The 61,848-nt window shown below is 38.4% G+C and overlaps 7 protein-coding genes across 9 annotated transcripts; 2 read left to right on the forward strand and 5 right to left on the reverse strand.

The window, feature by feature from the left end:
• Positions 1–1,340: 1,340 nt before the first annotated feature.
• LOC124869924 (protein phosphatase 1L) lies at positions 1,341–21,357 on the forward strand. 2 transcript variants are annotated; one of them, XM_047368171.1, is made up of 4 exons: positions 1,341–1,487; positions 16,620–16,794; positions 17,721–17,882; positions 18,471–21,357. In XM_047368171.1, the coding sequence occupies exons 2-4, from the start codon at positions 16,758–16,760 to the stop codon at positions 18,824–18,826; spliced, it is 555 nt and encodes a 184-aa protein (XP_047224127.1). In that variant the 5' UTR covers positions 1,341–1,487; positions 16,620–16,757; the 3' UTR covers positions 18,827–21,357. The 2 variants fall into 2 exon arrangements, with proteins under 2 accessions (XP_047224127.1, XP_047224126.1); XM_047368170.1 differs by lacking the exon at positions 1,341–1,487 and adding an exon at positions 11,570–12,400.
• On the reverse strand, positions 3,388–11,136 carry otol1a (otolin 1a). 2 transcript variants are annotated; one of them, XM_047368169.1, is made up of 6 exons: positions 9,389–11,136; positions 8,936–9,038; positions 7,226–7,677; positions 7,064–7,153; positions 6,844–6,915; positions 3,388–4,497 (listed from the first exon to the last, which is right to left on the reverse strand). In XM_047368169.1, the coding sequence occupies exons 3-6, from the start codon at positions 7,674–7,676 to the stop codon at positions 3,629–3,631; spliced, it is 1,482 nt and encodes a 493-aa protein (XP_047224125.1). In that variant the 5' UTR covers position 7,677; positions 8,936–9,038; positions 9,389–11,136; the 3' UTR covers positions 3,388–3,628. The 2 variants fall into 2 exon arrangements, with proteins under 2 accessions (XP_047224125.1, XP_047224123.1); XM_047368167.1 differs by having other exon boundaries at positions 9,376–11,136.
• A 141-nt stretch (positions 21,358–21,498) lies between the features above and the next one.
• LOC124869925 (ADP-ribosylation factor-like protein 14) lies at positions 21,499–26,238 on the forward strand. Its single transcript, XM_047368172.1, has one exon. It carries the CDS (start codon positions 24,638–24,640, stop codon positions 25,241–25,243), a length of 606 nt encoding a protein of 201 aa, XP_047224128.1. The 5' UTR covers positions 21,499–24,637; the 3' UTR covers positions 25,244–26,238.
• LOC124869926 (uncharacterized membrane protein C3orf80 homolog) lies at positions 25,065–27,899 on the reverse strand. Its single transcript, XM_047368173.1, has 2 exons — positions 26,634–27,899; positions 25,065–25,184 (listed from the first exon to the last, which is right to left on the reverse strand). The coding sequence occupies exon 1, from the start codon at positions 27,158–27,160 to the stop codon at positions 26,654–26,656; it is 507 nt and encodes a 168-aa protein (XP_047224129.1). The 5' UTR covers positions 27,161–27,899; the 3' UTR covers positions 25,065–25,184; positions 26,634–26,653.
• Positions 27,900–30,102: 2,203 nt separating this feature from the next.
• On the reverse strand, positions 30,103–34,419 carry LOC124870338 (zona pellucida sperm-binding protein 3-like). Its single transcript, XM_047368962.1, has 8 exons — positions 33,941–34,419; positions 33,276–33,391; positions 33,062–33,165; positions 32,794–32,971; positions 32,577–32,694; positions 30,904–30,989; positions 30,484–30,719; positions 30,103–30,316 (listed from the first exon to the last, which is right to left on the reverse strand). The coding sequence occupies exons 1-8, from the start codon at positions 34,346–34,348 to the stop codon at positions 30,222–30,224; spliced, it is 1,341 nt and encodes a 446-aa protein (XP_047224918.1). The 5' UTR covers positions 34,349–34,419; the 3' UTR covers positions 30,103–30,221.
• Positions 34,420–45,494: 11,075 nt separating this feature from the next.
• Positions 45,495–46,919, reverse strand: zmp:0000001127 (interleukin-12 subunit alpha). Its single transcript, XM_047367017.1, has 7 exons — positions 46,901–46,919; positions 46,662–46,813; positions 46,499–46,585; positions 46,317–46,358; positions 46,043–46,165; positions 45,833–45,877; positions 45,495–45,713 (listed from the first exon to the last, which is right to left on the reverse strand). Exons 1-7 carry the CDS (start codon positions 46,917–46,919, stop codon positions 45,582–45,584), a joined length of 600 nt encoding a protein of 199 aa, XP_047222973.1. The 3' UTR covers positions 45,495–45,581.
• A 3,226-nt stretch (positions 46,920–50,145) lies between these two features.
• On the reverse strand, positions 50,146–60,260 carry zgc:153615 (uncharacterized protein LOC777747 homolog). Its single transcript, XM_047367162.1, has 7 exons — positions 60,107–60,260; positions 56,390–56,499; positions 52,309–52,426; positions 51,976–52,182; positions 51,530–51,653; positions 51,233–51,326; positions 50,146–51,149 (listed from the first exon to the last, which is right to left on the reverse strand). Exons 1-7 carry the CDS (start codon positions 60,134–60,136, stop codon positions 51,098–51,100), a joined length of 735 nt encoding a protein of 244 aa, XP_047223118.1. The 5' UTR covers positions 60,137–60,260; the 3' UTR covers positions 50,146–51,097.
• Positions 60,261–61,848: the final 1,588 nt, after the last annotated feature.

Genomic DNA, 61,848 nt, shown 5'->3' on the forward strand with positions numbered 1-61,848 from the left:
AACACCATACTTTCATTGTGTTAGTTAGATGCAACTCAATTCAGTTCACTCTTATAATAATTAACTGAGTTCAGTGTAATTCCATTATTTGTATCTTAACTCATCCTGTTTAATTCAGTTTAATTAATCTCACTTAAGTACCATTTAATTCAGTTCAGTTCATTTAAAATCTATAAGGTTTGTTTTTGCACAAGCCCGCTTTATTTCATGACTGTAAAGCACAAATTACTTATCTAAACAGGCAGAAAATGTAATGCCATGCAATTATTTCCCGCTTTATCTGGACACAGTGTATAGTTCAAAACCACAACGTCCTTAGAGAAACTCCCTCAGTGGGCACTGCAATCCTCACTTCCACCCCCAACAAGTGACAACTTCCTGTGGAGGTTACCATGGCTTGCTGACCTGCAGGATATCCTGCCATTGTGAAAGTGGTTTTTACAGCCTCCACTGCACTCGTTTGCCCATTGTTGTGTCTGTGCACTTTGTTAAAACAAGCGCTCAGATCAAGAATTCACTGGCCGTAAATAAGTCTCTTGAGCCATGGAAAATTCACTGTCTATTCACTAACTGTGTTTTATTAGGAAAAATAAGAAAAAAATCTGCGGAAAACTGGCATTTATTAAGTTTATGTTAACTTTGTGTGACTTGCTATGCCACCACTACCACTACCTCAACACTGAGCACTCAGACATTTCCTAAGGCTATAATTGCTGCCACAGAGCATCAGAGACATCCAGGTGTTTGGAGACCTCTCCTGTGCTCCGCTCTGGCTTAGCTGCAACTCCACCAAGGGGCTCTCTAGGTTAAAGCCTGCCAAACGTTTACCTGCTTCAGTTTTCCTGACTCTCAGAAAAGACGCAGGCTCACAAAAGGGAAGGATAGAGGGAATTGAAAAGCCAGGGAGTGAAAGGATATGTATATGTGAGAGAGCATGTTTATATGTTTTTATGCGTATGTGAGAACTGGCTGGTGTTTATGTGCCAGCATTTCATGGATCTGTTGGTGCGAGCCTTGTATATGAGTGTGTATGTGTGTACGTTTATCAGCTCTGTGCAGATGGGTGGCAGAGTGGCTCTTGCAGCCAAATGATTCAGTATGCTAATGAGTTGTTATCTATGGTGCTGCAGGAACAATATACTGTCTTTCTCACATTGGGAATCCAGCCTGCTGGGAACAGATTACACTGCACACACCGCCAAGGTAGTTATTTATATTTTCACATCGAGTAGTCGAAAATACATAAATGTACAAACACACTTAGACACTTGCACACATTAATTCCCGTGTGTGTGTGTGTGTGTGTGTGTGTTTGTGTGTGTGTGTGCGTGTGTGTGTGTGTGTGCATAAACAAACAAGCAAAATAACATTTCAAGAAACTGACACAAATATTCTGCCATCACCACAAGCAGCAGCAAGAATAAGATGGAAATTTGACAAACGCTTTAGCAGCGGATGGAGATGTCATGGGCCTTCCTCCTTAACAGGTATCATTGTTGTTTCTGTCTTTTTCTATAAATATCTACAAATGCTGTTCTCCTAATTATAGAGAACTCTTAATTAAATTAGAATGCTCCTCATAAAACATCTTAGCAATAAAGAAGAAATAGTTTTTGTGAAAGTTCTGTCTTTGTACGTTGGATAAATCTTTGTATCAACATTAACTAATTTAGCTACCATTTGATAGCAAACTGGTAGAAAATTTCTTTAACTGTGCTAAATGAATTTCCATAAAGATCATTGACTGATTTCTATTTACCAATCTTTATTCCTGTCGATCCAATGGTGTAGGGTCTTATATACACATTTATTAAAGACATAATGAGCATATGTAGCTCATTTTGATGTTCATATACACATATTATTAAATAGCAATTCCTCCTTTCTAATCTGTCATTTTATAGTCATTTTGTGGTAATTATGTATTCATGTGATGCGGTCCACAGTCTTGGTTAGCGTTGCATCCTTAATGATAAGACTCCTTCTGTAAAACAGAGGAAATGTGAAGAAAATAAACCTTTTGTTTAGGTCTTGTATACATTTTTACAAGGGGTACACAAGTGTAGCCCTGCTGTCAACAATACTGAATTAGTAAAATCTAGGAAAGTTTCATATATTCAGTTTGCAGATTGTTGGTGAATCAAAAAATAAAATTATAAATTAAATTTGCTATATTATTTAAGAACAATATTTTGCAAAAGAGATTATAATTTCAAAATATCCCATAAAATAATAGGTTCTGTTGCATTGTCTATGTCTATTCATTTTACTTGTGAGGCTCTCACTGGCTCTCATGGCCCAGTAAAGACATCTACACTCTTATTTTGTTTTTCATTCATCAGTTAGTGGAATTTGACGATACATCTAAAGAAAGGAAAGAAAATCCAGACTACTGAATAAAAATAGGACCAAAATGGTACAGTTTCTATTATTCTACTGTAATCTACAGGCATCTCTGTCTTATTTTTTATCCCTTTGTAGTAATAGATTTATAGATCTCTTTTAGGAACCTATAATCTTGAGTGAATGTGCAGGCAAGTGCTTCTATGCCTTGTTTCATTTTAGATCCCCACTGTGGAAAAGCCTCTGAAATAAGGAAAAACACTGTCAATATTTACAAGATTAAATATATATAACACACACACACACACACACACACACACACACACACACACATACACACAAAGGATAATGTGTCTTCATATATAATCTGTTGCAAATGACTTGTCATAATGTGGAATATATATATATTAATCAATTCATTTTTTAAATGCACTTAATGGAGCTGCAGAAAGCTGTTCTTCCTAAAAAGAGAATCAACTGGAAATGTGCTTTTTTTGATTCTGTGAATCCTAATCAGTGTTTTTAAACATGGCTAGTTATTAGGAGCAATATGAGGCAGCTTATTATAAATATTTAGGTTTCCAATTGAATTACGCAAAGGTAATTGGACTGAACTAGTATGAGTCAGAACAGGTCTTTGAGAATCCAGGAAAAAAACAACAACAAAACATTTCGGTGTGTTCCATCGAGTTTTGTTAATAGTCTGTTTTTTAGGACAGGGGTATTGACCTTCTCTTGTTTGTAGGCAATCAGTGATCTAATTTTCTAAAATAATTTCCATTGTTTTTAGTAGCTAGACTGCGATCTGATAATCAAGATAGCGATATTGTGTTTCTAGTCTCCGTTTACAACTTGTTTAACCCATTTTGTAATATAAGCACACATTATCGTCTCCAGCAATTCTTCTACTAAATTTGAGCATATTATGCCCTCTAGTGGTAAACAAGTTTATTTCAATTTATTGGTCCCAAGAAACGATGAGATTTTCTTACTGAAATCCCAAATCCTTTATGAATTAAATACTGGCAATCTTAATAAATAAAAATCCATACGTAAGTTGTTTTTTTAAGCTGTGTAATTTTAATGCAGTTTTGCAAAAACAAATCATGACCTAGTACAGTTAAGCATGTAAAGGACTTGGTTCTATCAGCAAACTCTAAAAAATGAATTCCAAGCAGCAGCATGTTAGAGAAAAATGCAATACGCTGAGAGTTCAACATCTACAAGCACAGTAGTTGGAAAAAGAGCTAACAAAAAATTAGCATTCAATAACAAAACGTTGCATTCAAATGTTTTCAATAGCGGTTGCTTTTGTATTTGAGTCTGGGTAAATCAGGAAGCCAGAGAAGGTGCTATCATCCTCACTGCTGGAGTAAACCCCGTTCCAGTCTCTCAGGGTCTCCAGCCACACTTGGTCGCCCTCGCTGAGCTGCATAAGCACAAGGTTAGAAGCCTGGTCGATGTCCTGGCCGTAAAGGGAATCTCGCGTCCTCACCTTCCGCACCCCATTAACCACCAGGGCAACTCGCAGAGGCCGGTTGCGCACAGTGATGTGATAAGTGAGTAAGTAGACCCCTGAGTGTGTGACATTAAACTTGTGGAGTGCTGAGTCCCAGTGCCCCTCCTCATTGTAAAAGACCTTATCAAACTTCACAGGCAGTCCAGGTGGAGGAAATGACCGGCTTGGGAACAAACCCACACTAAAAGCAGAGCGAGCCGGGTTCAAACTCTCACCTGGATCGCCTTTTGGGCCCCGAGGGCCACGTACACCTTTTGCTCCCCTCTCCCCCTTTATTCCTGCCACTCCCCTTGCACCTGGGGGCCCTCTTGTGCCAGTGTCTCCCTTCTCTCCTGGTGGCCCCATTTCTCCTTTGGAACCATCAGTCCCATCTGCTCCTTGAGGGCCCATCTCACCTTGTGGACCAGGAGGCCCAGGATCACCAAGATCACCTTTCTGTCCTCTCTCACTAAGTAAACATTCTCCCAAACGTCCCTGTTCACCTTTCTGACCTTTTGTCCCAGCTGTCCCTGGGGGACCCATTGGACCAATGGTGCCCTTAGTCCCATTGTGGCCAGACTCTCCTTTTTCTCCTGGGTCTCCTTTCAGCCCATTGATCCCATTTTCACCTTTCTCTCCTTTGGGGCCCAAATCACCTACAGTATGTAAAGAGTTTATGTGAAAAATTAGGGAATTATAATATGCCTACAATCATAAGATGCAGCTTAACTGTTTACAGGCATGGTTGTCCATTTTAATTTTGAACACTGTGGGAAAAATATGTAGTGAACGCATCAATTTTTTTCTCAGTAAATATATTTCTAATGGTGCTTTTGACATGACATTAATCCCATGTTGACAACAACCCAAGTTATCCATAGATACAAATTATTTAAAACATTCAGTCTTTAAATTTAGTGTAATAAACTGTAATGAAGCAGGTAATAAACATTGAAGATGATAAGAAAGGTAAGGCTATTTACATTGCACCATTTATACACAAGCTAATTCAAAGAGCTTATCCAAAGGAAATACATTAAAATAACACAAATCTTAAAACTTTGCTTAAAAACAGAGCTCAATGTTTTAAACACACACAAAAAATAAATAAAAACAAATGTCATAATGCCAACTGAATCTTCAGTCTTACATTTCAGTCACTCACCAGTGATCTGGCAAACAGTTCATTAATGAGATTCTTTGATCAAAAGCTAAACTAAACAATAATATTTTTGATGATAGTTTCTGCAGATCTCAGGTTTTCAGAGGGTTTGTTCCAGAGCTGGGGGTCATAGAAACTAAATGCTGCCTTGCCTTGTTTAGTTCTGGTCCTCGCAACACTGAGTAAGCCTATCTCTGATGGCCTTTTGGGTCTACATGATTCATACTTGACAAGAAATTTAGAAATATCATTCCGCCAAATGGGGCTGCACGGTGGCGCAGTTGGTAGCACTGTTGCCTTGCAGCAAGAAGGTCCTGGGTTCAATTCCTGGCCTGGGGTCTTTCTGCATGGAGTTTGCATGTTCTCCCCATACATGTGTGGGTTCTCACCGGGTACTCTGGCTTCCTCCAACAGTCCAAAGACATAAATGTTAGGTTAATTGGTAACTCTAAATTGCCCTTAGGTGTATGAATGGGTGTGTGCATGGTTGTTTGTGTGTTGCCCTGTGATGGACTGGCGACCTGTCCAGGGTGTACCCTGCCTCTCACCCATAGACTGCTGGAGATAGGCACCAGCTCTACCGTGACCCACTATGGAATAAGCGGTAGAAAATGACTGACTGACTGACATTCAGCCAAATGATTTTGAGACCAATAGCAAAATTGTAACAGGAAAGGATTTGGTTGACATGTGTCAGTATTAAGAAACCAATCGTGCGGCACTTTAGTACAAATCCTCACCTGATGTAGTCCTAATTAATGACCTATAGAAAGGTTTTTCATTACCAAGGTACAAAAAGCCTGTCGATAACCAGAAAGGCAATAGCTTGCTCAATACCTTTGCAATCTTATTGTTGCAAAATTTACTGAAGGCATTGGTTACAGACATATTTCTAAACTTAAAAATGTTCCAACGAGCAAATAAGTTAAAGTAATAATCCTGAAGACCAGAAGAACATAATTTCATAATAAACCGATCATGACCAGGGGCTCCTCTTAAGACTTTCATCAGAGGGGTCAAAAATAATCTGTAGAGTTTTCCAACAGCCAAGGACCACTCAGAAAGTTTCAGAAAGACCTGACAGGTAGAGATTTCTATGTAATTAATAAGTGATACACTCAACCCTCATGGCCTTTATACTCAGAATATAAACAGAATATACAGAACATTTGGTTATTCTGATTAAATACTGGAAGGATGTAGTCTGGTCCGATAAGACCAGAAATGAACTGGTTGGATGTCATTGCAGACACGATGTTTGGAGGAGAAATGGCAGACTTAATGTAATTAGAGGAACAATGAATGGAGAACTTTAGTGAGACATTCCCAGTAAGAATCTCAAGATGAAACAAAAGGGTATTTTTCAGCAAGACTGTGATACAATCACACAGCCAAGGAAACTCTAAGCTCATTTCACAGAAAGAAAATAAATAGTCCAGTCAATCACCTGACTGATCCAATTTTAAAAAATCAATGGAGATAACAGAAAACTAGTGAGAATAGGAGAGGCCCCCATAAACTTTAAGATCTGAAGACAGTTTGTTTGGATGGGTCAGAATTACAGCTGAGCAACACACAACAAGGAGGAAAAAACAAGGAAGGAAACATCTTGACGTTCTCATTGTCAACAAAGGGTTTTCTAAGCACTTATTAAAGTAAGCATATTAAATTCTTCTTTTCTACACATTAATTACGGACCAATTTGTTTCTTGGGTCTTTACTGACATGGAGTCAATACCATGTCAACAACTCAATTATAAATATATTTACTGAGAAAAACGTCAATGTGAACTTATTTTGAAAAGTTATCCAATTCCAGTTCTTGAAAGAAGTTACACACCTTTCTCTCCAAGTTTCCCTGGGATTCCAGGGGAACCTGGGTGACCCATTGGCCCTTGATCACCTTTTTCACCTGTGGCAGTTTTGGTAAAAAAAAAACAAAAAAACAAGAACAAATTTTAAAAAGAGAACCTGCACAAATCAGGATTTTATGACAAGCAAACAGCACAGATAAATTAAGAGACCTTCAATAAGTTTATTTTTGTTTATTCTTTTTGTACCTTTGTCGCCATTTAATCCACTGAGTCCAGGTAACCCAGCTGGTCCTGAAAGACCCCGTGGTCCACTTTCTCCCTTTTCCCCTGGCATCCCTAATAAACATTAAGAAGAATGATTTATGGCCTTTGGAAATGGACTTTCTTAAAATAAATGTCCAATCTTACCTGGAGGGCCCCTTTCCCCTGGTGGCCCTTTCTCGCCATTCGGTCCTTTGGGACCTTTTTCTGGTGGGCAGCACTCACAAACGTTAAGGAAGCATTCATTGTAGTCAAAAGTAAAATTTCCTTGGGTGTTTCCAGGGCGAACAAATGCATCAGTGTGGTACTCAGTTGGGTTAGTGTCAGTGTTGAAGGTGCTGCTATCTGTTGCAGGCAGGGAGTATGCATTTGTCATCACCTCAGTTGGCTCTTCTGTGTGTAGGCTGTTGGAAAAAGAGGGGGCTTTCGTAGGAATCTGTCCAAACCTTCCTCCCCCACCTAAACCATTGGTCCCAGTTTGAGAAGGCTTGTTGGTGTTCTGAGGTTTTGGCCAGCGTGTGATCCTGGCACCAGAAGTCAGAGTAATAATGAAGGCCATAAAGACAGTGGTCACCAGGATGAGATCAGCGGATGGCATACTAAATGATCAGATGGAAGTAAGAAGGTGCATTACTAGTCATTTATTGTAAAGATTTACAGCCCAGCTAAAAACTTCAGAGTACTTCAGCATGATTGTGTACTATTCACACACAAAATAGTGCAAAACTGCAACGTAAAGGAAAAAGGATAGAGGGTTTTCCTTTTTTGTAACTAACTGGACCATTGTAACACAAAAAATTTATTTGATCTTAACTATAAAGTTTAGATCAGACTTATGGCCCATTCTCAAGTCTTTGCAGCCTCTAACAAATTTTCAACCAGGATTTCACTGTATTTGTCTCCATCCATCTTTCAATCAACACTGACGAGTTTCCCTTTTTCCCACTTAAAAAACACATCCCCACAACATGATGCTGCCACTGCCATGTTGTTTTCAGAGTGTTAGCATGTTTTTTCTACATGTTTTCTGAGTCCCCTGTACTCAGGAAATATGTATACTTCTGCAAAGCACAACATTTTTGTTGTTCTAACGCAAAACCGCAAATATTTCAAGTGTCTTTCCGCACCTACAGAGCTTAATAACTTGAAAAGATTAAGGAGGTTTGGTAAAATTACAAAAGCCAAAAACCACTGTTAAACTTAAAGATCACAAGCATTGAACCCACACATAAGAAACCATGAAACCATTTTAATCTCAGTTCTCCTTCTTGGCTGCAGCTACACTTTAATGTCAACACAGTTTGCTGCTGCTTGTAAAAATGTAGCCTGAAACTGAAGGAGGAAGTCATATATCGAGCAGAAACTCTGAAACTCTCTGTGCAGAAGTAATCTCAGTTTAAAATAAAAATGTTGGATATGTGGACTGTCATAACAGAACTCTGGGGGCCAGCTTGCTTTTGATGAAAAGTGGACATAAGGTTTAAAAAAGGAGAAAGGTGGAGGTATTTGTTGGTGAAGGTTTCATTACCCATCTTCCATGATAGTATGTGGGTGCATCAGTGTAATTGGCCTGGAAAATGTACCTTTGCATGAAATACCATTGATAGATTTAAATTTCACGAGAAACAGACCATCAAGGAAAGATTTTACTCAGTTACCAAACAACTGAAAAGTGTAAATAAAGGGAAATGTTATGCATAATGTGTTAAAGATTTCTAGCTTTTAAGTATGTTCTTATCACAATGCTCTTTCAGTTAAGAATCTGAATAACCCTCTTGATTTCAAGATTTTTCTGGAAATAAAGTCTATAGCATATAGCAAAGAAAAAAAAACATCCAGAAGCAAAGTATATTTTACCTGATGATGTAGACTATGATTCTTCACTCCATTCCAACCAAGCAGGGACTGGTGGTGTTTACATACCCCCTTTTATTTCTCATATAGCCCAACTTCAGCACCTCTAAGCCAATGAAAGAACAAAACACACAGGGTTATCAGGAGGTAGGTGGGCTGGACTGTGCAGATTATATGACTCTCTATGGATAAGTAACAAAGCAGGTTGTGTACAAAGAAGGACTTTCTTCTTTGCAAGTGGGATATGAATACAGTACCCCAAGAGTATATAAACCATTTAAGAGTTATCTACAAGCATACTTGCTTTAATGAAAATAGGAAAATATACAATTAACAAAAGGTTCTGCGAGCATTATGCATTTTGTTTAGACATACAAGCTCAAACACAGTCTGAAGTGAAAAGCATCTCATAACAAAGTATCTGCAAATGGTAGTGATCATACCGTCTGGCAGTACCTCAGAGCAGATGAGTGGATCACCATTCCCCCCCATGGGATGAGGATCAATGTCTTGAAACAGGTGGTAAGGCAACACTCAGCCAACGATTTTCTTCCTTGATCAAGCACGCCTAAAGATCAGCCCGGAAAACCCAAGAAGCATAATGGAAATTTAGCACCGATGAAGTGATCTTAGCGTGTCAGAACGTGAGACATTAACTTCACAGACAATTCTTTCAAACGCCTTTTGAGGTTTGCTCTTTCCATTGATGGGCTGTTCAGCTTCTGTGCACATCTAAAACAACTTTTCAAGCTCAAGATTTATCTCCTGGTATTATTTGTCCTCAAGCTTAGTCAGGCTGAATGGATATCAAGTCTTGCCACTAATTCTCACTTGTATTTAAGTGTGGACTTTGACTGGGCTATTCTAACACAAGAATGGGCTTTGATCTAATGTATTCCATTTTTGCTCTGGCTGTAGGGTTGTTGTCCTGCTGGAAGGTGAACCTCTGCCTCAATCTGAAGTCTTTTGCAGCTACTAAAAGCTTTTCTTTCAGGATTGCCCTCTATTTAGATCAATACATCTCATTAATTCTGATCAGCTTCTCTGCACTTGTTTAAGTAAAGAACAACAGCATGATGCTGCCACCAACGAGACATATCTCTTTCTTTCAACAATCGCTTTTAGCCGCTCTTTCATAAAAGCCAGTTTAGTAGAGTCCATCATTAATAATTACACTGGAGACAAATTCTGAAACCTGAGCTTCGAATCTCTGCAGCTCCTCTGAAGTTACCATGAAAGTGAGACAGGAGTTGTTTAGATATTTCAGTGAGAAAAATGATTCAACTTTAAAAAGGAAATGTCAACATCTGATTGCAGTCATGATTAGGTGTGCCCCTGGTTTTGCACATATACATGGGAAAATCTCTCAGGTGTTTAGAAACAATGTTCCTCAAAGATAAATTGAAAGAGCTTTGCTTACTCCGAGTTTAACCTTTTCAGTAATCTGCAGGAATTTTAGAGCCTGGAAGTTAAGGGAAAGTCCATGCATGAAAACTGTCATTGTGGGATTTCAGATTCCTCAGAAACACTGGATCAACAACAGTTATTCATCAGAATGGGAGATATGGTCATCAGGCAATCAGTGTTGAAAGCAATTGCCAAATATTATAAGACATTTAGATCCCCAATGTCATCATGTCTTTCATTCCAAAAAGCAGACATTCTAGCAAAGTTTTACTTGGGGTGGCAGTATTTTTATTAGCATTTTTGGTATCAGTCCTAATAATTTTCTTAAATTTTATGTTAATTTGCATGCATAAAAAAAATGTAGGGGTAGAGTACCAAAAGTGACTTAAGCCCTGGGACTCAAATCGTCCTAAATCTGGCCATGCCACATCAAATTCGCTTCTCTAAATAATGGCTGAATCATTAGCATGTTAGGCACCCTGTAATGAGTTAAAGATAGGCTGTTGGCACTGAGGAACATATGAAATAAAAGCTTTGTGTGATATTCATGCCTTGCAGTTCTTGGTGCAAGTTATGTTCTTGTTAAAAAAGTGAATGACCCTATTAATTTTATTTCACTGCAGTGACTTATCTACCTACTGTAAATAAGTGCGCATGGTGTTACTGGACCCCTAGTTGTTAATTTACGATAATTAGCCCTCGTGCATATATTATTTATTTAATTTTTTTATTTTAAATCCTCTTTTCGAGAACATGGCTTGCTTTTTTCCCCCGGTATAACCATCACAACAGTTCTTTCTCATTAAAAAAATGCTTAGTTAATCATAAAAAATGTTGTAATTAACAGCTGATGAATGCCATATATTCTAGGGGAAAATTTGTCGATGATTTTTGGTTGGTTCTGAGTTCTAGCCTGCTGACGTTACAGTATAAACTCCGCAGTATCTGCCATTTGTCCAGTGTTTCGCTTGAGCTCGCAGCTGCGCAGGCTTGTCAGCACCGACTATATGGACTTAAGGTCACTTCACCTATTTTAGCAAGCACTTCCTCTTTAAACTTTCAGAATAAAAGCTCATCTCTCAAAGCTTTGCACAGACCCCAGGGGTTCCCTGTCGCTTTTTTTGCTTTATTAAGACAAACAATCAACTTCCGGTCTTGCCCCCTCTCACGTTTGTGTGGCAACGCTCAAGAATGGAGGCGTGTGTGTGTGTGTGACAAAAAATCATATTGATGTGGAGACTGAATGAACGCTTAAGAAAAGGGGTCAAGCGCGGAAAAGGAGGACACCTCCAAGTCACAGGTTCTAATGTCGCTCTCCGGTGTGGATTTAACCCCAAAACTCAGGCTTTCAGCGATGGGATGTGGGAGATCGACTCAGCCCTCTTGCAGCTGTTCAGGGGGCCGAGGATAGAACCAAGACATCGGCCAGAGTCACCGACAGAGTGGCCTGCTGGTTCTCCACCCGGTGTCTGGCTTCCAAACAATCAGTGCGCTCGGAGGCGCAGGAGAAGCCAGCCAACGCAGACGCGTTTTTAAAGCGTAAATTCCACTTTTGCCCATCGTCGTGGTAGTAAGTCGATCTCTTCACAGCTCCGCGAAGCGGATGGAGTGAACTGTGCCAAAAGAGGAGGGGGTAGTCAGACTGCAGTTCGGTTGCGTGTGATGATAGGAGACACAATGACGCTCCTGTCTCTTCTGGGTCGGATCATGCGCTATTTTCTCCTCAGGCCGGAGACGTTGTTCCTTCTGTGCATCAGTCTGGCGCTGTGGAGCTACTTCTTTCACACCGACGAGGTGAAAACCATCGTCAAGTCCAGCCGGGATGCCGTGAAGATGGTGAAGGGGAAAGTGGCGGAGATGATGCAGAACGACCGCCTTGGAGGCCTCAGCATTCTGGATGCGGAGTTCTCCAAGACATGGGACTTCAAGAATAACAACGTAGCCGTGTACTCCATACAGGGCAGGAGGGATCACATGGAGGACCGCTTCGAGGTGCTCACCGACATCACCAACAAGAGCCACCCGTCTATATTCGGGATATTCGACGGTCACGGCGGGGAGGTACTGTATGTCACAGGCCCATTGTATTACAGCTGCTGCATTGGGTTTAAATGCGGTTAGTCCAGTTACTGTATCTGTTTCCAGCTTAAAACTGATCTGGAACAAATGAGACAGATGCGACATCATATTTTTTGCTGAGGAAAGCAACTCCATCTTATGTGATCATGATATTTTACATTTAACAGTTTTATGCGTATAAGAGAGACAATTCTGAATTAAAGCCCTTTATTCTAACAAACTTCCCCTTTTTTGACTAGAACAAGCTGACTTGGTTTTTAATTATCTTTTCAAACAAAACATTTATTCCCTTTTTTATTCTGTGTTTGTATTTTTTTTATTTGTTATTTTTTTGTATTAACACCCTCACAATCCCTCTGGTGCTCAGGGAGCTGACTTGATGTTAACAACAATGAGCTTTGTGTGTGTGTGTGTGTGTGTGTGTGTGTGTGTGTGTGCATGTGAGTGCGTGCTTTGTGTCCCTCATTCACTCCCTCTACTGTCAAGGGTCATTGTTTTGTCATGCTGTGCCTGAAGACTTCTTGTTGCAGGCACCATCTGTCACTGAGAGGTTGTAGTTTGAGACTTCTTTGAACGATGAGAAGTCAGCCTAAACATGTTCTTTCTAGTTTGTTGCTAAAAAGCTTATGTTTTTGAAGTAATAGACCCCCGGATGGTTTCAGACGTATATACAAAGATTTGAAATTAATTGGCTTTAAGGTCTTTAATAAATATGTTTTTATGCTGCTGAAACAATTAAGAGAGTTGGCTTCTGTTTCTAATGCTGGCTGATGCAATCTTTGAACCCCTCGTGCCTCGAGACAATATTTATCGTGAGTTGACACTATATAAATAAGATAAATCGAATTAAATCAGGTAGCACTGGCTGGCTACAAAAACAATTTCATTTGACTTTCAGTCAAACACATATCCCAAAACCCGATGTAGACATACTTTCCTCACTGTTCACTGTTTGACTGTAGTTATAGCGAAATAATAAACAGCTAGGCTTGTACAGTGTTTGGTTGACCAGTAGTGATCATTCATGCTACCAAACTGGGTGCTGGGTCAGAATTGCTTGTCCTGCTGGTGGCATACAAGAAAAATATTTTCTTTCCTGTGTCTATAGAAGATGAAAACAGATTGGTATATTAAGATTTGTGACATAACAAGTGGTGGGGAAAAGTCAGTGAGCATATTTTAGAGACAGTAGCGGTTTGCTTCAGCTGGTTTTTTTTTTTTGCTGATTTCTGATCCTCTGGTTTTTAAAAGCCTGATAGAGATTTCAGATTATTCTTTATAGGAGTTCTAATTATCAGCATTTAATATATATATATATTTTTTTGACTGTCTGCTGTGATTAATAATTATTTATATTAGGAGACTCTAAAAAAGACAAAATGATTGCTAGCTTATTTGTTAAACTGTCTTTAGCATCTTATGTTAGTATTACAAACTCTAAACAATAGTCTTCTGTAAGTGTTCCCCTCTTAAACCTTCTATGCTTCTTTTGTCTTTATTTTAGAAACAAATAACTGATACTGAAAATAGCTCTTTTTGTGTCTTCTTCCTTCAGAAACAACTTCCACACTGAAGAGTGTCGTGGTTAGTTAAACTTGTTACTGCGTAGATATGATGCATTGACCACTTAAAAAAAGGTCGTTTTTTTTTTATTTCCAACTAGCACCAGGGTCTGCAACATAAACAACACAAAGAGCCATTTTTGCCCTTAGTCCAGCTAAATTAAACTCGTTTAGAGCTGCAAATGTTACAAGATCTTTTGAAAAAAGACAACTTTTGATGAGTATCAGCTATAGGAAATTTGTTGTCATTCTTAAAGAATCACCTTTTTTTTTCTTTCTATTTTTAAGTTTTAAAATAAAGACAAACATACTGCTTTTGCTATAAGAGGATGGGTACATTTTCGTCTATGTGATGTTTATGTTTGTGCAACACAATGTAAAAAACATCTAGTTTCCAACCTAATGACAAGAAAAATTTATATAAAAAATCTTACTGGTACTTTTAGTGTCATTCTGTTGTGAAACTTCAATGCAGTTATTCAGTAAAACCTGAAAAACTGCCAAAACCTGCATTTTCTATTGTATATTTATTTAAAAACATTAGTTGCTTCTTTATTATTTTGAGCCAAAGGACACCCCTGGACTAGCCTTTCAAGCTAAAAGTTATCCAGATCTGGTCGCTTTCGATGTGTTGCGCATCTTCAGGAAGAGGTTAGGTATATTTATGGAGCATGCTCTTTTAATCATTATGTAAGATCTTCCTTTTAAAAAAATATTAAACATATAGCACTGTCACAGTCTTTTGTTTGGTTTACAAGAAATTTAAATGTCAGATTAGAAGCACCAGTCCTATATATTGTGGTAACAGTTGGTGTTTACTCATGTGGACTTATTTATTTTTGTCCCATAAACCAATATTTGTTCTTGTCAGTCTGATTTCGCCCCCCATTGAAAATTTTACTGTCTCTGCTGCTATTTATGTTTTGTTACCTTCTGTTTTTTAATATGTATTTTTGTTTGTCTATCCCCATATGTGTTAGTTGTTTGTTCATCTTATTTCCACATATTTTCCCATTTATCTGTTCTTTAACATGGAGACATAATTCTGTGTTGGATTCCCAGTTGTGAATGCACAAAGAAGATAATAAATGAAGCAATGCTGCTGCTCAGCCATATATGGACAAATTGTACAATGCGTTGTGTCCCAGTTCTGGAAATATGCAGAACATTTCTTAGACATGTGTGGTTTTTTTTTCCCCCTGTTTTGTTTATTGAATCATGGGTTAGGCCCCTGAAAATGAAAGTCAGCGCAAGCTGCTGCTGCTTTCAGAGCTTAATTTAAAGAGACTATTGCTGTGGAAACAGACTCACCCATTTACAACTTTGCTCTATCAAATCCTAATTTATAGCTGTACGCTGAGGGATGGGCGAAGACTTTTTATTATAACAGTGAGGTCAGCAAGAAACCTGGGCTATCCATCAGTCCACTTTTAATACCGTGGCTTCCATATTTTACATTCACTGATTAAATACACCGGCAGTAAAATCTTTTGGCTATTAAAGAGATTTGCAGCTGCATTAATCCTGCCGTTTTTCGCTGTTTGCTGCAAGTGAAAAACTGCACTTAAAGCTCTTTTTCCTCATCCAGTCTCAAAGAGTACCACTCAATCCAATTAAATAATGCCCACGTGCTCTTCCAGCAAGAGGAGGGTCGTAAAAATGGGATGATTTTTCTTCCATGTTAAGTAGGATTTTGTTTTATCGACAGTTTCATAATCTCTGTCAAATACCTTTCCTCCAGTTCACACATCTTTGCTGCAGCGGATTTGCAATTTCACATTCTACATGATAAACAGTGCTTGTGTAGAATTAAAGTTTTTGCGCAGAAATGTGATCTGTACTCATCAATAAACAAATTGCATTGAGGAAAGTATGCTGTTTTAGTTTTGTGTTTGACTAAGTAATTACATCGGATGTGGTGATTGTTAACCGAACACTGAAACTTTGCTGCGACAATGTGAATGTGTGCTGTGTTGTGCACAGCCAAGTCACTGCCAAGAGAAGCTTTATTGGTAAATAGATGTTTGTGAAGGGAGGGGATGGATGATGAGAAGGCTGTTCGGTAATTCAGCTCAGAACGCTGCTAGCTCTGTGCACTTAAAAAGGCATTTCTGAAGTGAGGGTTAAATGTAATTACTTCTGTTGGGTCTTCCTCTCTTATCAAATTGATAAGACATGGCATTTTGCAGCAGTTTATACAGTATCCTAGAGAAACATGTCAGATCAGCTGTGTTAGTGTTCAGTGGATAATTCAGAAGAAAAACTTACATAATTCCTGACACTACTGTGGCTTGTTGATAAAAGCTTAGGTTTAACACAGTGCCCACTTATGAACCGTGATGAATGTAATTTGGTTGCTAGAATTGGTTGCCTTCGAAGAAAAGCACAATAGTAATACAAGCAGTTGAAAGTGTATCTTTCCTGCTGGCAGTTATAATAAAATCTAGCAAAATAGAGTCAGATTTAAGCAAACCTAACTCATCTTTATGTATATTTCCAACACATTCATGGCATTTCTGAGCTTACTGACAGCATCCATGCAAAGTACTCAGATCTGTGCTTCCACTCTCTTTATTTTATTGATGTCTAATCAGCACTGTGGGTCTGTTTGTGTTTCTCCGGCTTCCTGTCTACCCCAGGCTGCAGCTGACTATGCGAAGGCCCACCTGCCTGAGTCTCTGAGGCAGCAGCTGCAGGCCTTTGAGAGGGAGAAGAGGGAGAGTGCTGTCTCTTACGCCAGCATTCTCGAGCAGCGCATCCTGGCTGTGGATCGGGAGATGCTGGACAAGCTCTCCGCCAACCATGATGAAGCAGGTCAGAAGCAGTTGGGGTGGGGGTGGGTGGGGGTTTGGGTCCTTTTGCATGATAAAATAGAAAAAAAACCTTTACTCTAATACCCTTAAATAAAATCCATTGCAACCGACTGCCTTCAGGAGTCCGTAAGTGTAGAATTTACTCTCAGTATGAATATAGATGTTGTGGGAAAGCCTCAGAGGTTTGCTAGAGAACGCTAGTGAACAAAAAGCATCATAAATGCCAAGGCACATACCAGTAAGGTCAGGGATAAATGTGTGGAGACATTTAAGGCAGGCTCAGGAAATAAAATTATATCCTAAGCTTTGAACGTCACGCAGAGCGCTGTTCCGATTGTTATCTGAAAATGGGAAGAGAATGTAACAACTGCAAATCTACCAAGACATGGCTGACTGGTAGGATCTTTTTGGCTTACATGCAAAACGCTGTTTTTCTAGGAAAACCACCATTCTACGTCATCACCTAAACACACCATACAGGGAAAGTTCTGAAAAATGAATACAAATATACTTTTAAGATTTTGATTTGCATCCTTTTCATTTTACTTTACAGTTGAATTGTTGTGAATACACTGAAGTTTGTGGTTGTAATGGGAAAAATGTCAAAAAATTTAAGGAGTATGAATACTTTTGCAAGGCACTTTATTTCACTCAGGAAAAAAACAAGAGGTCAACTGAAGACTTTAATTAACTTTAATGAAAACGCAAGCATATTAGCTAAAGCTAAATTTACATGAACATTTACTGTTAGCAACACTAATCGTTTCAATATTGTACCCTCAGTGTAATTAAAACAAAATCTTGAGCTTCTATTGTCACTTGGTAGATGAGAATAAGTAAATCTGATCAAATTTAAACTGTTAAGAACAGATGATGTGATTTCCACAAACTCTGGTTTCTGTTGTTTCCTTTAAATGTCCTATCTAGGTACAACATGCCTGATGGCGCTGCTGTCAGACAGAGAGCTTACTGTGGCCAACGTTGGAGACTCTCGCGGGGTGTTGTGTGACAAAGATGGTAATGCGGTTGCACTGTCACATGACCACAAGCCATATCAACTTAAGGAGCGCAAGAGGATCAAGAGGGCAGGTATATGCTCAGACAGTACTGCAATGCATCCAGAATATTCAACTGCACCACCCTTCCCTCTCATTTTAGGGTTCTTTGCTGCCATCTGTAGGGGAAATCCAAAATAGTATTCTGTTAAAATATCCTGCATCAAGAAAAACACTACACACCCTTATATCTCAGTGAACTCTGCATTGTTGTCATTTTGATTTTGTAATAAGATGACATTTTATTTGCTAGCATTTGAGTTTTTACAGTTTTCCTAATATATCTTAGCTAAATTAGGATCTCTATGATGGCCAGTTCATGTGCGAAATGACTTATGTTTCTTAAAGAACCTTCTCCCAATTTAACGCAATTTTAGCTGTCAGTTTACCTCATTACTTTTCTACACTGGTACCATAGCACCAAAGCTTTTTGGTGATATTTTTTCCTCTGGTTTGTCTCATAATCTTTTTTTAAATTATTTTTTTTATGCATTTTTAAACAGCTACAATCTACAAGCTTTTTCATGGTCATAATCATAATTTCACCATCCTTTCAATAGATTTCTGATAACAACACATTTAGAGATTCTTTGCATAACCTTGTATAAATGTTTACTTGCAGGAGGCTTCATCAGTTTTAATGGATCCTGGAGAGTTCAAGGAATCCTGGCTATGTCTCGCTCCCTGGGGGACTACCCTCTCAAGAACCTCAATGTCGTCATTCCCGACCCAGATATTATGACCTTTGACCTGGACAAACTGCAGCCAGAGTTCATGATCCTAGCATCTGACGGTCTCTGGGACGCCTTCAGTAATGAGGAGGCAGTACGCTTTGTCCGTGAGCGGCTGGACGAGCCTCACTTCGGTGCCAAGAGCATTGTCCTCCAGTCGTTCTACCGCGGCTGCCCCGACAACATCACGGTCATGGTGGTGAAGTTTAAAAGTGGAGCTGGGAGAAGTAGCAAGGTCGGTCAGTAGGGGAGGGGTTTAGAGCTCACACTGTGATCAGAACGATGCTTTCCCCCTCATCTGGATGCAGCAGGAAGATCATTGGAAGAAACAGGAAAGCGGAGGAGTGTACCTGTGGCACAGGTTTCCTCGCATGTAAAATCAAAGCTGTTTTATGTCAACTGATTATGAAAAGGACATTTAAACTTACTATAACTAACCTAGGTATGAATGATCAATTCCTTAAAAAATAAATACAGAACTACTACAGACACAGGGAATTTTCTCTTAACCAGCACATACCAGACTGTGACTGCTTTACTTCTGTTTACTTTAACTTGCAAATGGACAGTGCAGCTCCATTGGAAGCTTTTCATGGCACACATTGAGGAAAATCTGTTATTACGGGAAGGTGCTAAAAATGCAACTGCAAAACCACCATCCAGCTTGTGGCAATACGATGCTGCTCTGAATTGTTGTATGTATCAGACATCATTTATCAAATACAACAAGGCTGCAGTGGATCCAATATGTTTAATTAACTTGAAGCAGTGCTTTACATAGATCTAACCTTTAAGTATACAAAACAAACCCCTTGCATACTTGAATGGTTGCTGTGTAGAAAGTATCACCCTTAGTATGCATTCAGCATGCATTCTGAACTGCATGGATTCTATAAATAACCTGCCGACACATCTAATAGGGCTTCAGACCACGCTAGTTTGACTTTGCAGTTCCTTCTTCGTTCATTGAACTCTTTAAGAAACACGTTTCTACATTAGTAAGCTGTCTTCCCAAAAGTAGATTCAAAAAAAGATAAATGATGAAACTGAGGCGTCTTTATTAAGATTTGTGAACTGAAATTGCTAATTCATTGTATTTTTAAGAAGAAAACTGAATTTCTAATTCGTTAGTTTAATAATAGTCTTTCATCCTATTATGTAATGGAAACTTTTACCAAACCTTTACAACAGGTATGCTGTTGTGTGTCATTCTTGTGTTTTAAATGCATACAAAGACACGCAAATAAGTAATGCTCTGGCATCGCTTTCCTATGCATCTGAGTGGAAAAGACACGTTCTAATCTCCAGTTAAATCAGACTGCCAAGAATTTTCTATACATGTCCAAAAATCTTGTGTCACTAGTCCTGCAGCTTTGAGAAGCTATGGAATCATTGCAAGTGCTGCTAACTTTTTTGGCAATGACCTGGTAATACCATCTCATGCTACAACATGCAGATGCTCTGTTTGTGCTGAAGAAGATACACTCACCTTGGCTGAGTGCTTCAAGGAGCTCCAAATGCAGGGCAGTCTGGCCTATTTTTGATTAATTTGACTAATAAATTTTTGACCATTTAATAACACTTGTAGACCATTTATAGAGAATTGTGCTTTCATTCTCAGATGGTCAGGTAAAACTGGAAAAGAAACTGAGACAGTAATCTTACAAAATGAGACATCAAGCCACACACATACTGCATAGATGTGACAGGATGTCACTAAGGTTGGTTTTCCTGGAAGTGACCACTTAATTGCATTAAGAATGGAGCTGAAATCATCCTTGTAAATGGGTTTTTCTGTGGACACACTTTGATGGAGCTGTTGTAAAGGTTTACGTAGATTTTCTTTTCTCTCTCTTTACCTTGAGGAATGACCCCTACTGAAACCTTATTTCACGAAAATAACTTTTTTTTAAAGTATTAATATTGTTTTAACTCTTTTTTTTTAAAGCCATCTTTCAAGTCTGCAGAAGGTGGGTGGTACTCAAAGAGAAATTATGGACAAAATGCTAAGTTAAATGCAAGTTAAAGTGTTTTTTCCCCAATCTGCATCAAGGCATGTGCTTTTGCTTCTCCATGTTAATGAACAAAGTACTGTACTTAAGAGGTTTATCAGACGCTGGTTTTGAGCAGATGAGCCCACAAGACTTGCTAAAACAAATGAGAAGATGACTCACTATGAACTCTTTGCCTCAGAAGGGAATACTGGTGGTTATACAGCTGACTTCACAGGGAAGAGCCACATGTCTAGAGAAAGTTCCAGTAATCCACGCTTGATTTACTACTGTTTTCAGTTCAACTATTACCACTGTGTACTATGACTACGTTATCAGCTGAGCGCAACAATGAGAACTTTTTTTTTTAATATTACTATTTACCAGTTTACCTGATGCCTTATTTATTGAGTTTTTGGATGTCTCCGGCAGATCACACCAGATCAGCATACCGTATGTTTAATCTCTGTCCCTCTGTACCTCAGCAGAAGTTTACAATAAAAACATTTTCCTCTGAGAAGATGGAATCCTGAGTATTAAAACCATGTTCTGTAAAATATGCATTTTTTGGAATTGTATAATACCAGAAGCCTGACAAATAATGTAAACAACTCTAAATATCAATATTATTTACTTTGTTTTAAGTTTTATTTTTACAGCTCAGCAAATAGGGAAATATAGGCAATTGTCAGATAAAGCTCTGCCATTTTGCTTTTCGTCACCTGTTTGGGAAATTGAGTCATCTGTCTTCTCATTGCAGGGTCTAAATAAACACGTTGTAAATCTGTCCGTTTACTGTGGCTCCTACATGAGTCTAAAGTTGAGAAACGTGTCATCTTGTAGGACAGCACCTGGTATGCTTCAGTCAGGCCAGGAATAGCTCCTTCTCTATGTCATGCCTGCAAGGAAGCTCACCCTGCTGCAGCACACTGAAAGGAGACAAGGCAAGAGTGTCTCCAAAACGTTTTATATATTAGATGGAGGGCAACTCTAATAACCTTGGTGTGACGCATCAAATACAAAAGTGTTAACAGGATTTCTAAAACACTGTTATTATTAATAAGGCTTTGTTGCATATGTTAATAGTCTAATAAATGTTAGTTTATGTTACAAGTTTATATTACAAGTATGTATATACCAAAAATAAGCTGATTTTTCTTATGTTAGCACATGAAAATTCTTCCCATTTTTATACTCAAGTCTTGCCATTTGAATTGCATTTAGGTCTTGACTTTAACAGGGGCAGGTAACACATAACACATTAATATGTTTTTACAGGGGTTAGCTTTGCAATATTATGAGCCATTTTTAACTTTATGTTTTAAAATTGTCTAAGGTCCCAATCATTTTTGGCCAAAGTTATAACGAGCCACTGTGGCCCAGGAGCCACAGTTTGCAGAGCCCTGATCTAAACCTTTCCATTGTAGCTTTGCTGTGTGTTTAGGGTCGTCGTCCTGCTGGAAGATGAACCTCTGCTCCAGTCTTAGGTATTTTGCAGCCTCCGATAGATTCTCTTTAGCCACATCTTAATGAGTTTATTGATGAGCTATACAGTTTTGTTTTGTTTTTTGGAAATGTTCAAAGTTTTGGATATATTCTACAGCCTAAACGTACCTTTAACATTTCCACAACTTTATCCCTGAGTTGTTCGTTGCGTTCTGTGTTCCTTATAATCTTTTCTGTTCACTGATGTTCTCATAACAAACTTTCTAGTAATTTATAGGGGTGGACAATATGCCCCTTGGTGGCCCCACTGATTCAAGGTCGGAGATGGTGTGCAGCAGCAGAACAAACTTAATATAGCTTGAACATGAGCTGATCTGATCGCAATGTCCCCCCACACCAACCCACATTGGTGTCTTATAACCCTATAAACAAATGCATCACACTTCAGTCTTACCGGAACACTATAATCTGTTGTATATACTTGGCATATATAAGTGAAATAAGAGGAGGGTACTGACTACAGAGGAAACGGCCCGGTTTACTTCATTTTAGGTGCTGTCAAGAAATCCATTTCTTGCACGAGTTTTTATCCAGCATGGGACAACACGGGTCCAAATCCTCCGTTGAAGCCCGCGTTATTTTTCAGCGTTCTTCTCCAGAGGACGTAAGCCTGAAGGAGGATCCATGCTCTACTCCACCCTCCGTGGTCCGCATTCAGAGAAAGGTTCCGTCTCCGGCAACCTGTATTCACCCTTCAGCCCGGACCGCAGAGAAACCCTCACCCCACTCCTGGCCACTGTGTCGCCGTGACACAGAGGGACTGGTGTACGTGATGGATAACCCAACTGGCGGTGTGTGGGTGAAACCGAGGGAAAAATGGACCAGATCTTGATGGGAAAAGAAGACTTCATGCGGGAAGCAGAGGATTTTACCTGAAGAATCAATCGAGCTGACTGAATACATGCAGTTGCCTTTGATTCATGTTCCCTAAAGCTCATGTGCAACTGCACCGCAGTGTGTTCAGCTGGAGCGATCATAAAGGGTCTGGGCAGCAGGCTTTAACACTGATTACTGCAGTTATTTAATTATAACTGTGTGCTTATCGTCTATAATATCGGGGTTTGAAGAAGATGGCCTTGTATGAGTCATACGCTTGTGTACTGCCATGTGCTGTTTATTAGTTGGGCAGTGATCCATTAGATTAAGGATGGATTATACGCAACAATTAGAGGAAAATATATTATGAAAAACAAGTCTGAATCAAGTCAGTTAAAGCGTTGGATACACTTTGGTAGAAATGTATCTCAGTAAAACTTTCCGAAGTCTGACTTAAGCTTTATTTATTTTTCTCTCTTTTTTATCTGTTGATCTTCATTGCTAGAGCATTGAACGTTAAAACTGAGTTTATTCATTATGTTTTGATATTTAAGTTCGAATGTAATAACTTAAGAATCGGTATTGACCCACTTTTATTAAAGTCAGACCACGTATTTTTTTAAATTGTGTAATTTGTTGTTTTTTTTTACTTCTTGCAGAAAGATGTGTGCCCTACACCGATGTTTACATCCAGTATTTGAACGCCTCCTGTTGTTTGCACTACAATTCATGATTTCATACGTTTTAACTGCCTTTGCAACTTGATTTATTACTTTAGCAGAGACAGGCGTAAATATTTGTATTCTTGTTTTGTGATGGTCGCATATCGTCTACATAGAAAATTTCTTAATTGAATGGATATGCTATTAAAACTGTTTAGAGTGGATTTTTTTGTTTATTCCCACCGTCATTATGTAGTCCACCATGTTCACATGTTAATATTAAACAGTCTCCCCAAAAGACTGTTTAATATGTCTGCACAGCAACAGTGGCTCCAATCGGCAATTGTAGATTACAATTGAAGTTGGCATCTGATATGTTGATTTCCATTTGGTGCTAAATTAAAGGGCTGTTTTACTCTTTTTAAAGGCGTTTGGACTCCTTGTATAACATCTGGGGTTTAAAATACATAACCTGATCAGATCTGAAGTGGATTATTTCACACACACACACACACACGCACACACACACGCACACACACACACACAAATGAGATATAAACATATATGAAAACTACTATAGTCATGCCACTCAAACCTGAAATGATCGCATGCTATTCAAAACACAATTTTGATTTGTGACGTTCAAGTTTTATTCTGATTGTATGACCACAAAGGGGCTTTGAAAGAAGAATGAGGTTCTCACCCAGGGTGCCTTTTATTCAACACCTGTCATTACCTGTTAAACAAATAGCCTACCTAATCACCTACCTGAAATCAACCTGCTAAAGTTCCCATAAAAAAATGTCCTGCGTAAATATTTTTATTGTCATAACTGCAGCAGTATGTAAGATAACTGATTACATTTGGAAAAAGGATTGTCAAGAATGATCGTGCCACTTTGAATGAGGGATAGGTCGAAACTTTGCCCTTGTCTCCGGGCTTTATCAGTATACAGTTAATGTTAGCGTGGAGATAATGGCTTATCTATTAAACTCCGGGCAACGCACTGTGCAAACAGTACACCAGGCCGGCGATGCGGCTGCCCCTCACGCGATTAAAGCGACTGCGTGAATCCACACCGCCATGGGCCACCTCATGTCTAAACAACCTCAAGTTCAAGTCCTTCTCCTCGGTCTGGACAATGCTGGGAAATCCACTCTCCTCTACAAACTGAAACACAACGTCAGCGTGTCGACCGTCCCAACCATCGGTTTTAACGTGGAGATGATAAACGCCAGAAAGAACAGGAAGAATATTGCCGTGACCATGTGGGACGTCGGCGGTCAGGGGAAGATGCGTGAACACTGGCACGACTATTACCCAAATGCAGGAGCCGTCGTATTTTTGGTGGACGCCTCCGACGTGGGGCGCATGGAGGAGGCGCGCAGTGAGCTGGAGAAGACGCTGCGGAGCGACCACCTGCGGGGCTGCCCGGTCATTCTCCTCGCCAACAAGCAGGACGTTAGCGGCGCGATGACCGTCACGGAGATGAAGGACAGGTTCAACATCAGGAAAATGTGCGTGGGTCGGGACTGGTTAGTCCAGCCTTGCTCCGCTTCGACTGGGTTTGGAGTCGAGGAGGCTTTTCGGCGAGTGGTCCAAATAGTCAAACTACCTTCTGAGCCTGGAGCTGTCAAAGACAATATCAAGAATACAGTGCACAACATGCGACACACTGGCAAACAATAAGTTTCATTTGGAGCATATGTGTCATGTTTTACTTATTTGCGCCAACAGGAAACTCAGCAATCAGTTCAATGGGTATATCACTGTAAAAATAGATGTTACTTTTTAAATAAGCATAATACGTTTTTAGTCATATTTCACAGTGGTTTCATTCTAACAGCATTAACTACTTTTTGTTTACAGATTTTCTCTGTTTGGTCTTCAGCGGAAATGTTAAGTGAACTGATATCACTGTCAGCTCCACACTAATGGAAACCTATCATTATAGTAGGCTTACCCTTGCTGTGTAACATCACATTTGAAATATGAATATGAACTTTACAATCATCGTTTAGTGGACTGTTTTAAAAACAGGGTATGAACTGGAGTCCAAAATATGGGATTTGGAAACTTGATATCTGGAACAATCTTCAACCTGAACCGCATCTGCAAAACATTTAGTCCATGAATTAAGGGCCTTTATGTATTTTGCTACTCTGTTGTGAGATTTTATTGAACTATGCTGCTGCTATCTTGGCCAAAACGAGATCTGTGATCTCAATAAGACAAAACTGGTTAAAACAACCCAAGTAATATTATTGTCACTCGTTGTGTCCAGCAGAGAATGGTAATGCTTATATGTGTATTGGTCATATTATGAATAAATAGACCAACTTAATTAAAACTGTCAGATTTGTGGTTGAGAAGGTTTCTGTTTTGGAGGAAGAATGGTAGTTTGTATAAAGCTGATGAAAGTGCTAATGCTATATCAAACTTTTTAAATGTTTGTAAATCTGAATAATTGCAAAGGCTATTACTATTTACTGTAATGTGAAACCACTCTTATTTTTTTATTTCTTTTTATAGATGGGCACATTTTAAATTTAACTAATTTAGTAGAGGATTAAAAAATCTGCTTGAATATTAATTTATTTAAATGTTTTCTAGCTGTTAACCTTACATAATGTGTGCTCAGAAATACTGATTAAAATCTACCTAAATAAAATGTATAACCAGTTTTGCTGTGTAAATTCCAACAGCTTGTTTTTATCAGCGTACATGTAAGTGATATGTAATCCTCAGAGTTAAGATGCAAACACGGGGCAGCCGGTACATTGCTTTAATCACTATTGTTTCAGGTTTGGGCCGGTATCAGAGTCTTTGTTCAATAATGCTATCTCATAGATTGCATTATTGAAACTTAAAGAGCAACAACTGTGTTATTTGTACCCTTCTAGAATTTTTCCAAAAAACGTGAAGGGAAAATATGCACTTGGCAAGCATATAGGCTAACTGGTCAATTTATTTTAATCTGATCAGTAAAAAGTTTATAAATTCTTAGCATTGGTCCAACAATGCCATATGGTGAATTTACTCGAATAAATTGTTGCTTAAGTGATAAGATAGTACTGACGTCTTAAAGTTGAATTCTGATCAAAAAGTGTTCTCGTCATTCATCTTGGAGGGCCCCGCTCGTCCTCGGCTCCCACCCGTCATTGTCTCTTCATAAGTCGGGAGATCCCTGCATTCCTCATATGTGGGCAGTTTTGCAGCTGGAGCATAAGCTAAAGGTGGATCAGCCAAGGTGTCCCGCGAACAGCTCTCCATGAGCATCTCTTGTGATGTGGTGACCGGCGGCTGTCGGTTTTGCGGCAGGCTGTCCTGCCTGGACCTGGAACACAGCATCCTCTGGATAAAGTAGCCCAGAGCGAAGAGGAGCAGCATGATGAGCACCCCGGAAAGTTTGCGGGTGACCATGGCGATGTTGGAGTAAATCCTGTTCTCATGGGGGTTGCAACAGGGGGCGGACGTGGTGTTTTTGCAGCAGATCTTGTCGTCCCTGCAGATGTCCAGTCCACATCTTCGGATGGAGGAAGAAAGTGAGCGAGTGAGGATGCAAACACTGAACACTATCAGTGCTCCGCATCTGCTGGAAAACATATCTGAGATCGAAACCGAAAAAACTGTCAAGCTTTAAAGGTGTAAGGATTCCCGGATCCAAACACTGAAATAGAGCAATCAATGAGTCACCGCATGTCCAGAGGAAAAACAAAGCATGAAAAAACAAACCAGTTTAAAGCTCCTAAGTTTGCATCATAAATTCCCAACAACCGGGTGTAATTAGCACATTCAGAAAAACAGAAATATTCCAACCAGCCGATCATTAACATTTAATTGAAGTATTTGGCTTTCAGTGTGTCAGCAAGTTGTAAACCCAGTCATATGCCTCACTCCTTTCTCATAGAATAGGCGCGCAAGAAACCTACGAGTAGACTCGTAGAAAGAGACATTATCTCGGAATCCAAAACAGTGGACGGAAGACCAGTCAGTATCCCAGAGTAGTCGTGTGGGATTGTTTCATGGACAGCGTTTAATACGCCCTCCCAGAAGAATCGGTGGGGGTCGGAGGCGGTTCCGGGCGCTGATGTATTTAACTCCAAACAGCTTAAAACTCTTCTCTGGCAAGAGTACAAGGAAGATCCATTTGCAGTAAGGCTTCGTATTCACTCACAGGTCAATCTGGGTCAGCGGAATGCAATGTTGTTGGTCCATTTAGACTGCTCCGTCGATACAAAGCACAAAGTGATGTCCTTTAATTGACAAAAAAAGGGAACAATCAATACTCAATGGACAGTTGTTTAGGCTACAGGAGAACAATAGCACGGCACTAGTCCTTGTGTAACTATAAGCAGCAATAAGCAAGAAAAAGAGCTGGGGCTGTGAGGGGTCGTTTTACTGGCAGGACTGAAGACAGCGTTTGTGTTACATCATAGCCTTTAGCAAAGATAATCAATGAAATGTCTGCATTATTACGTTGTGGGCTGTAATGGCAGGAAGTGGTTCTTAAAAGCATGTCTGAATGTCTTCTAAATTGACAAGAGCCAGTATCATGTTTCTGCAGATGAATCTTTGCTCTTGTCTGAGAGATGCATCGTTTGTTTGCATTACAGACACAATGCATTCTTTTGACTTCCACTTCTCTGTGATTTAAAGAGTCTGAAGATGAAATCTAATGCTAAATAAATTGCTATAGGCATTTACACCAAGGACCATAGACTGGCAGTAGGTTAATGGTATGTAATGCATTTTTGTACAAGGCGATCGGAGGTGTGACAAAAATGTTTGACCTTTAAGCAGTCGATTACTGGTGGTTGTTCATGAGATTTTATAGAATTCTTACAAAACCTTGTGTAAAATTATTTCCACTTTTTTTAACCATCTCTATTCAATTTTTTTCACTACAGTTTTATTTATATTGCGCCAATGCACAACACATATTGTCTCAATGCACTTCACAAATGTTTGGATTGGTGCGGGGTTGTTGGGGAGGTTAGAATAAACTACTGAGTGTTAGAGTTTGGCCATTTTAGAATGGGCTATGTGGGCACTAGGTAAAATAATAAACTGATCAGTTTGTCCATCTAGAGCCCACTGGTGGCCTTTGTTATACTAAAAACCACAAGGATTGAGGGTACCTCTCTGTCAGACTGATTAAAAGAAAACAGTAAAGGAAAGAGGGTGCTTCAAGTCCTCGCTCTTCCACATTCATTCTGATTGAGTACCAGGTGAGCAGAGTAACAGAACATCCCCCATGCCAGGTCCATTGAAACATCAGCTCTGCCCCTACAGGGTCTCATGCTTGCAGCTACGATAGGAATCCAAACCTTTTATACACGCCCTCAAAAAAACTCAGTCCTTTGTCTCCACAACTGGCATTGGGCCTCTGAGGGAAGGGAGCAGATGACAGTCTGTCCAACAGACTTAGATGTTTAAATGGAATGCTCATCTGGATCCAAGCTTGGTCCCGTTCTCAGCATAATGGCTGATAGGTCACCTGCCTATTGTGATCACAGCAGGTTCCCAGATAAGGGTGTGCAGTCTCAGGTTTGCAGAAAAAATGTTTTCAAGATGCAACAGTCAAGAGTGATGCAGACAAACAGGTGATATCACAAAGGAATATCAGTCACACTTGACCATTTAAGCAGGCTGGCTGACTTCAACTGCTCATTTTGAGTGAGCTTTGGACATCGCACTTGTACTGATTCTTTTCCTTTTTGTTAACTACATCTATTCTCCCAACTTTCTGCCATCTGTGATGCATTTCAGGATACGCCACAAATGAGGTAGCATGGATTTTAAACTCTTGTGCTAGCAAACACTCAATTTTCCAGTCTGGACTTGGAAACTGTCACTCCGACTTAACTTTAAAGAAAAGCCAAGCAATGCATCATATTCGATAGTAACCAAAAGCTACTCCTCTCAATATAAATAGCTAAGTAGCCACAGGGCTTCCAGTGCCAACTGTTCACCAAGTAGTGTCAGAAGCCACATGTAAGCAATACAGGTGAACATCCATTTTCTTAATGCCATTTTGACAAAACGTCAGAAACATGGGATGCATCTACTCTTCTAGAGTAATCCAAATTACATTTTACTGCCATTAGATATGGAGAAATAAGATAGCAGTTTTTCGATAAACATCTTCTTGCTGCCCATTCCTCTCCCTCAGAAAAAAATCTTTTTTCCTTTGTGTCAGGATTCTGGCCCAGGTGACACACTGTGGGACCAAATGCTCTGTAAGCACCGCTACTCAAGCAAAAACCTAGTTGCTCTCTGCCTCCTCCACACCTTGGTGGATCATATCCACAGCCTTTTGTGCATTAAACCTTGGTGTCCTCACCCCAGTCAAGAACAGCAGCTCAGGTGCCTTTAAAATCTCTGAAGCATCACTACAAAAGTGTTTAAATAGTCCCATTAATGCATTTTGGGTCACGTTAGGAACAATCCTCAATTTCAGGCTTCAAGAATGACATTTTAACTGCTGTCAAATGTTGAAACAATATGCAAGGATTTAACAGAAAAGTTCAAGTTGATGGACAAAGTTCGAAGGGAGAACTTTATTACAAGTCATTTGAGGGATGGGATCAATATTGGCATTTGCATATTTTGTGGTTTTGTCCAAAAATCATTTCATTCACACTCCTGTCAGGTCTCCCCAGTCTCAGAGGGTCTTCGCCGTTTGTTGATACACCTCTTGAGAATCTGATGATTTTCTGGGCAACATGACAAGAAGAGGTCCAAGGTTGGCAATTATGTCTGTAAAAACAAATAGTGTCATTTAAAAAAGTATTCTTATTGGCTTTACCAAGTGGTTTGAAGCAATAAATGATTTATCTAGTAAGATTTAAAAAGTCAGGATATTCATATGACAATCTTTGGAAAAAAAATAAAAATGTCACCAAGTAGCAATTCAATGTACTCACGCTGTTTGTAGTCAATGTTTCTCTGTTGCCTCTTGTACATTCCTGGATGGAAGTGGAAGTAATTGGCTGGATGATGTTCAGCTTTACTCTGGAATAAACTTTCTGGTGTAGTCATGGTGGGTCTTGCTTTGGTGCTGGTAATGGTTTTGAGGGGTACTGTGGTTTGAGGTTTCTCAAAACAGTAAGAGACATCACAGCTTCTACATGCCTGGTCATTTCCATCCACTGACTTCCATCTGGAGAAGAGATAAAGTCTTAAATGCAACTAGTGTACAAAATGGATATCAAAATACTTGGTAATATATTGTAAGTACTTTATTACAAGGCAGAAAAAAATAAATACTCAAATGGGTAGATGATGCAGTACTGATATTTTTGTAGTAATAATTGTGTATTGTAGAAAAAAACCTGATAAATTACCGGTTTCCGATTAAAGAGCATGCCCGGTTTTGAGAGTTGACAGCCAGTGTGACAGGAACAGCTTTCACAGAGCAGGTTATGTAAATCTGTGGAAGAGAAGTGTTTGTATGACCTGGTCAAAACTAAAGATGCAAATTAGCCAACTCTGCTCATACCAAATATACCGATACTTTCCCAGTTAACTTTATCTCATACTCGAGGCCAGTATAGACTGGATCATTAACCCCGTTCAGTAGAGTAAATTACCTTCTCTTTGCCCCCTCATTTAAGGAAAATAAACACCTTCAAAAATTAACGTCAAGATAAAAAAAAAGAAAAATGTATATGTACACACACACAAAACTGTAGACTTCTTCCGACTTTACTAAACGTGGCTTGTCTGCTCCAGTACCTACTGGCCAAATTTGACCTCATCTGCATGGCCTTAGGCAGAGGAAACAAATTTTAAACCATAACCATGCATAGAACATGCAGCCAACATAATAGATCCTCACTCAAAATTACTTTAATAGTAGAATATGCAATGGATAAAACGATTTAAACAAATGATGAAACATCTGAACTCAGAACAAATGCCTCTGTTTTTTAAAATTTTTTTTTTAGAAGTTTAATTCAAAAACTGAAACTGATTAATTACACACACACTCATCTCATACATTTCAAGCAATTTTTACAGTTACTTCTGATGATTATGGCTTACAGCTAAATGAAAACTTCAAATTCACCTTCTCAAAACTAGAATGTTAGGACTAAAAGGCTTCTTATAACAAAATAACATATGGAAAATTTTATCCATGCACTATACAGTATATTCTCTCTCAAGTTTGCTTGGGGCTGCTTTTACATCAATTACTGCAATAAAAACATGGCATGAAAGCGATGAGCCTGTAGCTCTACTGAGGTGTTAGGGAAGCTTTACTAGAGCATTTCAGCTATTCCATATTTGGTCTGGTGTCTCATCTTCCCATTTAACAATACTCCATAGTTTCTCTCTATGGGGTTTAGGTCCGGCCAGCTGGCTGGACAATCGAGCAGTGATGCCAGTCATCAAATTAGGTATTTGTACTTTTGGCAATGTGGATAGTTGCCAAGTTCTGCTGGGGGAAAAAAACAAGTCAGCATGGCCAAACAGATGCAGATGAGATGGCTCCTCAAATCATGGATTGTCAAATTTACTCATCTGAATACAGAACTTTGCACCATTGAGCAACAGTCCAGTCCTTTTTCTTCTGTGACAGTTGAAGATCTTTCCTGGATACGTCTATGGTGGAACCTGTTGCATCGACTCCCTACGCGACACACGCCATGTGAATCTTCCTCAAACTCTTGAACGGGGTTCACTCCACAATTTATTTCAAAATTTTGTAATCCTTTTTGCTTGCACACCTTTATCTAACAAATGTTTGCCTTCCACTTAACTAAGATGCATTGATACAGCACCATGAACAGTCAGCTTCTTTTGCAGTGGCCATTTGTCACTTACCACCTTGTTGAGGTTTGTCAATGAGCATCTGCTGTACAGCTCAGTCTTCCCCCATGATTATGCAGGCCATAAGACATTTTGTATCCAATTCTAAATTAATTTACCAATGTACAGAGAAGCATCTAGTTTGGTAGATATTTACATCGGCCTCACCAATTTGTGTCTGCGGAATACTAAGCAAATCACAAACCTCGTTACTGGGTTCCTGGTGGAACCTGAAGGCCACTAGCTGGAATCTCAGCTTGTGCTCCTCAACTCTTGGCAAGAAAAGAGAGTTGGAGTTTGTCAGGTAAGCATCAACAAGACATCTGTTGGGGCAGAAATGGATATAAAGTTTGTTAACTTACAAAAAAAAAAAAGGGGGGCATTTTTTTCATGCTGCATCATTAGAAAGTGCCACAGCTCACCCATAATTCTCAATGAAGTCGTATCTTAAAGGGGCTTCTGTGTCAGGAGTTGCTGTGGCAACACAGTGGTCAACATAAATTCGAAGAGGCATGTGGTGACCCATAACAATAGATACTTCAAAGTTAATCGGATCACCCACAAAAAATGTGTAAGATCTTCTCTCGAACTGCCAATCATCTGCAAAGACAATAAAAGACCGTATTTTTCCCCAACACGTCCTTATCAACGTATCCCATGGTCCATAAAAAGATATAATTTATTCAATACCAGTCATGATTTGCAGGTTGAAGGCTGTCTGATCATCTACAGAATCTATGGACACAAAAGGAACCCAGGTGGGATACAAGGAAAGGCCATCCACAGTGTACCTCCTGAAACCAGACAATATGGTTTTAAAAATCCAATAGGCCTCATGCAAACTGTACTAGAACATAATATGGGTTCTGCAACACATGTGCCAACTATTCTAAGCAGGAGTCACCTGTCATAATGACATTCAACTGGTACAGCTGCTACATCCAGTCTGAGCAATCCATCTAATGAAGGTTTAGGTGAGTAGTTCAGAACATTGGAATAGATGATCTTGTCTTCTGTTGACTGGTGAATAAAAAAAAAAAAAAAAAAATACACCTGCGTTTAAACCTGAGCTGGATCGTTCCATACTAAAGATTTGTGAAACATTTTAATATATGCTTAACAATAAGCATTTATATATTTTTTTCAGATTAGGGACACCACAGATTACATTAATGGTCAAATAAAATCTGGACTGAATCACTTTACAATGAACACAGATTTCTTACTTCCGCAAAATATGTAATGTTTTCAGTAGAGTTTGTGTGTGCTTGTAGTTTTAGGTTTTTCTTTTTTCTTAACCAAATGTGTCCTAGTCCAAGTAAGAATCCATTAAATTTTGGTGGTGATCCACATGCAGGATTTATTTTCTATCGTGTCAGTGACCCTACTTTGGGTGGTGGAGGTATACTGTCTTGTTTTAATTCGCAAGTCCTTAAATTCATTTGTAGAAGATAAACCCAGATAAAGTGTATCAAGCTTAGAAGGACTGAATCGCCCAGGGTATCATTCACACAAAAAACTACGCTGCTTGGAAGGCCACATTTTCATTAGGTATGGAACAGTGCTTACATAGAGTTTGGTCCCACAGTCTGTCAACCGGGCCAGAATGGTGAACTCCTCCTCTCCTGACTGGACCGCCCCGCATTCAGTCCCTTCGCTCAGAGAGTTTGAGCCCAGTTGAAGATGTGCAACGTCCACCTTTAGGCCTGCATCAAACATGTCTGCCTGCACCACAACCTCCATAAAATCCGGGAGGCACTTTACCACGACTGGTCGAGGCCGAACACTGAGCTCCGCGCTTTGCTGCTGCTTCATGGCCGACAGCTGAGGCTGAACTCCTCCGTATGCTCTGACCAAAGCTTGTGGGTTTGTTGCTCTAGAACCCCGGCTGTAATCCAGTCGACCTTTTGTTACAGTGGAAAGTGAGTAAAAGATGATGAGCCACCAGGACACGATTTGTCGCAGGTTGTGGTCCATTCTCAGACACGTTTGGAAGAGACTGGGTCCAGAACCCACTGAAGATATGGCTGCAGCTGCAGGTGATTAAGGCTCCTTAGAATCACCTGGTGAGGAATATTTATAACCGCTGCCAGCTGTGAATGAACATGTTTATTACTTACTTTGCGGTGAATAAAGCTTCTTAGTGTATTCAGTTTTTATTTTCTTTGTTTCTTTTGCATAAAATAATTATTAATTTGTTGGAATGTAGTCACACTATTAGTCATAAATGCTGTACGCTTAATTGTCCACTAGATGGCGATAAAGCTCATTTTCCGAGCTTCCAGAATGCCTTAACACTCCCAAGCCACACCAATTGTGCTTTACAGGCACAATTGGTGTGGCTTGGGAGTGTTAAGTACTCATTGTAGTTAACCAAAATACCATCAGTTTGTTACATAACTTACCCTCTGACTTTAAGGGTTATGTTAACATATGTAAAATTAGCTCAAAAGTTATGACATTTATGTTTGGTTGATTATATCTTTGTTTATTACAGCTTCTTGGCAATAAATCTTATACTGTTGGAAAACTGGTTTGTTTTTTCTTAAATGTGGCCATTTCTGTAATGAAAATGCATTTTTGGGTTATACTGCAGAGTTGAGTGTGCGGGTTACCAAATCCTCCCTAACAGCTTATTCGACTATTGACTTGTTTGTTGTCGTTATTTGGACTTAATAATAGAAGTCTGAAGTAACAAGAAATATTGGTAGTTTAAAAATCAGCTGTGGGACCCCAGTGCATGGGAGAACTGCACACATCCACAACATTGTTGGTATGTAAACATACTTTTATGGGACATCTTCAAAAATGCAAAGTTTTTTTGCTCAACAATTTATTTATATTTTCACAACTTTTATGAATCCCTAGTCATTTTGAGGTTTGAACTCCTGTGCGGATGAAGCAAGTAAAGGTGCCACTGTGGACCCTGGTAATTTTTTACTTTTTTCAGAACTAATTTGTGTGAGAACATGATGGTAATGATTGATATAATAACACCTTAATTTTTGGTTGGTGGAAGGTAGTGGGTATCTGTAAGTCACATAAATGAAGTCTAAGCAGTCATGGATTAGAGTCACTTCTGTCAGTGCACCCCAGGGCAGCTGTGGCTACATTGTAGCTTATCACTGTCAGTGTGTGAATGTGTGTATGAATGGGTACACACACATAAAGGACATCCTTCAATCAAACGAGGTGTGAAAATTTTGACAGGTGGGCGGGACTTCCGGTGGCTGGGACATCCTAGGGCGGGACTTCCGGTGGCTGGGGCTTCCTGTGACGTAACCGGATATCATCATTAATCGGATGTTGTCATTAACCGGAAGTTGTCATTACAAGGAAGCGAATCTTTCTAATTGGATGTTTTTTGATGTTTTTTACATCTAAAAACAAAACATGTAGTTTCTCCACTTTAAAAGGTCACTCAATTTAATGCAGGCACATCACACGAAATTCTGATAAGAAGAGAGAACCTGACAGATTGTAAATTCATTTTGTTTTAACACAGGGGGTTATTTAGATGCTATTTAGAAAAGAAGGATGAATTGGCTTCTGTTGTAGAGATGATCTAAAACAGAGAAACCAATGAACTGAAAAAAAAAAATGTTATGAGTGCTCAGCATCCTGTTTCCAAATTAGAAATGGATTCTACAGCTAAAAGACTTTGTTTGGAATCATGAGAGACTCCATTTGGTAAAATGGATGATAATTTTACTTACCTTAAGCTTTTCTTTTTTTTCATCTTAGAGATCTTGATGATTTAGAGAAAACAGTTTTCTCCTCATTCCACATGGGAGCCAGAGGTTGTAACCAGTATGTCTATGTAAAACGTAACAAGAAACTGAAAAAATAAAAACTAAAGGTTATAAAATCCTCAGACATGTCACTGTTTATTGAATTAAAGCAGACAACTTGTGTATTGTCTCAGACAGTCTTCACACCAACTGTAGTCAAAAGTAATCAAGACGAAAATGGCACTTTCATGGCTATAAGTCTGGAGCATTGTCTGACAATACACATCCACTGTTTAATGAATTAATGCGTCTGCGCTGTTGCTGAGGTGTCTCAGGGGGGGTATGGCCAAGGGGCGTAACTAAGCGCGCTAATAGGATTTTGTCATTAGGGGCGAATCTAGAATCAACAAATTAAAAAACAGAGGGGCGTTCTTCATTGTTTGTTTTAAATACTAGCGGAAAATGCAACAATTTACTTGCAGCATTCGCTGGAAAAGAACGCTTGTTGAACAATGGTTAGAGTTAAGAGAGTTTTTCATCAAACCGGGGAGAAAAGCAAGATGTGCCAAGATGATGAACAACCATCTACATCATCTATTTCCTCGTCTGAGATATCTATCGGAATTCCTATCGTAACATACTCTGCAGATGATGATTCAACTTCACCAACAACAATGGATGAAAAACAGGCCTCAGGTCAGCTAAGACGTACATCTCTTCTGTGTGAAACCCCAGTAACCGTCTACAGGCATACGCGCCGTGAAATGGATGCCCCGAAGAAATCAACATATTACCTATGCAAGGTACAAAGGCCTCCGTTCGACACTCTGCAGGAAGAGTGGTCTTTGGAACAATATGGACTGAGCGGTAGCTGGGGGTATATTTTCATGTACGAAATAGGAGAGCTCTGCCTGTATCAATTGGATCAAGATGAGGTATTTAATGGATCATTTGCTCTGTGTACTCTCACCCACAACGACTGGGCTGTGTTACGGCTGGCAATCCCACACCTTAACGAGAACCCTGAATCAGTCTCAGTGTACGAAAGGGAGGATGAAGATGAAAGCTCTCCTCGACCAGCAAAAAGGATGAGAATGTGTCCTTCTGATGTCGAAATAGCTGCGAGAGAACCTTTCTTTAGTGCAGTGTGGGGGTCAAAAACCACAGCAAATGGCCGCTGGTCTTTTCAGGCAAGCAAACGCAAGAATAACCAGACGACCCCCTCAGATCTGTTTGTGTTGGAGGCATTCAATCAGAACTGCGGTGTATTCAAGACTGTGCTGGCTCTACCGTATGATGCTTGGGTTGAGAAGATGAATGAAATTGGACAGCGTCTTCCCAACCTTTTCGAAAACTCATGCTGCTGGATTGATGTTATGTCAGTGAAAAGAATCCTGACGTTCCCTGTTGTGGATCTAAAGCCCACCCTCTTTTGAGAACCCACCCTCTTTTGAGGACCCACTCCCCTTCTTCAGGACCCTCCCACCTTCCTGCGCTATATATCAGGGTCTAACTGCGAGCTCACAGACTCTTCTTCTTCATAACGGCGGGCTGCAGACCTTGAGAATGTACGGGAAAACACCATACTGGGACCTCTACAGCCAGCAAGAAGAGACTGTCTTCTCTCCTGATCATGATGATAAAAGCTTCAACACCGGGCCATATCATCCACCTTCTCCAGACCTCTACTCACCAGCCGCCTCATCGTCGCAGCTCTTTGAGTCCCTATTCAGTTCAGGGACACCAACAGGATATAACCTCAGATCGTATCATCCGCCTTCACCCGGCCTCTATTCACCACTATGCGTGGCTGAGTCTGCACACACAGATATCCAACCTTGGATACAGTTGGTGTGAAGACTGTCTGAGACAATACACAAGTTGTCTGCTTTAATTCAATAAACAGTGACATGTCTGAGGATTTTATAACCTTTAGTTTTTATTTTTTCAGTTTCTTGTTACGTTTTACATAGACATACTGGTTACAACCTCTGGCTCCCATGTGGAATGAGGAGAAAACTGTTTTCTCTAAATCATCAAGATCTCTAAGATGAAAAAAAAGAAAAGCTTAAGGTAAGTAAAATTATCATCCATTTTACCAAATGGAGTCTCTCATGATTCCAAACAAAGTCTTTTAGCTGTAGAATCCATTTCTAATTTGGAAACAGGATGCTGAGCACTCATAACATTTTTTTTTTCAGTTCATTGGTTTCTCTGTTTTAGATCATCTCTACAACAGAAGCCAATTCATCCTTCTTTTCTAAATAGCATCTAAATAACCCCCTGTGTTAAAACAAAATGAATTTACAATCTGTCAGGTTCTCTCTTATCAGAATTTCGTGTGATGTGCCTGCATTAAATTGAGTGACCTTTTAAAGTGGAGAAACTACATGTTTTGTTTTTAGATGTAAAAAACATCTAAAAAACATCCAATTAGAAAGATTCGCTTCCTTGTAATGACAACTTCCGGCTAATGACAACATCCGATTAATGATGATATCCGGTTACGTCACAGGAAGCCCCAGCCACCGGAAGTCCCGCCCTAGGATGTCCCAGCCACCGGAAGTCCCGCCCACCTGTCAACATTTTCACACCTCGTTTGATTGAAGGATGTCCTTTATGTGTGTATGGGTGAATGACTGATTGTTGTGTAAAAGCGCTTTGGGGTCTCTGGGGACTTGATAAAGCGGCGTACAAGTTCAGTGCCATTTACTATTTAACCATTTTACAGTCCACATCGAGTTGCAAGTTCTCTGTGATTTGAGTTTTAATCAAAAGGTTCCTATACTGACAAGTGAAAAACCCACATTTGTCAAGAGTTCACTACTTCATTAGTTTCGGTTTCTCACAAAAACATTTCAGAAGAACTGCTAAAGAACCTAATAAATGTTTAGATTTTGACAATAAATATTCTCAAAAAATTTGTTTTGGTAGAAAATCTGTAAAACTAGTAATTTCATTAAAATAAAGCATTACTGTTTAATGCTGGCATTGTAAGATATGGTATTCCATTGTAATTTAATACTGGCATAATTAAACTGTTTTCTTCTACTTTTGGTGGTTTCACTACACATATTTCATGAGACCGTAAGGATATGATAGGTTAGATAGAAACAAATATTCTTTACAATTAAGATTAACATGTATGAGTATATGGGACTCAGTAATAGACAGATTGTAGAATTATTCTTTTTACTTAAATAAAATGGTAGTGTCGAGGTTTATAAAAGTAAGATTTATTGTAAAGATTTTGTTAGATTAAAATAAAAAAAATGTTATGCTAATAAAAACCTATAAAATATAATCATGCATTATAACAGCAAATGAAATCTCCAAACATTCCAATAGGTACAAAAGAAAGACTTTCTGGTTTTATAATTAAATTACATGGGATTTAAGGTATATTTCTTGCATTTATATAATGATTGTTTAAGCTTTTTCTTTAAAAATCAAAACAAGAAATGTTTTGTTTGTTATTATAATTAGTTTATAACATCTAGATATAACTTTTCAACTCCATGATTTCTGGCTTTTGCCCAGAAATATATACTAAATCAGATAAGTGTAATTGTTAAAGTGTAACGTGTTCATTTACAATAATATATTCATTCAGATGTTCTGTACTTGGTGGATTTTTTTCCCTATTGCCATGCTCTCAGAGATTACATCACAGGTCTCAACCTCAGCAACCACAACTATCAGTGGTGTTTGTTCACACGACAAGGAAACAATACAAACTAAAACTGACAAAACAAAACCAACTATTGACTTTCGGTACTGTTTTATGAATAACAAGTTGCAGACTAGCTGCACATTCGAAAAACTCTTTCATATAACCAACCTCAGTCACTCCCAAGGTTTGCCTCTGAAGGATTCTTATGAGTGGGATTTTGGATCTTCCACTTAACAATCAAGGTGGTGATTACAGGAATATACTTTCACATGTATTTTATCATGTATTTCTATGGCCACAAAATGAACAGCTGAGTTGGAACTGACAAGTGGCACAAACAAATGATAGTTAATGTTTGTAAAAAGCACTATTAATTCTGAAATTATTCATTATTCGTAGCTTAATCCTAATCTTAATCTTATTTAATCTTATGAGTGGAAAAAAGCAGCATGCAGAAAAAATGTTGGTTTTAGAATAAAATGAAATACATCAAAATTAGAAGTCAGAAAATCAACATGAGGTCAATGTAATAGAAATACTTTGACAAAATGTATATTTCTAAAGATCATTTGGATGTAAAATATAAAATGTATCCTTTTATAAAGTTCATAAAAATGTGCCATTTGTTTTTATCTTTGCCCTAAATTTTTTAAACCATTAAAGAAAAATAAAGCTTAACAACCTTATTCTTTAAGAGGCAAATTCATTTAGATGTTGTTGATAGTATTGAAACATGTTTAAAGTATTTTAAAGAAATAATATTAGCAGATTTTCTGATGCTGGGCTTTGAGGTTTAATAAATTATGTTTTCTTAAAGATGGAGGAATGAATAATACTGCAAGCACTACCAAAATAACAATTCTGAAATTGTTAGAAATTTGAAATGTATTTTTGAAACTTATACTGCAATAAACTGCAGCAGAATATTAAAACCAATGACTTTCAGTAGTGTTTTCATAAAAATAAAACTTTTTCTCCATTTTGGCTTTGTTAAAACTGAAATTAGCATATCTGTAATAAAGCTCTGAAATACAGGAAAAAAAAAACATACATTTTAAAATTTTTTCATCAATGTTGTGTGATCACATGTAGAGACATATAAATACAAGTAAAAAAAAAAAAAAGTTAAGTGTGATGAAAAGAAAAAGCACAGGTGAAAACAGCTACAACAAAATGCTTGACATGGGAAAACATGTTGAGAACATTTCTAAGTTCTTTGATAACAATAGAAACCATAACAAAGTTCGCTGAATGTTGTACAGCTGAAAAATGTAAGACTTTTAAAGGATTTCTCTCCCAATTAATAGATGAACCAAGCTGAAGAATTTTTTGCTTATTAATAAATGAGTAGATAAATTCTGAAATGGTGCTATTTTTGTTTCATTTATGTAAGAAACAATATACAGTGGGGAGAATAAGTATTTGATACTTATAACCCTAACCCTATTTTGCAGGTTTTCCCATTTGCAAAGCAATTAATTACTTAAAAATCACACAATGTGATTTTCTGGATTTTTGTTTTAGACTCTCACTCACAGTTGAAGAGTACCTATGATAAAAATGAAAGACTTCTACATGCTTTGCAAGTGGAAAAACTTGCAGCATATATCATACTTTTTAAAACAAATATTAAATTACATTGAGATATATTATTTTTATTTGGTCACAGTTGGTCATGATTATGTCTTAGACTCATTTATATGTATAACTGCATAAGATTCAACCCTGCATGATAATGAAACATTTCTCGGTAACAAATAAAATACTTAATTTTAACAAATAAAATTGTAATTTAAGTGTACTAATTAGTGATTGCAGGTTTAACAGGCTACACACACATACAGGAATATAAAATACAACATTTTAAAAAAAATTAACCCTATAAGCACATTTTCCTTAACCCAAGCTAAGAGATTAGAGACATTTGAGCTTTTGTGGTGGGTTTAAATGGTTTCTAAACAGACAGCCTGCCTCAGTTTCATTCATAAACATGGTCAGATTTCTCTATACAGGAGTGATCCACAAAGTCTGCAACCTTCTCTGAGGTAATAACATCATAGGTCTCTCTCAGCCTCAGCAGCCACAAAGAAGCCAAATATTTACTTTCAGTACGCTTTTTTCATTAACAGGCAGTGGTTTACCTGCACTTTCGAAAAATCATTCATTTAACTGACCTACGCCCACGGCTGACAGTTCATGGTGTTTATTCAGAGACTCATCAGGATTTGAATGACTGGGTTTGTGAGGTGATGTCATTATGTTCTGAGAAACTGATACTTATGTTGACACATCATTCGTGCTTCTTAGCATTAATTTCTTAAGGAAAGAATGTAGACTCTGCAAGGACTGGTGTCAAGTCTTGGTACCAGTCAAAACCAAACAAAATCAAGAGAAATCTAAATTCTTTGTTATAAGACAAATTTAATCTGAGCCCAAAACCTGACTTTCAATACCTTTCTATATAAGCTATGACAATCCCGATGATGATGAGGGTGGTTACCATTACACTGAACTTTCCAAATTACTACAAACAGCATCATGAAGACGAAGAATCATCCCGGCTTTAAACAGTGCAGTGTTCAATGCATCATTCAGAAATGGAAACCGGATGGCACAACTGCAAACCTGTGAAGACATGGCCTTCCACCTTAACTTGGAAAGAGTGGCATTAATCACAGAAGCAGAAAAGAGGTTCATGATAAGTCTGGAGGACCTGCAGACATCCACACCTGAGAGCTGAGAGCTGTCGATATGACAGCTATTATTGGGAAACCTTACAAATCTGGGCTAAATGGACAAAGCAAACATTTAAAACAAGATGCTCTGGTCAAATTAAACCAAATTTATTTATTTTTTGCCTACATCCAATATACATCCAAAAAATAACATCTCCCTAAAAACACCATCCCTATTGTGTATCATGGTGGTCGCAGCATCACGCTGTCGAGATGCTTTTCTACAGCAGGGACAGGGAAGATGGTTAGCAGTGATGGGAATATGGATGAAGATAAATACAGGACAATCCTGGAAGAAAACCTTTTAGAGGCTTCAAAAGACTTGGGGCAGAGGTTATCCTTCCAGCAGGACACTGACCCTATAGACAGAGCTAGAGCTGCAATGTGGTGGTTCAGATCAAAGCATCATAATGTGTTGGAATGGCCCAGTCAAAGCCCATGCCTAAATCCAATCACAAATCTCTTGCAGGACTTGAAAAATGATGTTCACATATATTATATTGCCAAAAGTATTTGTCTGTCTACTTTTACATGTACATGAACTTTTATGACATCCTATTCCTGATCAATGGGGTCCAATTTGTTGAGGGACCCACCACTGCCAGCAATAGCAACTTTTACTATTCTGTAAACATCCTCCACAAGGTTTAGGGGTGTGTTCATAGTGAGATGAGAAAACCAGGATTACAGCCTCCACTCTGATTCATCCCCAAGGTGTTCAAGAAGGTTGAGATCAAGACTCGATGCAGGCTAGTCAAGTTTCTCCACGCCAAACTTTATACACCTGCAACTATGGAAGTGATTGGAACACCAGAATTCATTGATATGGTGGTGTGATCCAATACTTTTGGCAATACAGGTCCTTCTCAAAATATTAGCATATTGTGATAAAGTTCATTATTTTCTATAATGTAATGATGAAAATTTAACATTCATATATTTTAGATTCATTGCACACTAACTGAAATATTTTAGGTCTTTTATTGTCTTAATACGGATGATTTTGGCATACAGCTCATGAAAACCCAAAATTCCTATCTCACAAAATTAGCATATTTCATCCGACCAATAAAAAAAAGTGTTTTTAATACAAAAAACGTCAACCTTCAAATAATCATGTACAGTTATGCACTCAATACTTGGTCGGGAATCCTTTTGCAGAAATGACTGCTTCAATGCGGCGTGGCATGGAGGCAATCAGCCTGTGGCACGAAAGTCTTATGGAGGCCCAGGATGCTTCGATAGCGGCCTTTAGCTCATCCAGAGTGTTGGGTCTTGAGTCTCTCAACGTTCTCTTCACAATATCCCACAGATTCTCTATGGGGTTCAGGTCAGGAGAGTTGGCAGGCCAATTGAGCACAGTGATACCATGGTCAGTAAACCATTTACCAGTGGTTTTGGCACTGTGAGCAGGTGCCAGGTCGTGCTGAAAAATGAAATCTTCATCTCTATAAAGCTTTTCAGCAGATGGAAGCATGAAGTGCTCCAAAATCTCCTGATAGCTAGCTGCATTGACCCTGCCCTTGATAAAACACAGTTGGACCAACACCAGCAGCTGACACAGCACCCCAGACCATCACTGACTGTGGGTACTTGACACTGGACTTCTGGCATTTTGGCATTTCCTTCTCTCCAGTCTTCCTCCAGACTCTGGCACCTTGATTTCCGAATGACATGCAGAATTTGCTTTCATCCGAAAAAAGTACTTTGGACCACTGAGCAACAGTCCAGTGCTGCTTCTCTGTAGCCCAGGTCTGGGGAATGCGGCACCTGTAGCCCATTTCCTGCACACGCCTGTGCACGGTGGCTCTGGATGTTTCTACTCCAGACTCAGTCCACTGCTTCCGCAGGTCCCCCAAGGTCTGGAATCGGCCCTTCTCCACAATCTTCCTCAGGGTCCGGTCACCTCTTCTCATTGTGCAGCGTTTTCTGCCACACTTTTTCCTTCCCACAGACGTCCCACTGAGGTGCCTTGATACAGCACTCTGGGAACAACCTATTCGTTCAGAAATTTCTTTCTGTGTCTTACCCTCTTGCTTGAGGGTGTCAATAGTGGCCTTCTGGACAGCAGTCAGGTCGGCAGTCTTACCCATGATTGGGGTTTTGAGTGATGAACCAGGCTGAGAGTTTTAAAGGCCTCAGGAATCTTTTGCAGGTGTTTAGAGTTAACTCGTTGATTCAGATGATTAGGTTTATAGCTCGTTTAGAGACCCTTTTAATGATATGCTAATTTTGTGAGATAGGAATTTTAGGTTTTCATGAGCTGTATGCCAAAATCATCCGTATTAAGACAATAAAAGACCTGAAATATTTCAGTTAGTGTGCAATGAATCTAAAATATATGAATGTTAAATTTTCATCATGACATTATGGAAAATAATGAACTTTATCACAATATGCTAATTTTTTGAGAAGGACCTGTATAGTGGATGAGTTCTATTCAACCTTACTGAGTATGAGCTATTTTGCAAAGAATGGTCATAAACCTTAGTCACTTAGTGTGCAGACTCTTACAGCTGTAATTAAAAAGAAGCATTTAGGTTTGTGGTTGCAAATGTGAGAAAAGGTGAAAACTTTCAAGGGAAATGAACACTTTTGCATGCCACTTTATAGTTTGTAAATCCCAGTAACTGAAATGAATCAGCAGGGTTTTAAATGTAACTGCCGGTCTTGATACCTATTTGAATCATCATATTTTTTAAGTAGAAAATGGTGTAAATCAATGACAAGTAGAGGACAAAACAGTAGGCATTATGCAGCAAAAATGTTTATTTAGAACCAAGTAACCAACATTAACATAAATAGTTAAAATAAATAGTCCTGAATAGAAAAACATGTAAATATCACATGTTCCATAAATATTCTTTATATAAGTACACTTTTACACATCATCTGGATGTTACATAGAAGCATCACAGTCTAATCAAGATAATAAATATGTTCAATATAGAAAAATATATATTCAGTGTTTCTCTTGGCTGGATTTAAAAATAATGTAACATTCGTGTAGTTTATGCGATTGACAAGTGGTTCCTTGTTGCCTGTTTGTTCCCTTACAGGTCGATGAGGATTTAGTTAGTGTGTTCACCGAGGTCCATGTAGCTGATGGCACGGTTGATGGTGATGGCGCGGACCTGGAAGCCTTTCATGACTTTGCAAAGGCTCAGTCTTTCATCAAAGTGGTTGGAAACTTTCACAAGGGCCTTGAAGAAATACAGAGCCATCATTAAGGTTTTATGGAAATATCTGGAAAATATGTGCTCTGGTTTATCAAAAATATATTTCTTTGTTACTTTTTGACAGAAAAGCTAAGACATCTTACCTCATTTGAGGTTAAATGTGTTGGCAAAGACGGCGTAAAGCAATTCTGTTGATTACAAAAGAAAATCACTTCAGTTTTTCAGTAACATTTTTATAATTTATAGTAACAATCAAAATTTTTAATGTGTAAAAAAAGTACACGTTTTTACTGTAAAGCTTACAAAAGCACCAAGTATCAGTTCAGAAAGAGCTGGTGACAATTTTGACTAACCTTCATGAGCTCTCTGAGGCTGTAGAGAACAGAAGAATCAAGTAATGTGTAAGGATCTGGCTGAGCGGAGAGAAATTTGTAGTAGTGGCTCAGATCCCTTCTGATGTCCATAATACATGACTCCTACACAGAAAAACAGCAACCATATCAATCAGACACAAAAGAAGTGACGAGAAAGAGTCTCAGATTTTATTTCCAGTAAAAAAGAGATTTAAATGGATGATAAAACTGAGTAAGGTAATTATTTTTATTTGTGTAACATAGAGCGGCCTACCTGATCAAAAACTGATGTAGTTATTCCAGAGCATGTTGAACCCTGTGGAACGGTTTATAAAAACCCATTAATACAGCTGCTATAAGAAGTTAATATGTAGAACAGTTTTCTTTTTTTTTTCTATTGAATAAATTCTTTGAAATTCAAAATACTGTCATGATATGTGAATATTTTGCCTGTACCTGTGGCGAACACACAGTCGGCGTTCTGGTCTCCAAGTTCAGCTCCATGTTCTGACTTGTGCAGTTGATCCCACTGAACAGCTTTGGCTGTTAGAAGGACAGATATTTAATACCCAAGTACAGTGGAGACAATGTAGAATCCAACCTTCACCGAGTCACCTACCTGCGTTAGAGCATTGGCGATGTTTTCTAGAAGCATCCGTGCATAAAAAACACAAGAGTTGTTCATCTGTCCTTTGTCCGTCACTGGCAGCGACCGGCTGACCACCCATACAGGGCAGCTGAGTGCCAAGAGCAGCAGCACTGGAGTAAAGTCTGGAAATAACACAGAGAAATGTTAAAAACTCTCATCTTCTAATTATTTTCTTGCTGAGATCCACAGTGAAGTCACATTATACTCACAGAGCTTCATGAGTGTCATCCTGGACTTGGGTGAAATTCTTTGAGTGGATCTGTCTCAACTCAGGCATCCTCAAGGGTTTTATACGCCAAGTGATGCAGGGATTTTTTTTTGATAAAAAAAAAAAAAAACAACTGCAAACTGAAAGTGCCCACATCAAGGTTGTGTAATTTCCTTTTCCCCCTATACGTTGATAAATGCTTTGGTGAAACTGGAAATAACATCAACAATGGATAAGACGCCTATTTTGAGGTTACCCTTTGTGTAGCTCTGCATTAATGATTGTGAAATGTATTGTCTTACATGCTATTTTCATCTTGCACAGTCAGGCTGGTTGTCAGGAAAAGGGCTCCATTCAATATTTCCCAAAGCACAAAAAAAAAAAAAAGAGTCAAAAGGTAAAGTAAACTTTGATGTTAAAGAAATTGTATAACTATATTTACATAAAAAAAACATGCCATTTTTATATGAATATTAAATCATACAATGTTTGATAGTGGTATTCAATGTAATGTTTCAGCATTTTTATTTAATGTGGCTACATATGATAATTTGTTGTATACATTTTTGAGTTTTCTTTTATTTTCATTGAAGTCATCTGAGCACAGCTAGTGAAAAATAATGTGAAGCCTTAAGCAAAACATTAGTTTAGGCCCAAATTCCAGGTTATATTATTTATTAAACAAAAAAGCAGTGAAGAAAATATGAAGACAAGGTTATAATAATAATAATAATTTATTTGTATTGCCCTTTACCACAACCACTGGGTAACCAAAGTGCTTTACAGTGAGTAAAATTAAATAAAACACATAAAACACACGCAATAAAATAGTGTTAGCATAAAAAAAGACATACGATGAATGAATGAATGAAAACATAAGAAACAATAGAAAAATACATATAAAAATGTCACACTACTAGGTATTAAAAGCCATCTTTAATATTTATTTATTTATTTATTTATTCAATCATTCATCTTCTGTATAGCTTATTCCATAGTGGGAAGCTGGTGCCTATCTCCAGCAGTCTATGGGTGAGAGGCGGGGTACACCCTGGACAGGTCGCCAGTCCTTTGCAGGGCAAAGACACAGAGACATACAGGACAAACAACCACGCACACACCCATTCACACCTAAGCCGAATTTAGAGAGACCAATTAACCTAACAGTTATGTTTTTGGACTGTGGGAGGAACCCAGAGTACCCGATGAGAACCCACGCATGCACAGGGAGAACATGCTAACTCCATGCAGAAAGACCTCCGGCCAGGGGTCAAATCCAGGACCTTCTTGCTGCATTAATCTTACTTATTTGATCTGGCAGTCATGTCCTGATTACACCTTTGTGCAGACTTACTTGAGTTTTAAGGAAGGGCCAACTCTCACCTTTTTGTTGATAATTATCAGTTATAAGTCGTGGTTATATAGTCCCTGAAATGTGAATCCAACACAGACACAACCAGTAGAAATTATTATACATGAGAAAAAAGTTTAGCAATTTTTTGTGAAAATGAAAAAATAAAAATTTTGTCTTTTTATGAACAGAGTAAAGGTATTACAAATCGAAATGTGTGTTTTCAAGAATATGTATTCAGCGTAGAATAATCAAACCCTGATTGGACTGGTCAATATATTGCAGTTAATATGTTTGTCTAATTTTCATGTTTGAAAAACATGTTCCCTTTTTGTGTTTTGACAAACAGAATAAAATGTTTATAAATCTTTTAGATTTTGAACCAAAACTTAAATGTAGTAATTACAAAATTGTTAAATAGTCTTTAAGTGACAATCGGAAGCTACAAAGCAGATGCCAACTTTAGCATCCTTAGCTGTTATTTGTTAGGCTAGCACAGCATTCACACACACAAATACATTAGATGTATTACAGTCATATTTAATAAATTAGAATCACAAATTGATGTTTACAAGCCTTTATTTCTGTTCATTATGATGTCTTTCCACTCATAGCCACTGAAAACACAGCATAGAATATTCCACCAGGAAAATACAAAAAAAACAACAACACAATTTAATACAGAAAAGTGGACTAAAAAGTATTTTTAATATCCGCTGAAAGGTCATTTTCAAAAGGTACTGTTAATCTGAAAACGAGCCTCATCGGAACTCATATTCTAATTATTCTTATTCTTATTAAAGACTGTATGTCTGTCACTCGGTCACACTTTCTTTCTTCGAACTTTCTTTGAAATGATTTAAAAGTGATTAGGGCTTTATCTGATGGCTATGCCACTGAGTGCTTTCAACCACCCCAACAAGCAGCCTTTATTAGTCGAATGTCAACACAACAGGGCAATTTAATAACTACTTCCTTTCTAACTTCAAAATAATAGTCTGAGTAGATGCAACAGGTGTTATGCCTAAAACAAAGATCTCCATATATGGGACTCATAATAATAGCTTACATTCATTACACCAGATGAAGTTGCATGCTGACAGCAACTGGATAATGCATTGCGAGTCACATTTCAAATTGACAAGAAATCATATTTGCAGCCCTAATGTTAGCATTGCTATCAAATTATGCTTTGGTGGATATTCTGTGTGAGGTTAATGTGGGCCCCCTGCTGGCAAGGGGTTAAAATACATCAGTTCTTTTCAATGTAAAAGTATTTTATGTTTTAAATATTATAGCATTTAGAGTACTTTAAAATTTGCTGTAAACAAATCTTTTAAGCTGAGTTTAGTTTGCTTATGCCTTTGCGCCAGCTATGTATCTGAGGTATTTTTCTCATTCTTCTTGTCTATGTTATGTGTTCATTTTAATAGCTGTATTTTTCTACCATAACTGTTGGATCCATCTATTATTCAATCAATGGTGTATACATATAACCACCTGCATAACTGATCTGGTTTTTCACCTACTTTGCTTTAGCCGCGATTTATTAATAACCTCTTACATCAGTTTTATATAAGTCAGCTAAGAGGTATTTTTATCATAGTCATCAGAGTTGTTTCCCGCTTGCTTTCTGTAACGGTTTTTCAAAAGCTGTCACACATTAAGAAGCGTGAATGTGTGACTGGGGAGAGAAACTCAGCAGTGGCTAATCGTAAAGCTCCCCAATAAATGTGTTAATGAGAGTGTACATTGTTACTCCGCCTTTTGGTTTCAAGAAAGTCACACCACCCATTAGTGCGAGGCTTTTGGTAAATAAGAATAGAAAGAAACAAATTCCATCATTAATTTCAAATGAAATTAATGATAATCCAACTGAACACAGACCACTTTAGTTCACAAAATTGAAACATTTATTACTACTGGATTCGTTATTACAATCATTGTACAGTACATTTCTTAATGAAGCAAACAATATAAAGTTTCTTTGTGTGAATTGACATTCTTAAAAAGCTGAGTGTGAAAACATCTAACGCGTCTAACCAAGTTATTCATTCTTTAAATAAAGTCTCTTAACATTTACACAGACAAAATAGATTATTCTCTGACTGTTATTTGTTAATATATAACTGATATGTTGTATGGTTAGCATAAATAAATAATACATAAAATGTGATTTTGCATATTTCCTATCAGGAGGTTTTTACTTTAATACAACTCCATTTTTTTAAACTAGACTATACTTATGTTAATACCATATTGATAGGAACAAAATGTCTGTTCCAAGCAGATGCTAAAAGTGAATTTCAGTAATGAAACAGCTTTGATACAATGCTCATAGTGAAAAAAATAATACATTTTACAAATACACAGAGCACGTCAATAGAATCAAGTGTTTTATGTGGCACATTTGGAGAGGTTTAAATCTGTGATCTAAAAAAATAATAAAACAAGGCTGGAGAATAATTCCCAAAAATGAGGGTTCTGTGCAAAAATCACCAAAAACTAAATAAAAAACACCAATACAAATGGGTCAAAAGGATTCCCCCATCCTGACAAATAAATAGCATGACTTATATTGTGCAGTGGTAGTGAGAGGGATGTATCAACTCATTTGTGTGAATGTTGAAATTAGTGATCTTATTCTTTTTTGATTTGGGGAATTTCTTCACTGAGTAATGTGATGCGATAAATTGGATGTACATGTTCATACTATAGGCTTTTTTAAAGTAGGGGGGGTTTCCAAAAATCATCATGATTGCTTGGGTTAAAAACACAAAACACCAGCAATAGTCTGTGGTATGGGAGGTTGGATGGCATGCAGACGGACACGTGTAAATAGGATGTTTATTTAGAGACTGCTTTCTCTGTCGGGTGCCGCTGATGGCTGTGTGCATGCCTGCAGCAGAAAAGAACAGAGGTTAATGATTAATAAATTCACCACCTTCAAACATTAAATCTATGCTAAAAGTGGAATAATACCTGGTGAGATCTTCTATGTCCACTAGCATAGCATCTTGCTCCACATGCAGCTCATCCCTCATTAGTAACAACTGCACCAGCTCCTCATTTAGATCTGGATTAGATTATCAACTAATTAGTATTTCAGAAAGCCCATAAATGGTTCCAGGTGAATTGTTTTCTTTTTTAATCTGTTCCCCACTAAACTACCAGAGCAAATTACATTATGACTGCTTAACATTTGGAAGGTCATGGAACTTTCATTTCTCAGGTTGTTTAACATCTTGCAGACATGCATTTGTTGTGTGATCGACTCACTCTGAATCTGTGAGTGCAAGTCATTTGTTATGACTTGCAGCTGTCCCAGACTCATATCTCTCATGTCCCTACGCTTCAGGTTCCACTTCACCAACCCCTCACTGATGTGGGGCAGATGAGGGAGCTAAAAGACACACATAGTCAGGAATTGTTGCACATCAAAGAAGTACAAAATTATAATGTTTGTGAGAACCCATGAGCTTTAAATTAACCTTGCAAATACTCCCTATCTAGTAAGATTGGGACAAACTTGCTGGTCTTTGTTTACCAGTTTTAGGGGCTTTCTCTTGTGTCACACACACAAACCAGACAAGTGACATTTTACTGAAGCCCTGCAAGTCCCTTATGTCATTTTTATTGTGTTTACTGTAAGAGTAAACTTAATTTCCCCTTATTGTCTTGAAATGTTTATAACAATAAATATGATCTCTTTTTCTCTGACTAACCAGATCGGCCACAGGTGAACGTCTGTGCAGCTGGATTTGCCTCTCCACCTCCACCTGCATGCGGGCCATGGGTCGAGCTAAAGCCAGTGCCACCCGGGCCTCCTCCTGCAGCTTTCGTTGCACCCGCCAGAACCCGCTGCAGTCATCTAACGGATCCGAGTCCTCCTCCGCAGTGTCCCGGTCTGACAACGATGAACTCTGCTTGCTCTGAATGGGAAGTAAGGAAATTAGTGTAGAGTTGCAGCAGCCAGTGTGTGTTTTTAGGTGGTTATGATCCATGAAAGGAGCTGGACATGAGAAACAGACACCATGAAAATATCTGCAGATGCATACCATCGGTGACAGTGGTGTGTCCAGGCTTGTCTCTGTCCTACTGTCCTCAGCATCACTGTCTTTGTCACTGCTGCTGTCGTTAACGAAACAAACCTGCAGGTTCACCCCACTCTGCAGTCTGAGAGGAAAAATAAAGATTTTTTATTTATTCAAATAGACAATAAACACTGAGGAAAAGAAAATCAAGAAAAAAAATAGTACAGTTTCCCTTTGGACTGTTTCTGAATAGATCATCAACAACATCAAATTTGTCCAAAGATTGTAAAAACAAAATAAAGTTAACCAATCAATAAATAAAATTGTAAATACATAAATAAGTTATTATTAATAATAATAGCTACAACAACAAGAAAGTTGCTGAGGAAATATTGACTAATAGTAGCTGTTATCCTATCATAATAAAATCTTAACATAACCTTAAATGATAACAGTGGTGCTATTTAACAGTATCATGTTAGCTAAAATTAGGTAATCATCCACTAACTTAATATCAGATTATATTATGTTACTAGCATAAAGTGCTAAGGTTTGCTAATAGAACCCAGAGCAGTTTGGGTGAAATGCTAATATTAGCATGCTGATTAATGCTAGCATGTAAGCTAAATGTAACCATCTACTATTGTTATAGAGTATACTTGTAATATTTTTAATTCACAATTCAATGGTTGGTTAAATGGCAATATTACCCTTGCAAGTTAACTTATTACACAAAATGTTCACTATGCTAATTGTAGCTTCATAATATGCTAAATTTAGCTTTTTGGCTAACAATAACATTTCAGCCAAATTTTCTTTACTCCAACAACCATGGTAATAGAAAAGTTTGTGCAATTATTAGCATAAAATGCTAACTTGAGTTAGTATTTTACATCATGTTGGCAAATGCTAGTATGTTAGTTACCACCAATTAAAAGCTATGTTGCTAGGAAGAAGGAAGGAATGAAATTGAAAGTAATAATTACATTTTAAACAAAAATTGCAAAGTCAGTCCCCTCACAGTGTCCTCAACCACAGCTTTTCCGAACAATAAATACGCTATTCATTCAATTTTACACCCCCCTACTGAAAAGAAATTACTCAGCAACCAGAATGAGAACAATTTATTATACATTCCACAAACGGGACAGGGTGGAGCTGGAATTTCCACACAGAGCTAAACCCAATGATGATGCACCTATATGGGGGTCACATGACTCAAATGCCACAATCCCAGTTTAATGGATTGCATCAGGCATCACTTCTTGTTTCACAGACAGAGCTGCAGTTCCTCAAATGAACCTCAAAGCATGCGGGGGCCGCCCATGGTTTGAAGTTAGGTAAACAGGGTTTATGAAAAAATCAAAGGCTTTGAAGTTACAGGAGGTCAAAGCTGCCATGACTAGAGATGATGAAACAATCCTGTTACAGGTGTTTCGAGTTATTGTTCTTGACCATGATGTAAAGCAACTCCCTCTACTACACGCCTTTGTTATTATCCAAAAGCTCAATTACAAATGTGAAATGTCAGTTTTAGGGGAGAGCAATTTTCATCATCATGTTTCTATGTAATTAAAACAAATGAGGCTGTTGTTAAGTTTTTTTTGTAATGATGGGGGTTTTATGTGCTTAACAGCAGATGTAAAAACAAACAGCAGGGAAGGCTGCCACCTACAAAATGTAAGTGTGAAAAAATAAAATGAACTGTAAATGTGATAAAGAAATATATAAAAAATGTGTCCAAAACAATTTCACTTATTCTCTTTTTAGTATAGTGCAAAAGTCTGGGAAATGTATTCCAAATTGACATTATAATGTTTTCTTCTCATGAAAATGTCAGAGGTTAACTGCTAACCCTGTGGCTTATACAAGCTCTTCCCAAACTTCAACCTTTGTTCTAGGTATCTTGGGGTGGAAGGGGTTATTTGATCCAATTCCTGTCTCCTTGGAATGAACCTGATCTTACAGAAAACCTTTTACTTTCTCTTTTAAACTTCCTCCTCTTAAACCAAACAGAATACAACAATTTTATTTAAACATTTTATTTCTAAACAATGCAACTCTCTCACATACTATTTTTACATACAGTGCACTGCCAAAGGACAGATATGGTCATTTACAGATATTTGAGCATATGATATCATTAGGTATTTTTGTCTTTTCTGAGGAGGAGGAACTGAGCATCTTAAAAACCCAATCCAGTTTGTCAAAAATAGCAGAATATGTCAGTTAAATAAAAAAAAAAAAAATCATTACTACATAGGATATTCTGTTTTTATTAGGACTCACTTTTGGTTTACTTTTGAAATGTGAACTCACACAAAGTTAAGGCCCATAGTGAGATTGATACATTAATTTACCAGAATGGTGGAAACATGTTCTGTCACACATCACTACATTGGATTAAAAAAAAGTATTTACTAGATAAGCTGACTGTTCACAGCTGGCTGTATCCAGGCACATTAATGGAAGTTAAATAGAAGTAAAGGTCTCACAGAAATTGGTGCACACAGAATAGTATAAACTTCTTCCTTGAGAGGATTGTGAAACAATGCCCGTCCAAGTGTTTTGGGCAGATTCACAACAAACACTGGAGTCCAGGTGTCACATTCCTTTTGTTAATCAACTCCTTAACAGAAAATATCATAATCATGTTACCTGGGCTAAGAAGAAACATGAGTGGACTGTTGTTCAGTGGTCCTCTTTTCAGGTGAAAGGAAACTTTGCATTTCACTTGGACATTAGGGTACCCGAGTCTTGGAAGAGGTGAGAGTCACAGAATCCAAGTAGCTTGAGCTCCAGTATGAAGTTTCCACAGTCATTAATTATTTGGTGCCTTATGTCATCTGCTGTTGTTGGTCCAAAGTCAGCACACCCATCTACCAGAAGTTTTTTTTTTATCACTTTATGTTTCCCTCTGTTGTTTCTAGATGCTGATTTTGTTTTCTAGCAGGACTTGGTGCCTACATTCACTGTTAAAAGTATCAATATCTGTACAATAGTATGAACTTTAGTGTCCAGAAAGTTCACTTGACCTTAACCCAGTAGAGTATCTCTGGGATATTTTCAAGAAAAAGATGAGAAACCAGAACTAACAATTCAACAATTCAGACGAGCTGAAAGCTGCTTTTAAAGCAACCTGGACTTCATTAACGCCTTTGCAGACCCACATGGCGAGCGCCTCCATGCCACATTGCATTGATGCAGTAATTGCAGTACTGCAAAATGAGCACCAACCAAGTATACACCAATGAGTGCAGATACTTTATAGTACATAGACATAGTTTAGCAGGCCAACCTTTCTGTATTGATAATTTTTCTGCTGGTCTTATGAGATAATCAGATTTTATAAAAAGCTGAATATTTGCTGCTGCCACACCATATCACTGCACCGACTCCCTCCCTTTTTGTAGAATGATAGAATTCAAACCCTTGAAGGTTTATAAGACACCAAATTATCTGAATACATTTCAGATATATTGCTCAGGTGTGAACCATGTAGACCTCTCAAGTCAGACCTTTTAATTCATTATATTGGGAAGCAGAACTAATTGAGAGGCAGCATTTAGTTTCAATGCTCCTTTTCCAGCTTTCTTAATAAGGTCAATTACGTTATCAGTTTATTCCTATCATGTCTTAGCTTTTTATTTGTTTGAATTAGCATTTTAAATTTTTCTCTTTTTTTATTCCTATCTCTGTTTTTGCACTTCTAATTACCCTGTGTAAGAAGACTGTGTTGTCTGCATATATATTGAATGGGTAGATCAGGACCAGGAGTGAGTAATGTATATTTAAAAGTGGTGCACTATGAAAGGCATGAAAACTGCATAAGTATGTAGGTATATAAATAAAAGTCTACAAAATACTATAGCAGCCCTCTTCTTTCTTAAATTAATATAAGTAAAAATATTAAAGGTGTGCTTCCCCCCCACCAGTTTTTAATTGAAACAAGGACACGTTTATCTTTCATCCACCCAAGAATTTATCTAAAAATAGATTTAAAGCTATACAGTGTTAGCTAATGACAGATCCAGAACAGTAATTCTGTTAGATTAATAAAAACGCCATATTGATCAAACCCTAACACACACTGATTGAAGCCTACCGGAAGGATGGGGTGCTCTTGCTGCAGCTGGTATAGATGACAGGCTCGTCGTCATAGAAACTGCCAAGGGCAAGTTTCTGCCTGATTGACTCTCTATCATTCCTCTGAGCCTGCCAGGAAAAGAAGAAACATGCACAAATTATAAAGGATATTAATAAAAGTGCAGCTCCTTTGCTGCCACATCCACTCAACTGGCCTAAAGATGAACAGGGACGGAGATGATTGGTTACAGCTGCAAATGCTTTACCAACAATAATATGAGGGACCATTACAAGGTTTCAAAATGAGCTTTAACACCCTGTCAAGAGATTACAGGTCCTTCTCAAAATATTAGCATATTGTGCTAAAGCTCATTATTTTCCATAATGTAATGATGAAAATTTAACATTCATATATTTTAGATTCATTGCACACTAACTGAAATATTTCAGGTCCTTTATTGTCTTAATACGGATGATTTTGGCGTACAGCTCATGAAAACCCAAAATTCCTATCTCACAAAATTAGCATATTTCATCCGACCAATAAAAGAAAAGTGTTTTTAATACAAAAAACGTCAACCTTCAAATAATCATGTACAGTTATGCACTCAATACTTGGTCGGGAATCCTTTTGCAGAAATGACTGCTTCAATGCGGCGTGGCATGGAGGCAATCAGCCTGTGGCACTGCTGAGGTCTTATGGAGGCCCAGGATGCTTCGATAGCGGCCTTTAGCTCATCCAGAGTGTTGGGTCTTGAGTCTCTCAACGTTCTCTTCACAATATCCCACAGATTCTCTATGGGGTTCAGGTCAGGAGAGTTGGCAGGCCAATTGAGCACAGTGATACCATGGTCAGTAAACCATTTACCAGTGGTTTTGGCACTGTGAGCAGGTGCCAGGTCGTGCTGAAAAATGAAATCTTCATCTCCATAAAGCTTTTCAGCAGATGGAAGCATGAAGTGCTCCAAAATCTTCTGATAGCTAGCTGCATTGACCCTGCCCTTGATAAAACACAGTGGACCAACACCAGCAGCTGACACGGCACCCCAGACCATCACTGACTGTGGGTACTTGACACTGGACCTCTGGCATTTTGGCATTTCCTTCTCCCCAGTCTTCCTCCAGACTCTGGCACCTTGATTTCTGAATGACATGCAGAATTTGCTTTCATCCGAAAAAAGTACTTTGGACCACTGAGCAACAGTCCAGTGCTGCTTCTCTGTAGCCCAGGTCAGGCGCTTCTGCCGCTGTTTCTGGTTCAAAAGTGGCTTCACCTGGGGAATGCGGCACCTGTAGCCCATTTCCTGCACACGCCTGTGCACGGTGGCTCTGGATGTTTCTACTCCAGACTCAGTCCACTGCTTCCGCAGGTCCCCCAAGGTCTGGAATCGGCCCTTCTCCACAATCTTCCTCTGGGTCCGGTCACCTCTTCTCATTGTGCAGCGTTTTCTGCCACACTTTTTCCTTCCCACAGACTTCCCACTGAGGTGCCTTGATACAGCACTCTGGGAACAGCCTATTCGTTCAGAAATGTCTTTCTGTGTCTTACCCTCTTGCTTGAGGGTGTCAATAGTGGCCTTCTGGACAGCAGTCAGGTCGGCAGTCTTACCCATGATTGGGGTTTTGAGTGATGAACCAGGCTGGGAGTTTTAAAGGCCTCAGGAATCTTTTGCAGGTGTTTAGAGTTAACTCGTTGATTCAGATGATTAGGTTCAAAGCTCGTTTAGAGACCCTTTTAATGATATGCTAATTTTGTGAGATAGGAATTTTGGGTTTTCATGAGCTGTATGCCAAAATCATCTATATTAAGACAATAAAAGACCTGAAATATTTCAGTTAGTGTGCAATGAATCTAAAATATATGAATGTTAAATTTTCATCATGACATTATGGAAAATAATGAGCTTTATCACAATATGCTAATATTTTGAGAAGGACCTGTATGTCTGATAGGCATTTATCCAATGACTTAAATGAAAACAATATCTGGGGGTTTCAGGTTGTCAGATGTCTCATTATAAACAGATAGCTCACAATAAGTGACAACCCAGATTCTTTCATGCATGAATGCGAAAGTTAGTTCAAGTTAGTTAGTTTTATTTAGTCTCAGGATTCCTTTTTTAAATGACAATTTATTTGAATTTATGTATCTATACTTTAAAAAAATATATTTTGTCTATTGTACAGAATAAGTTCTTTTATAATTATGTACTATAGTTGTCTTGTTTTTTATTTTAATTTGTTCATTAATCAAATGTAGGTAAATACTTTCATTTCCCTTCAACTTTAATTTTTTCATTTTAAATAAATATGTAATTACTAAACTAAGACATGTGGAAAATGCAGATTTCTTTTTTTTTTTTTTAAGTAAAACCCACAAATATAAAATATTAAAAATCAAAACCATGAAAGTCCCTGGTAGGGATTTAAACTTCCAGTAGGTGGCTCTCTTTCTATTCTCTTGCTATCTTATAGGACCAGAAATGTGCATTGTCTTCTCGAAGTGTTGGTTTGCCACAAAAAAGAAATATGAAAAAGAATGATCATTTTAGAAATTGTAAAAAGGCATATAAAACATTTTCTCAGTTCATAACCGTCAGCTGATGCATTTGTCAACAACTCCTGCATGACTTGAGGCTGAGGCTCAATTCATGCAGGAGTTGTTGACAAATTCTCAATTCTCAATTGAGAACAATCCTGAGGCTTCTTCAGATCTGCTGTAAGACGGAGCGCTACAGGAGATCCTTCCTGCCCACAGCCATCAGCATCTACAACATCTCTTTGAAGAAACCTTCATAATGAGCTACAACATTTAATGTCCCTTTGGGATTAATAAAGTATTTTTGAATTCAATTTGAATTCAATTTCAAAGACCCTGAGGCAAGCAGGTGTCCATAAGGGGTCACAAGGTTGTCCTATACATTAGTCCAGCCTTCCTGTACATCATGCTCTAACATTGGTATTTAAGGCCTTTACTCTTGTTCACAACTTCCAGTCTTTAGCTGTACTTTCATGTGTTCTCTCTTGGATTTCTACACTTTTTTATCTTGATCCTCGAAGATATGAAACCCAGGGATCCCTTCCATGTTGGAGAAAGTTTTTTCTCAGTTATGACATTAATCCAGAGATCGCTTTTAACACCAATAAACAATCATCTCCAGTGACTGTTAATATTCAGCAAGAAATAATATCCAGCCCACAATCACACCCACACGTGTATATACTCCACCTCTTTTTTTGTGACGCACATTCAGATGAGAATGTGACGTCTGAACATGAATCAGGTGAGAGTCTTTACTCTGAACACTCTTGCTCCCCCAAAACATGGCCAGATACTCCTTTTCCCAAACACTAACAACATTTTTCACCTCTAAAGTTGTAAGTATTGATGAATGAAAAGGAAAACACAGACACCACAGTGATGCACCACCTTAGCCTATTTTTAGCCTCCAAGAATATGGTTTAGATAGACAAATAAGTGTCACTAAAATGACTGAAAATGATTTATGATAATCTTAATCTGGACAAGGATTAAACAGATATAGATGTGATTGTGAGATTAATGAGAGAGACAAATGAGAATCACTCCCTTTTCAAACATACTCTTATCCATTATGGCTGACATCTCTAGCTGCACACCCATTACATAGATACCTATTGTGCATACCTGTGAAAATCATGTTACAAACACTTTACTCTCGGAATCTCACACCAACACAAAGACAAATCCACACACCTGGTAAACACGTTTCTCCTGGTGCACCATCCTTCTAACGCATCGTACTAACACAGACGTCCTGCCCTTCTCTACACTGCAGTGGAGCTCTCATATACTGCAGGTCCATGCAGGAGAGGAGAGTGAGGGAGGAGAGCGCAGGGAGGGGAGAGGCAGCAGAGGGTGAAAAGAGGAGGAGGGGGATGAAAGTGTGGGAAGAAACGGAAGCAGAAGAGGAGAGAGAAACGGAAGAGAGTGGGAAAGGGAGGGGAGAGTTAGAGCTGCCATGCCTTTCCTGATCTGTTATCTGTGCCTCCATCTTCTTTACTTGCTTTCAGTCTCTATCTTTCCTTTATTGGAAAGAAAGGAGCAAGTAATACTGATAAAGCTGGGGGGAGAAATAGAAGATGTAGAATTGTTGAAGGAAATGAGATGAGTTCCAGGTGAACGAGACCAAATACAGGGGTTCGGATGAGATTGCATTTCTGGAAGGCAAAACAATCAAAAAGGCCCCGATTTATTTGATAGAGGTTCTGTTATGCATGACCACACTAATACAGCCTCTTTTTCTGACCAAATCTGTCTTTTTTGGTTTTCTGTATTTTCTTTTATGTGCACAGATTCAAGCACAACCTGCCATAAAAGAGAGAGGAGGCGGCACATGATGCATCTGCCCAAAATGACTAAAACGCTCCCAGAGTACTGTGTCACAATGAAGCAGTAGGCAGATCAAAACATCTTGAATCATACATCCGTCATTTGCATACAACTAAAAATAGCAGGAATTTCTCTCAAGGGCACTACATTATCTTTTTCACTTATATATTACGTACATTTCTGAAAAACAGTAGGCTAAACAGAATAGATGGCCACTCACACAGATGCTGGACAGCCTGGTTTGCACCCCACTGTAACAGTCTTTAGCTCGTGATGCGAATATGTCCTGGACCTCGTTGGCCCAGCTGCAGCTCTCAACCATGCAGCTTTCTCCATGGCGTTGTGTATTCCTGCTGCCATCACCATCTTCCCACCAGTGGCCTAACATGGCCCCTCTGAATATTTCTACTTCATCCAAATCATCATATTCCTCCATAAAGGCAGACTATCATATAGATGCAAGGAAGTAGGTGAAATTGAAGCAATAGTTTCAACTTTTTTTAAATTCTATACAACCATACATACCTTTGAATTCCAATAGCCCCTTCAGATAGCTGTATTATGCATACCAACCTAAAGCAGTCTTGCATAAAAAAGATGCATTTTGAATTCCTTGCTCTTAGAGGTTTTTTATGTCGATCAGTGCCTCTTAAAGCACAGCTATTCCAAGTGACTGTGGAGCATCAGAGAAAAGACGTACTCTGTTTCCAGAGTGTGCAGCGTTACACATTTTTCACCATCACATTGAGCCCAGTTTCAGTGATGTGTAAATGTTTCTTGTTCACATGCAGCATCAGTGGGTGCCCAAGGGAGAGAGCACCATGCGGAAATTTATAAAAAGAGACAGAATGGGGTGTACACAGGCACATTTAGTTTGTAATGGAATTAAGATACCAATACTGCTGTTCAAAGAAGCCATTAAACAGTTGCTTATCAATAAATTGGAATTGAAAATATATTAAATTTCAACTGTTTATTTCTATTATACAAAACAGCCAATTAAAAAACAATGTTTAGCTCCAAATCAAATTTTAACATTGAATAATACCCTACCAATACTACCATGAAATATGTGTTTTAAGACAAATGTTATGGTCAACCCAATC

This window comes from Girardinichthys multiradiatus, chromosome 6 (genome assembly GCF_021462225.1).
Source record: "Girardinichthys multiradiatus isolate DD_20200921_A chromosome 6, DD_fGirMul_XY1, whole genome shotgun sequence".
Taxonomy (NCBI): domain Eukaryota; kingdom Metazoa; phylum Chordata; class Actinopteri; order Cyprinodontiformes; family Goodeidae; genus Girardinichthys; species Girardinichthys multiradiatus.

Bases quoted from the DNA above. Each gene is read 5' to 3' on its own strand.
- otol1a (XM_047368169.1), bottom strand. From the start codon at position 7,676: ATGCCATCCGCTGATCTCATCCTGGTGACCACTGTCTTTATGGCCTTC. The intron at 7,154-7,225 runs GTAAGATTGGAC...AATGTTTATTAG, and splicing joins AGGGGAAAGGGGCCCTCCAG to GGATGCCAGGGGAAAAGGGA. The intron at 6,916-7,063 runs GTACAAAAAGAA...AAACTGCCACAG, and splicing joins TGGATTAAATGGCGACAAAG to GTGAAAAAGGTGATCAAGGG.
- LOC124869924 (XM_047368170.1), top strand. From the start codon at position 12,002: ATGATAGGAGACACAATGACGCTCCTGTCTCTTCTGGGTCGGATCATG. The intron at 12,401-16,619 runs GTACTGTATGTC...TGTCTACCCCAG, and splicing joins TCGACGGTCACGGCGGGGAG to GCTGCAGCTGACTATGCGAA. The intron at 16,795-17,720 runs GTCAGAAGCAGT...TGTCCTATCTAG, and splicing joins CGCCAACCATGATGAAGCAG to GTACAACATGCCTGATGGCG.
- LOC124869925 (XM_047368172.1), top strand. From the start codon at position 24,638: ATGGGCCACCTCATGTCTAAACAACCTCAAGTTCAAGTCCTTCTCCTC.
- LOC124869926 (XM_047368173.1), bottom strand. From the start codon at position 27,160: ATGTTTTCCAGCAGATGCGGAGCACTGATAGTGTTCAGTGTTTGCATC.
- LOC124870338 (XM_047368962.1), bottom strand. From the start codon at position 34,348: ATGGACCACAACCTGCGACAAATCGTGTCCTGGTGGCTCATCATCTTT. The intron at 33,392-33,940 runs GTAAGCACTGTT...TTTATTCACCAG, and splicing joins ACTGTGGGACCAAACTCTAT to TCAACAGAAGACAAGATCAT. The intron at 30,720-30,903 runs GTAATTTATCAG...TCTCTTCTCCAG, and splicing joins TGCTCTTTAATCGGAAACCG to ATGGAAGTCAGTGGATGGAA.
- zmp:0000001127 (XM_047367017.1), bottom strand. The intron at 46,359-46,498 runs GTACAGGCAAAA...ACCGTTCCACAG, and splicing joins CGACTGTGTGTTCGCCACAG to GGTTCAACATGCTCTGGAAT. The intron at 45,714-45,832 runs GTAAGATGTCTT...TATTTCTTCAAG, and splicing joins CACATTTAACCTCAAATGAG to GCCCTTGTGAAAGTTTCCAA.
- zgc:153615 (XM_047367162.1), bottom strand. From the start codon at position 60,136: ATGGTGCACCAGGAGAAACGTGTTTACCAG. The intron at 51,654-51,975 runs GTTAGTCAGAGA...TGTGTCTTTTAG, and splicing joins GTTCACCTGTGGCCGATCTG to CTCCCTCATCTGCCCCACAT. The intron at 51,327-51,529 runs GTGAGTCGATCA...AATCTAATCCAG, and splicing joins CTTGCACTCACAGATTCAGA to ATCTAAATGAGGAGCTGGTG.